Genomic DNA, 72,089 nt, shown 5'->3' on the forward strand with positions numbered 1-72,089 from the left:
TATCATGTCTGTTATTACAACAAAATAATACATTACAATTACTTTAACCATGTGCTTTATCTAAGACTTTTTTCAGAATATGAATACAAAAATGTAATAATACAAACAAATTTATGTTTAATTGGTTTAATTGACTATTGTAATATAATTTATTTATTATCACATACCACATGAATAGTGTTTATAATTAAAAAGCCAGAGTCTAATGGCCACAATTTCAGGTCATAGGGCAATTGTCCTGAAGCACAGTTGATATGTTTTAATGACTTTATAATAGCATTAAGTCCAAATGATATTCTTAAAATATCTGTTCCTCAAGTGTTTAACCACTTGCTGCCCGCCCACCATTAAATGATGGAGGAGCAGTGGGGCTTCCGTTCTGGTAGGAAGTCATATGATGGCGCCCCAGAATGGCCACTTCTGTGCGCCCGAGGGTAAAGAGTCGATGACATGGCTCTTTAACCATCTGATCGGCTGTGTCCACTCACAGTCAGTCACATGTAAATGCGGAAGTGCCGTTAATTGGCTCTCCTCACCTCACACTGATAGAGTGTGTCGCAAGGAGTGCCGATCAAGGGAATTACCTTGAGAGACCAGGGCAGGTAATCAGAGCACTGATCATTACTGATTACAGGAAAGCCCCAGCAGGGCCCATTAGTGCCACCAATCAGTGCTCATTATTGATGCCAGTCAGTGTATCCTATCAGTGCCTGCTCATCAGTGCTGCCTATCATAGCCCACCAGTGCCACCTATCAGTGACCACCAGTGCCACCTATCAGTGCCCATCAGTGCTGACTATCAGTGCTCATCAGTGCCGCATATCAGTACCACCTAGCAGTGCCCATCAGTGCGGCATATAAGTGCCTCCTCATCAGTACCACCTAATTAGTGCCCATAAGTGCCGCCTCATTAGTGCCCACAAGTGCTGCCCCATAAGTGCCCATCAGTGCAGGCTCATCAGCACACATCAGTGAAGGAGAAAAATTACTTATTTAAAAAATGTACTGATTGAAACCTTTTTTTTTTTTAGAATTCTCTGCCTTTTTTTTTGTAAAAAATAAGAAACCCAGCAGTGATTAAACACCACCAAAATAAATCTCTATTTGTGTGAAGAAAATTATTAAAATCAATTTAGGTAGAGTGTTGAATGGCTGCTCAACAGTCATTCAAAGTGAGAAATTGATGAAAGCTGAAAAATGGCCTGGCCAGGAAGGGGGTGAAAGTGCCCCATATTGAAGTGGTTAAATGATTTTCTTCATAGTTATGAAAAAAACACATAATTTTTATACACTTGAGACAAAATATAAAAGCATTCTTTCGCCGTGCTGCAGTAGCAACAGCTATACCCTAACTTATACCCTCCATATTGTCTAGAATGTATAACTAATATAGATCTACACAAGAGACTTTGCTCATACAGACAAAGGTGATTTAAGGAACATTTTAACATATGTTGTTTTCGTCATTTTTAATTCAACAGTGTATTTTCTTTTAATAATTCATGTTTATAGGCTTTTGGCACAATAAAGTTAAAACATGGGAGGATTGTGAATTACAAATTCTACAATGCAAATTATACATTTATATGTTAGAGATCTACTAAATGTATGTCCTGGAAGCTGGAGAGATATACAGAAGCTGTCAGTTATCAGGAGAAGTGGTGGTTCAAATTTGAGACATTTTTAGTTTAAATTTAAGAATATTTGATTTAGATGGGAAATAAATGCTTGTATATGGTAAATAACCATCAATCAAGACAGCCAAGTGTAAGCATACAACCTATTTTTTTTATATGGCAAAGAGCAACAAGAGGGATCTGTGGCCTCCAATTAAATCAAAAGATTTTACAGTTAGTATAAAAAATATCACATTGTGAGATACCACACTGGTATCCTGTAGAGGAAATATGATCAGATAGGTGATATGCAGGGAGTAGAGGAACTAAGTGCAAAACACAATATGAATTATTCCGCACACAATGCAGGTGAGTGTTGGAATATAATGCTCATCTGTTTTTTATGCAACAACTACTGTATGTCAGTATTTAGTAGAGTGATATTTTTCAACCAGTAGATGGCAATGTTTATATGTTTGTAGATGCATCTATAGTATGCTCTATATCTTTTCTCTATAATAAAGTTTCTGTTTCCTGTTTGCAGTTTGCAATTAAGCAGCAATGCTCATGTGGCCTGTGCACACTCGGTCTGTAGGGTTAGATACAAACTTCTAATAGGTTATGGGTCCAGGTATAGCCCAGACACCAGCCCAGAGAAAGGCTGAAAACCTGGTCATGGCCCAGTCATAGGCAGCTACAGCAGATTTGTGCAAGATACAACAATAGAAAGAAGACTGCAACAGAATAAAATAAAATGGCTAGTGACACAGCTGCAACAAAGCTTTAACTTGCAAATCTGACAAAACTGAATTACCAGTCTGGAAAATTCAAAATGAAAATACTGCTGATAAGAGAAGGTACATGGAAATGTATAAGTGAAGTCAAGCCAGAAGACCTTTCAGATGAGTGGATAGAGAAAGACCTCAAAAAAAGCAAAAAAAAAAAAGCTCAGAGCACAATCTCTCTTAGTATAGAAGATCAAATTATACATATGTGTGTGTGTGTGTGTGTGTGTGTGTGTGTGAAACTGCTAAAGAAATGTGGGAAGGATTACAAAAGGTGCATTAAAAAGCTAATTTCAGCAATAAACTGTATTTGATTAGAAAGATATACCAAACCAAACTAATGAATGGCCAGGCTATGTAGGATTACATAAGGCACACTCTGGAAATGGTTAAATGAGAGGTATAGTAGAAAAAATAAAACATTTTCATGTTGCAGCACTATTACTCAGTGGCTTACCAGAAAGGTATGAAATGCTTATCACAGCAATTGATGCACATCCAGATGATAAACTGACATTGGAATATGTTAAGGGCAAAATTGTGGATGAAAATAAGTTTAAAACAGAAAGCATTATTAGTGACAGTGCTTCTGTCGGAGAGTGTGCTTTAACCAGTTGCCACCTGCCCACTGTCAAATGATGGCGGGGAGGTGCTGCTCTTGTTCTGGGACAACGTCATATGACAGCTTCCCAGAACGGCCATTCTCATGCGCCCACGGGGGTGCGCAGCACTACGATTGTGGCCGCACCATGTTGCTAGGACTCAGCGCGACCCCAATCTCTGTCCGTGGCTCTTTAACCGTGTGATCGGCTGTGTCCAATCACAGCTGGTCACATGGAGATGCTGGTAATCGGCGCTCCTCGCCTCACACTGACAGAGTGTGTGGCGAGTAGAGCCGATCAGTGGCATCTCCTCGACGGGGCAACAAAACATGTAATCAGGGCACTGATCATCAATGCCCTGATTACATCATAGCACCAACAGTGTCACCAATAAGTGCCCACCAGTGCCAGCAATTAGTGATGCCAGTCAGTGCTGGCTATCAGTGCCATCTATCAGTGCTGCCCATTAATGCCCATCACTGCTGTCCATCAATGCCCATCAGTGTCACCCATCGGTGCCATCCATCAATGCCCATCAGTACTGCTTATCCATGCTGCCTATCAGTGCCCACCTTTGCCACCTATCAGTGCCCACCAGTCCCACCTATTAGTGCCAATCAATGCCACCTATTAGTGTCCATCATTGCCACCTAATAGTGTCCATCAGTGCTGCCTATCAGTGCTCATCAGTGCCACCCATCAGTGCCCGTAAGTGCAGCATATTAGTGCCTCCTCATCAGTGCCACCTAATCAGTGTCCAAAAGTGCCTCATCAGTGGCCATAAGTTCCACCTCATCAATGCCCACCAGTTCAGCCTATCAGTACCCATCAGTGCCGCCTCATCAGCGCACATCTGTGAAGGAAAAAAATTGTTACAAAATTTACTGACAGAAACTAAGTAAGTAAGAAAATATTTTATTTTTTCAAATTTTTTGGTCTTTCTTTTTTAGTAAAAAATAAAAAAAAGCATTGATTAAATACCACCAAAAGACATCTCTATTTGTATGAAGAAAATAATAATAATTTAATTTGGGTGCAGCGTAGCATGAAAAAGAAATTGTCATTCAAAGTGCTACAGCGCTTAAAGCTGAAAAATGGCCTGGGCAGGAAGGGGATGTAAGTTCCCTGTAGGCAAGAGGTTAAAGACAAAAATATGAATAAAAATAGCAACAAGAAACACGTGAATGTTTTGTTGGAAGAAACAAGGTTGTCTGTACTATGTTGCTCACGTAGAATTAAAACCAGAACCAGATTCATGGGATGAGATGCAAATACTACCAACTCATGAGAAGCAAAAGTGGATCACAGCATTTGACAAAACCGTTAAAGAAACAGATTTATAGAGCTGAGGTCCCAAATGGGACTAATATAAGGAGTAGTTGTTGAGTGGGGGTGTTGAAATGCAATGTTCATTTGTATTTTACGTAACAACTTCTATACAGTAGTATTTAGTAGAGATACATTTTTATTTTTAATTGTTTTTCATTAGAATATAGCCTTGTCCCATAAAGTACAACAGTTACATTAATATTGCCTGTGTATGCATCTTTTATTTAGAGGGTACGCACATCTTACTACACAATGTGGATGTCGCGCCCCCATGAACGCACTTGTCCCAGGTTAACAATAAGATTTCAACACAAACATGTTGTTGCCTGGATCTTGCAGACTACCATTGCATTATCTGTGATAATTGGAAAGTTAACAGAAAGCAAAAGAATGCAACGAAAGTAAAAGAAAATTAAGAAATATGAGCACAGTACTGGAACTTAAGAGTAGCTCTTTTAATACCTATTGGTGAGATTTTTACTAATGGGTCAATCAATATCAAGAAATCTTGATGTCCATGGTGCCCATTGGATTTTTTTTTTTTTAAACATATTTTTATTGAAAGTTTATACAATACAGTTCAGTAGACTGGTTGACAGTATTCATGACAAAAGAAAGCATTCGAGTGACCTAACAGGCCAAGATGACATACGTTTTAATCGTTAATAATTAATAAGGGGAGAAAAAAAAAAGGGAGGAGAAAGGGAAAAGGAGGGAGGGAGAAGGGGAGGGGGGGGGGAATGGCACCCAGGGAGGTGTATACCCTCCTATGGCTAGGGTTATGGAGCCCAGTGAAAGAGACAAGCATTGGTAAGCGTGAAACCCTTACATAGAAACAAAAACATGCGCACCCTTCAGACATAATATGTGTACAGATCTAGCATAAATATATCCAGGTTTCAAAAATGGACTAGGGAGATATAGAGGGACGGGCAGAAGATTGCATATCACAAGGTCCAGTAGTGCCAGGGTCGAGTGAGCAAGATGGAAGTTGATTCAGCAGGTGGGTAGAGTCCTGTGGAGGAAAGGAGATGACTTGTGAGGTCGATATCTTGAGTCTCCCCAGTGTGTTACTGATATTGTGGCGTAAGTACCAACTAGTGTACCGGAAAGGTATAAATAAGAGACGTAATATCCTCCGGAGTGAACGATTGTTCCCCATTGGTTATTGAAGGAACTTAGATTATTTGTTTGGGTGACAAAATATTTTTTATAGGAGTGTTGAATTTTAACCCTGCGTATCACTTCTTGTCGCGTACCTGGTTGGAGGCCGAAATGCAGAGAGGGCTCCCCTTGCAGCTGAGTGCAGTACCCCCCTGAAGTTGGGTACCGAGGGTGTAGTGCCCAGAGAAGCACAGGTTGTCAGATGGATTCAGGAAAGAAGAGCTGGTGGTCATCTGAAGAATACTGGGTAATGCAGGAAACACAGCTGGGCCAAAGTCTCTAGGAATCCTCAGTAACACTTGGCAAGGTGTGCACAAATCACAGTACTGGAAGCCAGGACAGGGGTCAAACACAGTAGATCTGGCAAGAGGAGGAGGCAGGTTGCAGGAATGGAGACAAGCCAAAGGTCTGGTACCGGAAGGCAGGCAGGAACGGATAACTCTGGCAAGTCCAGGATCAGGTACTGGAGAAGGCAACAAGTTGGTAAAGCAAGTCAGGAGGTCAAACCAGAAGAGCAGATCAGACAGGTCAGGAACAAGCCGGATCACAACAGGAAATCAAAACAGTAATTGCACAGAGGCTCAGGAACACAAGAAGGCCGATGACAATCCAGCAATGAGATGGGTTTAGCAGCAGTTTTATATAGGCCAACAAGTGGCCGCATCTGTCACGTTGAACGTACGCTAATTGGCACTTCTGTGCACGTGTGTTTGCCTGTTAGCTCCCTTGTGAATCTGTATCTGCCCGTTCACACCTCTTGCATTAGTGCACACAGCAATGTACCGGAGGTGGCCATTACCAGTACTGGAACTATTGCCAGTTCTCCTGCGGCCATTTCCCTGACAGTGTCTCCCCCAAGGGGCAACCTCCTGATGCCCCAACGGACCAATGCTTCAGGGTGCCTGTTGTGAAAGTCCTGCAAAAGTCGAGGAGCGTGCAAGTTGCTTGCGGTCCTGAGGTCCAGACCTTAGGTGGCGTTGTTTCATCCCCAGTTATCCAGAAGGATAAGCCCCTGGTTTCGGTCACCCTTTCTTGGGCTGAGTCGTCCATCTAGATACAGGCTCTAATCGACTCTGGGGCTGCAGGCCTGTTCATTGATGCTGCCTTTGTATCAAAGCACTCGATTCCACTGCAGCTGCATGACACTCCACTTGCCATTGAGGCTCTTGACGGGAGATCTCTACAGCCTGCTCATGTGACTCATGAAACAGTTCCATTGCCCATGGCCGTAGGGGCTTTTCACCATGAGATAATCCAATTCCAAGTTATTTCCTCACCTAGGTTTCTGCTGGTTATTGGTTATCCTTGGTTACAGAGGCACAACCCCTCTTTTGGGCTGTGTGCTGAGGTTCTCTCCTGGTCACCACAATGCAATGAGACATGCTTCCAGAAGGTCCTGTGCACCTCTTCACTCTCCTCCCTGCCAGAGGAGTAATTTTAGCTAAATTTTTGACAGAGGTCTAGCCTCCAAACCGGCCATATGATTGTGCAATTGACCTTCAACCTGGTGCCATACCCCCCCGTGGCCGGGTTTACCCTTTGTCGGTCTTGGAGGATAAGGCCATGGAGGAATATGTTGCAGACGCACTTTCTCAAGGTTTCAGCCGCAAATCCTCGTCTCCTGCTGGTGCTAGTTTCTTCTTTGTAAAGAACCTTGTATTGATTATAGGGGTCTCAATCCTTTCACGATTAAGAATGCCTATCCGATTTGGTTGATTATGGAGTTATTTGACCGCTTCAAGGGAGCAGCGGTTTTAACAAAGCTTGATTTGAGGGGGGCATACAATCTCGTGAGGATTAAGGAGGGTGACAAGTGAAAAACTGAGTTTAATACCAGAACAGGCCATTATGAGTACCTCATAATGCCTTTTGGCCTTTGTAACACCCAGGCAATTTTCCAGGAATTTATTTACGATGTCCTCTGAGATTTGTTGCAGTTATGTGTGGTGGATTATCTCGATGATATCCTCATATTTTCCACGTCCCTGGAAATCCACTACACATATGTCTGTCGTGTGCTTCAGAAACTAAGAGAGAACAATCTCTATTGTAAACTGGAGAAGTGCCCCTGACTGATATGACCAGAAAGGACGGTAACCCACAGCGGAGTCCATTAAGGCCTTTGAGAGTCTCAAAGCTGCTTTTGTTATTGCTCCGGTGTTGGCACATCTTGATCCTACTTTACCCTTTATCCTTGAGGTTGATGCTTCTGCCTCAACGTCCTACCTCTGAGAGCGCTATGCATCCTTGTGGTTGCTTTTCCAAGAAATTGTCACCTGCCGTGTGCAATTTAGGAGATTGGTGACAGATAGCTGTTGGCAATCATTTTAGCCCTGAAAGAATGGAGACATCTCCTCGAAGGTACCACTGTGCCGGTTCTCATTCTTACTGACCATAAGAATCTTACATTCTTGTCTGAGGCTAAATCCCTCTCTCCCAGAAGGGCGCAACGGGCTCTTTTCTTGTCAAGTTTCAATTACATTGTCACATTCTTACCCGGTACTAAGAATGTAAGGGCTGATGCCTTGTCACAACAATTTTCTTCCACTTCTACGTCCGTTCCAGTTCCTGTAATTCCTCCTGATCGTATTCTGGCTACGGTTCGCACCAATCTCATTTCTCCTTTGGATGACGAAATTCTTTCTGCTCAGGTCCATGCTCCTCCTGAGAAACCTTGTGATTTCTGCTTTGTCCCAGAGAGTCTCCATACTGCCGTGCTCCAGACTTACCATTCTCCCAAGGCAGCTGGCCATCCTTGGAAGAATCAACTCATTTGGGCCATTTCTCAACAATTCTGGTGGCCTAGCCTACATGCTGATGTAACTGCCTTCATAGCTGCCTGTTCCATGTGTTCTGAGTAAGACTCCACAACACCTTCCAGTGGGCCTCCGACAACCCATACCAATGGAAAGAGGCCCTCGGCCCACCTGTCTATGGATTTCATTGTGGAGTTACCCAACTTCCAGGGCAAGACAGTTATCCTTATGGTGGTTGACCGGTTCTCAAAGATGTGTCATTGTATTCCACTTAAGAAGTTGCCCACTTCTAAGGAACTGGCTTCCATATTTTTGGGAGATCTTTCACTTACACGGGCTACCCAAGGTGATTGTCTCGGACAGGGGTAGTAAGTTTGTGTCCCGGTTCCGGCGAGCCCTTTGTGTACAGTTGGGAATTCAGCTTGCTTTTTCCTCTGCATATCACCCGCAGTCTCATGGGGCAGCAGAACAAGCCAATTAGTCCTTGGAGCAATTCCTACATTGCTATATTTCTGACCATCATAACAACTGGTCAGACCTATTACTGTGGGCAGAGTTTGTTCACAGCAGTGCCTTAAATTCTGCTTCCCAATTGTCCCCATTTATGGCAAATTATGGTTTCCAACCTTCCATGTTGCTTGACTCGTTTGTTCCGCAGAGTATTCCTGCGTTAGAGGAGCATCTCCGTGGTCTTCGTTCCACTTGAGCACAAGTCTAGGAGGCTTTGTGTCATGCTAATGATAGGTACAGACTCCATACTGACTGCAGACGCCTGCCTGCGGCGTCCTACCAGGTTGGGGACAGGGTCTGGCTGTCATCTCGCAACCTCTGACTTTGTGTTCCCTCACTGAAGTTTGCGCCTTAGTTTATTGGGCCTTTTTGTATTCTTGCAGGATTAACCCAGTGGCTTACGCATTAGACCTTCCTTCTAATATGCGTATTTCAAATGTATTTCATGCCTCCTTATTAAAACCTTTGGTCTGCAACCACTTTACCACCTCGGAGCCATGTCCTCACCCTGTATAGGTTGAGAACCATGAGGAGTATGAAGTACAGTCCATTATTAACTCCTGTATGTTCCGTGGGTGCATACAGTACCTGGTGCATTGGAAACCGTACGGTCTGGAGGAACGCTCTTGGGTCTCATCCTTGGACGTACATGCCCCTGTCCTCCTCCGTGATTTCCATAGATGTTTTCCCCTCAAGCCTGGTGGTCCTCCGAGGGGTCGTTGAGGAGGGGGTACGGTCAGGGCTTGGCTCAGCCCTTCCTTCTTTGAGCTGGCCGCTCAACTGTAGGCTAATTGCCAGCTCCCATCTCTCTCCACAGTTACTCAGCTGTTGATCATATCCTGCTCGTCAGTTCTGCCTACTTAAACCTACTTAAGGAGCTCTGCCTTCACCTTTGTCAACATCACAAGAAACATCTCCTGCTTTCCCGTTTAAAGACTGGCTTTGCTGACATCCTTTCTGGCTCCAGATCCTGCTTGCTGTTCCACTATATTGATTGCTGGCTTGGCTGACTATCCGTTCTGGTTACTGAACTTTGGCTATGTTTTGACTATGTTTGTTCTTTTACGTGTATTATTAAACAAGTGTTATTTAACTGTACTTCTGTATAGATCTGTTTTAGGCATGAGCTTCGAGTTCGAGTCAAACTCATGTTCGACTCGAACATTGCCTGTTCACCCATGTGTGCATGTGTAGTGCCCACAGCGCTGCTCAGTGACAGATCCATTGATCCATCCATCCATGCTCACCCATCCATACTCTGCATACCCAGCCATACTCTGCATACCCAGCCATACTCTGCATAGCCATCCATACTCGCATACCCATCCATACTCTGCATGCTCTGCATACCCATCCATACTCTGCATACCAATCCATACCCATCCATACTCTGCATACCCAGCCATACTCTGCATACCAATCCATACATACTCTGCATACTCATCCATCCACCCTCGGCAATACTAAGCCATTCATCCATCCATGCTCAGCCATCCCATCCACCCCCATTCATAATTAGGTGTACCCAGCCATACTCAGCCGTAGCCAGCCATACTCAGCCGTACCCAGCCGTACGCAGCCGTACACAGCCATACCCAGCCGTACTCAGCCGTACTCAATCGTACGCAGTCATACCCAGCTGTACTCAGCCATACCCAGCCAAACTCAATCGCACTCAGCCATACTCAATCATACTCAGTCATACCCAGCCATACCCAGCCATACTCAACCGTACTCAGTCATACACAGCCATACTCAGCCATACCCATCAGTACTCAGCCACACCCAGCCATACCCAGCCATACCCAGCCAGACCCAGCCATACCCGCCATACCCAGCCTTCCTCAGCCATACCCAGCCTTCCTCAGCCATACCCAGCCATACTCAATCGTGCTCAGCCATACCCAGCCATACTCAGCCATACCCAGCCATCCCATCTATACTCAACCATACTCAGCCGTACCCAGTCATACTCATTCATGCTCAGCCATTGCCATCCACGGCTCATCCATACTCATTCATGCTCATCCATGCCACATCCATGCCACTACAGTGCCTCACAAAAGTGTAATAGGTAGTCAAATTAGATTTGAAACTTATGTCCCTAGAACACCTGATGGTGCTCCCTGCATGTTTGTCCTCTGTATGTGGCCATGCTGTGGAAAAGTCTCACACATGTGGTATAGCCATACTCAGAAGGAGTAGGAGAATCTATTTTGGGGTGTAATTTTTGGTATGTACATGTTATGTGTTAGAAATATTGTGTAAATGGACTACGTTGTGTAAAAAAAAATGCGTTTTCATTTTACACATTTTCCAAAAACTTGTAGAAAAAAATGACATGTTCAAAAGAGTCGATATGCCTCATAGATTATACATTGGGTTGTTTCTTTCCAAAATGGGGTCATTTTTGGGGCGTTTTCATTGTCCTGGTTCTCCAGGGCCTTCAAAAATGTAAGAGGTAGTAAAGAAATTATATGTGTAATTTATGCTTCAAGAACGCCTGATGGCGCTCCCTGCATGTTGGGCCTCTGTATGTGGCCACGTTATGTAAAAGTCTCACACATGTGGTATTGCCATACTCAGGAGCAGTAGTAGAATGTGTTTTGGGGTGTAATTTGTAGTATGCATATGCTGTGTGTGAGAAATAACCTGCTAATATAACAATTTTGTGAAAAAAAGAAAAGAAAATCTTGATTTTTGCAAAGAATTGTGGAAAAAAATGACAACTTCAAAAAACTCACCATGCCTCTTACTAAATACCGTAGCATGTCTAATTTTCAAAAAGGGGTCATTTGGGGGGTATTTTTACTTTCCTTGTTTGTTAGGGTCTCAAGAAATGAGATAAGCACTTCAGGTGTGATCAATTTTCAGAGATTGGCACCATAGCTTGTGGACACTAAAACTTTCACAAAGACCAAATGATATACACTGATTTGGGTTATTTTTACCAAAGATATGTAGTGGTATAAATTTTGGCCAAAATATATGAAGAAAAATTACTAATTTGCAAAATTTTATAACAGAAATGAAGAAAAATTTATTTTTTACAGAATTTTTCGGTCTTCTTTCTCTTATAGCGCAAAAAATAAAAAGCCCAGCGGTGATTAAATACCACCAAAAGAAAGCTGTGTGAAAAAAAAGGACAAACATTTCAAAAAGGTATAGTGTTGTATGAATTGTCATTCAAAATGTGAGAGCACCAAAAGCTGAAAATTTGTCTGGTTATTAAGGGGGTTTAAGTGCCCAGTAGTCAAGTGGTTAATAAATTTGGAAAATGTCAAAAAAACTTCTTTCATGTTGTCATTATGGGGTATTCTTTGTAGGATTTTGAGGAACATAATGAATTGAATCTATTATGGAATAAGGTTGTAACATAACAAAATAAGAATAAAATTCCTACTCCAGGAAGACTTTTCCAAATGAACGGGCGATGATGAAGGAGAAAGCCGAGCTCCTACACTAGCAAAAGAGAGGCAAAAGAGCAGAAGGTAGCAGAGGAGCCCGGCAAGAAGAACCGATAAGCCCCCTGCCCGCAGACCCTGACAACCAACGGCCAGGGTTGTCGGGAAGAGGCTCTTGTCCTCGTCAACATGGGGACAGGGTGCTTTGGGGTGGGGGAGCACCAACCCCCCATGTTGAGGGCATGTGACCTGGTACAGTTCAGGAAGGGCGGTCCCTCGCTCGTCCCCACCCCCTTTCCTGGCTGCGTGCTCAGATAAGGGTCTGGTATGGACTTTGGGTGTTACCCTTAAAACCCATACCAGGCGCAGGGCTCGCAAGGTGTCAATCAACATCGACATTGACTTCCTTCTCTAGTCCCGTCGTACCTGAAGTCACGTTCAAAATGAACAGACTTTAGTAGTCCCTGTGTGGGCAAGTCCGTTCATTTGGAAAGTCCAGCGGACCAGCATACAGACAAGCGGATTGTCCAATCAAAAGCCGAGTCCGGCGGACAATTTTGAGTCAAGTCTTCTTTCTAAGTCTGCCGGACTTTTGGGAAGAAAAAGTCCGCTGTAGCCCACACATGATTGAATTGTCCAGGGGACTCTGGTCCGCCGTACTAAGTCCGCCGGATAGTCCGATCGTGTGTACACGGCATAACAGTCATAATAGGAGAATATATTGATTTTTTTTTTAAACTGCTGCTTTAAGGTACCAGAGCTTATTTAAGGAATACCAAATGTCTTCATAATAGAGAAGTAGACCAAGACTCAGGGGGATGGGTATGCTTTTAATGTTTTATTTATTTATTGGTGGGACATTGGTACACTAATAGATGCTTTTGTGCACATCTACACTGACACATGTTACATGGTAGATGAGATTGAAAAAAGTCCCTCCATTCCAACCTATGTGTGTGATTATATGTCAGTATTAGATTGTATTACACACACACAGATCCACGTCCCTGCTCTATGATAAGACATCGTGGCTGCCAGGCACGCACATTGGCTCCTAAGTTGCCACGGGAGCGAATGCATGCCCCCCTAGACAGCAGGGAAGCCTAGGATGTCATATGATGGCCACCCAGGATGAGAGAGCCACCTTGCAGTCATCATATGTCTATACGCGGGATGGGAAGTGGTTAAAGTTTATTCATGTTAGTAATCTGTTCGGTTCATGAACGTGGCTCAAGTACATGTACCCTATGTGTAGCGTGATGACCCTGTAGCGTGGCCCAGAAAAACTCATCCCAAGGTATGCCTCTCATATGACCCCTTGCTTGGCACCCAATGAGGAGAGGAACAAAGTGGATGTGACTAGCAACAACACCCCCTACCCTCTTACAAGTTTTTAATAGAAAATAGGAGGGACTGCCAGGAACACCAGGTATTTCACACAAAGAACACAATACAACGAGAACAAAATTCTTGTTCATACAAGTACATGTTACAGCAGGCACCTATCAGGAATATGAAATGTTAGGTTTACATATTATATAAAATACGCACACAAATGGAGTATGTGCAACCCTAATGTTAAATTCTTAGTTTTGATTGTATTTGAAAGGAGCGGCTGTCTTTTATGTTGTGATAAAAGAAAGTAATATTGGATGGACCTTTGCCTTGAAAAAAATCAGTATCTGTGACAAAACATGCCAGTCAGAGCTTTTCTGTTCTTTTGAACACATAAAATGATATTTTTAGTGTTGTGAGCACTTGGGCCACATAGGTGCAATTATTTTTATATATTTTATTGAACACTATCTTAGATGAGAGAGGAGATCCATGATATCGAAAGGAAGACCCTGTTTGTGGAAGGAATGATCTTGGAAGCTGAAACAAGAATTGGAGGAATGAGATACGGCCTTATTACCATGCATATCTCTTACCTGACCAAGTCCTGTGGAAGCTGAAAATCACTATAGAAGTTGCCGTTACTACAGTGATAACAGCATTCTTCCAGGTCCTGTGCCACCCGGCTATCCATCTGTAACCATAGGGAATTGCTCGTTCAACACTAGGGATGAGCTTTCTGTACGGGTCGAACATGAGTTCGACTTGAACATTGGCTGTTCGCCCATTTAGTTGAAAACCGAATATTATGGGCCGTTCATGCCAAATTCGAGTGGAGCGTAAAGACCCATAATGCACCGGCGGGAGAGCAGTGCATTGCTGTATTATGATTGGCCAGAGCATGCGCCATGACCTACATGCTTTGGCCAATCACAGTGCCCTCAGGGTGCCTTTTGCCAATCATGGCTCAGGGGGACTAATGTCCCCCTGAGCCATGCAGATGCAGGCTCTGTGTCTACAGTGCTGGTCGTGGACACGGTGCATCCTCAACATGTGGCCGTGGGGCAAGCTTGTGCTTTTTTCCTACAGCTGGCTGTGTTATTGAGCCACAACATGCAGAAGAGTTGGTGGAATGGATAAAAAAGCCATCCTCATCCTTCTCATCCTCTGTCACCCAGGCTCAGAATAGTTTGCCTGCCAATGCAGCTGCCAAAGCATCCTATTCCATCGGCTCCATGTCAACAGTCACTCCTTCCCTAGCCCCACCATCATGCACGGAGGAGTCCCCCAAACTATTCAACCACAGTGCCGGGTACATGGAGGATGCACAGCGATTTGAATACTGCCAAGTCCAGTGACGAGGAGGGAGGGGATGATGAGGTCGCTGACTGAACTTGGGTGCCTGATAGAAGAGAGGAGGAGGAGCACATCTCCAAAGAGGTTAGATGTCATCCAGGGGGCAGTTTAAGGGCAGCTACCCTATTGCATTAAACTGCAGGGCTAAGCAGGTGCAGGGCGCTGCTGACTCCCCGCATATTTTGAAAAGTTCTTTCAGCACTGTTGCTGTTTGCAACATAGGTCTGAAGCGTATCAAGCATGGCCAAAACAGCAGCCGCTTGGGCACCACATGCTTGACCTGACATGTGACAACCTCCCATGCAGTCTGTTGGCAACAGCACTTAAAAGACCCACATTAAAGAACAAGGTGGACCTCTTCTTGCTCCTTATCAGCTGGGATCTCCAACCCCCAGAAATATGCACTGAGGGGAATGAAGGTATATAAACAGGGGTCCCAAGTACTTTCATGCAATCTGCTAGCGGTGCACCAACATCGGATTTTAGCAGGCAAATTTCCCTACCCCAGTTGCTAAACCGTCTAAAGAAATTCAGCCATCCGCATGCTCAGCATCTGAATGCTAGCTTGGCCAAATTGCTAGCACTGCAACTGCTGCCTTTTCAGCTGGTAGACTTTGCCCCCTTTCATTAATTTGTGGAATGTGCAGTACCTCAGTGGCAGGTTCCCAAACATCATTTATTTTCACAGAAGGCCATTCCAGCTCTTTACCAACATGTAGAAGGCAATGTCTTGGCCTCGTTGGACAGGGCAGTCAGCAGTAAGGTGCATATTACTGCTGACTCATGGTCCAGCAGGCATGGACAGGGATGTTACCTTTCTTTCACGGCGCACTGTGTAACTCTGCTGGCAGCTGGGAAGGATGCAGGACAGGGTTCAGTATTGTTGGAGCTTGTTTCACCAGCACACCTTCAAAATGCTAGTGGTGATTCTGCCACAGCTCTCTCCTCCACCTCCTCTTCTTCTTCTTTTTCTATGGCCTCTTCGTCTGCAGATTTCTCCTCTGAATCAGCGGTGCTCCGTAGGCGTTCAAGGGGCTACGCAAGCAAAAACATGCCATGCGGTGCTTGAGTTGGTCTGCTTAGGGGACATACACTGGAGCTGTCAGCTCTGCATGGGCAGACTCAGAGGTGGTTGACGCCACACCAGCTTCACTCAGGAATAATTGTATGCGACAATGGCACCAACCTCCTCTCCGCCCTCTGACAGGGACACTTGACCCATGTTCCCTGTTTGGCTCATGTCCTGAATTTGGTGGTGCAGCGGTTCTTGAGCAGGTACCCGTGCTTACAGGATCTCTTGAGGCAGGCCAGGAAAGTCTGTGGTCATTTCCGCCAGTCATATAATGGCAGTGCTTGGCTGGCTGACATTCAAAGAGAATTTAACCTGCCAAAGAATTTGTGACACGCCCACCAGGTGGAACTCAATGTTGGCAATGCTGCAGCGGCTGCAGAAGGCCATTAATGAGTACCTGTGTTAGTATGGCACCAGGGCAGGGTCAGGGAGCCAGTGGCTACTGATCCCGTCACCATTTAGGGAGGCCACGAGGATGGTGAGTAGTGACAGTGCATGCATCAGTGATACTGTCCCTCTTGTCTTCCTATTGGATACACGCTTTTTGGAATAAGGGACAGGGCACTTGAGGCAGAACAGCGGGAGGAAGAGGAGGACTTCCTTACCTCTCAAGGCCCCCTTTATCCAGATACTAGTATTCCTGGGGGCCCCACGTCTTTTTTTTTTATTTGGGTGCGGGGTTCCCCTTAATATTCATACCAGACCCAAAAGGCCTGGTAATGGACTGGGGGGGGGGGGGGGGCGACATTACATTACAGCTGCAAGCAGTTTTAAATGACTTTTTTTCCTTTAGAAATGTCATTTTGTGCAGGGACTGTTCTAAACACTGAAAAAAATGTGCCATTTTACAGGCATACTATAGACACCTCCCAGGCATGATATTTAAAGGAATATTACACTTTTACTGTTTCACTTTTAGCATTATTAAAATCATTGCTCCCGAAAAACTGCAGTTTTTAAAACTTTTTTTGCATTGATACATGTCCCCTGGGGCAGGACCCGGGTCCCCAAACACTTTTTATGACAATAACTTGCATATTAGCCATTAAAATTAGCACTTTTGATTTTTCACATTTGAGTCTCATAGACTTTAACAGGGTTCACGTGTTCGCACAAATTTTTGGTCTGTTCGCATGTTTTGCCGCGGACTTTGTCTGATTGTATGTAGAGAATTCTGATCGGACAAAGTGCCACGCATGCTCAGATCAAATTCCTAGACCAAAGCTATTGGCTACTAGCCTGAATGTAGTCCCGTCGTAATGAAATAACGTCATCACGTTACGTATGATTGGATTTTCCGTATGCAACACAAGTTTCAGACAAAATCCGTTGGACAAAATCCGAATGTCCGACCGCATGTACAAGGGCTTAGATCTTCCCCCACCCTACTATGTACCAACAGGAGAATGCTGAAGAAAGAAGAACCACATCATCACCAGGTGCCAACATCATGACTATACACCTAACAATATGATTGTGAGATTTCATGAAGAGATCATATTTCAGAAATTCATCACACTAAACAATCATTTAGGCATTCTTTTCATCTGAGGTAAGCAAATATTGCTAAATCCATACCTCTTATGTTTGCAAGGCTGGGGACATGTGCAGCTTGCTGCATATTCCTTCGATCTATTAGCTGGTGCTGGGGAGCAGTTAATAGTCTGTCAACATTAACAGTAATTCTCGCACACATAAGATTTTCCCTAAAGCCGCGTACACACGGGCGGACTGTCTGTCCAACTTAGTCCACTGAAACACATTTCAGCGGACAGTCCGCTCGTGAGTAGGCAAGTTGGACGGACTAAGTATGGCGCATGCTCAGAAAGGATTTACACGGCCGAAGGTTGCATTGCAGTGTATTGGACGTCGTATTTCTAGTCCCGTCGTACGTGCTGTACACGTCATCGCGCAAGCTTTCAACGGACTGTCTGTTCATCGTGTGTGGTCAAGTCCGTTCATTCAAAAGTAGGGCCGCGTACACACGCGCGGACTGTTCGCCCAACTTTGTCCGTCCAACAGTTTCGGCAAACAGTCCGCTCAAAATTAGCATGGACGGACATGGCCACACACGACGAACGAACAGTTTGCTGAAACCGTGCGCGATGACGTGAACGGCACGTACGACGGGACGAAAAATACGACGTCCTATACACTGCATTATAACTTTCGGCGTGTAAATCCTTTCTGAGCATGCGCGGAACTTAGTTTGACGAACAAGCCTACACACGGGCGGACTGTTCGCTGAAACAAGGTTTCAGCGGACAGTTTTACGGAATTTCCGAAAAACCTTGTTCGTCAAACTGTCCGCTGAAACTGTCCGCTGAAAGCCCACACACGAGCGGACTGTCCGCCCAAACACTGTTCAGCGGACAAAGTTGGGCGAACAGTCCGCGCGTGTGTACGCGGCCTAGGACGGACTGTCTGTCGGATTGTCTGATGGACTTAGTTGGACAGACAGTTCGCCCGTGTGTACGCGGCCTTACAGATTAATGCTTATATGTAATGTTTGGCAAAACATCAACTGAGCTTTAATTATGTGTTGCAATCCTTTCCAGTTCTGTCCCTACCTACACCACATCTCCAATCTCAGGAACCCAGAGGTCATCCAACCATTCCAGCAAGAGTGAGTAGTCATTTGCTCACTCATCTACTGAAGCTTTTCCAAAGAACTGTTATGTTGCATCACATGCAAGGTATTAATCATTAAGTTTTATTTTAAAATTGATGAGCTGTGTCAGTAATTATTTATTTTATAACGGTATAAAGCCCATGTTGAGTTTATTTGCTATAGTTGGGTCAGAAGATTGGAGTGCCACACTGAAAATTTGAAATCCAGAAAAAAGATTTCATTCCAAATCTGTAATACATTTGATAGCCTACACTACCCCCACTATAAGCTCTTGAAGGAACAGGTATTTGAAACTCTGAGGCCGCGTACACACGGGCGGACTGTTGGCTCAACTTTGTCCGCTGAACAGTGTTTCAGCGGACAGTCCGCTCGTGTGTGGGGCTTCAGCGGACAGTTTCAGCGGACAGTTTGACGAACAAAGTTTTTCGGAAATTCCGAAAAACTGTCCGCTGAAACTTGGTTTGAGCGAACAGTCCGCCCGTGTGTAGGCCACTTTCGAAATGAGCAAACTGTTCCCGCTCGGAGGGAAGTCTGCTCATTTCGAGCGCGTGTGCAGGTAGGCGGGGCCCGCGACGGAGACGTCGCGGGCTCCGCCGCCTGGTATGGACTTAAAGGGGGACCCCAACGCCGAAAAAAATCGGCGTGGGGGTCCCCCCAAAGTCCACAACAGACCCTTGTCCGAGCACGCTACCCGGCCGGCCAGGAAAGGGGGGCAAGCGAGCGCGCCCCCCCTCCTGAGCCGTACCAGGCCGCGTGCCCTCAACATGGGGGGTGCCTTGGGGAAGGGGGGGCCGCGCGGCCCCCCCACCCCAAAGCACCTTGTCCCCATGTTGATGAGGACAAGGGCCTCTTCCCGACAACCCTGGCCGTTGGTTGTCGGGGTCTGCGGGCGGGGGGCTTATCGGAATCCGGGAGCCCCCTTTAATAAGGGGCCCCCGGATACTGGCCCCCCACCCTATGTGAATGAGTATGGGGTACAATGTACCCCTACCCATTCACCTGTAAAATAAAAGTACCCAAAAAAAAACACAACACACGAGATAAAATATTTTATTGCACAGCTCCGGGGGTCTTCTCGCCGGACTCCTCCGCTATCTTCTTGTAGCTCTTTTGCTAGCGGAGGAGTCCGGCTTTCTTCCTCCCCGCCGCCGGCCTCTTCTCCCGACTTCGGGGGTCTTGTCCCCCTCTTCGGTTCTTCTGCCGGGCCACCGCGCCTTCTTATAGCTCTTTTGCAGGCGGTGGCCCGGTCTTCTGTCGCCGCTGTCGCCGCCGCCTTCCATTCTTCTTCTTCTTGTTGTTCTTCTTGTTCTTCTCCAGGAGATGTTGACACGTCGCTCTCTCCGGCCGGAATGCCAGAGCCGCGCTGTGCGGCCACTTATATAGTGACAATGGGGCGGTGTCACATGGTATATGTCACATGGGTTGGTCACATGGTGACCCCGCCCCCTTACGATGTCATAGTCCCCATGTGACATCAACCCATGTGACCAACCCATGTGACATATACCATGTGACACCGCCCCATTGTCACTATATAAGTGGCCGCACAGCGCGGCTCTGGCATTCCGGCCGGAGAGAGCGACGTGTCAACATCTCCTGGAGAAGAACAAGAAGAACAAGAAGAAGAAGAAGAACGGAAGGCGGCGGCGACAGCGGCGACAGAAGACCGGGCCACCGCCTGCAAAAGAGCTATAAGAAGGCGCGGTGGCCCGGCAGAAGAACCGAAGAGGGGGACAAGACCCCCGAAGTCGGGAGAAGAGGCCGGCGGCGGGGAGGAAGAAAGCCGGACTCCTCCGCTAGCAAAAGAGCTACAAGAAGATAGCGGAGGAGTCCGGCGAGAAGACCCCCGAAGACGGAAGACCCCCGGAGCTGTGCAATAAAATATTTTATCTCGTGTGTTGTGTTTTTTTTTGGGTACTTTTATTTTACAGGTGAATGGGTAGGGGTACATTGTACCCATACTCATTCACATAGGGTGGGGGGCCGGTATCCGGGGGCCCCCTTATTAAAGGGGGCTCCCGGATTCCGATAAGCCCCCCGCCCGCAGACCCCGACAACCAACGGCCAGGGTTGTCGGGAAGAGGCCCTTGTCCTCATCAACATGGGGACAAGGTGCTTTGGGGTGGGGGGGCCGCGCGGCCCCCCCTTCCCCAAGGCACCCCCCATGTTGAGGGCACGCGGCCTGGTATGGCTCAGGAGGGGGGGCGCGCTCGCTCGCCCCCTTTCCTGGCCGGCCGGGTAGCGTGCTCGGACAAGGATCTGTTGTGGACTTTGGGGGACCCCCACGCCGATTTTTTTTCGGCGTTGGGGTTCCCCTTTAAGTCCATTCCAGGCGGCGGAGCCCGCGACGTCTCCGTCGCGGGCCCCGCCTACCTGCACACGCGCTCGAAATGAGCGGACTGTTGCCTCGTGTGTGGGCGAGTCCGCTCATTTCAAAAGTTGCGTGGACTTAGTACGACGAACAAAGTTTGCCGTATTTGTCCGCTCAAAAAGTGCCGTGTGTGGGCGTGTTCGTTCATTCAAAAGTTTGAGCGGACTGTTTGACGAACTTAGTTTCGGCAGACAGTCCCCGCGTGTGTACGCCGCCTGACTGTATTTATAATCAGTGGTGTTGTTAGGGGGTGGCTTCTGGGGCTATAGCCCTGAATCTGGGGCCCATAGCCCGAGTCTCTGCAGGGGCCCCCAACCACCGGGCTGTGGCCTCTCTATAGGTCTAGCAATGCCCCTGGTTATGATTGTATCTTTTAAAGTTTTAAGTCCTTTCAGCTGGTGTGTGTTGCAGCTGCAAAATTGAGTTTATTGTTAGCAATACTAGGAAATTCTTGTACACATTCAAGTATTTATACACATTGAACTTGTGTCTCTGCTGTTCTAACTGCCCATTTTATTAAGTAGTCTCCATCACAAAAACTCTTGTCTTGCATTTATCATCCCATAAATATCCCACTCTCCTCCTATGACCTTCTACCTTTCTCTCTTCTGCTCTTCATACCACAAGCCATCAATCTACATCTGATCTTCAGGCTCCTGTTCTGCTCCTCTGTTTTTGCATCATTGTGTAAGCTCCCATTAAAACATTACATCTCCTATTCACATGTTTTACCCATTCTTCATTAGAAAACAGCATCCCATCTAATCCATTCACCATTAGTACCAATTACCTCACCCTTCCACCATCAGGTACCATTCACTGTCTGGCCTCTATCATCCACCCCAACTTGTTTGCTCCTCTTTAAAGGACTATATGGAATTAAACCATATATGAGTATAGCGGTCCACATACTGTATAAAAACAGCCATTCCTGCAAAAAATTTAACTTTATATGTAGAGATGCACCAGACTTTGCACTTTCCAATCGGCTTCCATTTTTTTTTCTATCAAAGCTTAACTAACCAAGCTGAAGTTAGAAGTTGATTGGATACCCTGTATAGCTGCACCAGATTTTGCTCTCTAGTTTTAGAAAATCAACCCCCATGTGTGTTCATAATCGTATAATAGTTAAAGAGGAAATAAAGTCTCATGCATATTTTGTACCTATAGGTAAGCCTGTAATAAGGCTCACCTATAGGTACTGTAAATATTTCCTAAACATGCACGGTCTAGGAGATATTTACTGTACATGCAGCCAATTACATCATTGGCACATGTGCTCTGAAGAAGCCTGTGCCGTGATCGACGGCTCCCACGTGCATGCACAGGAGTGACGTCACGCGACTCTGGCCAGTCACACACTTGGAGTCCATGGACCTGGTAGGAAAACGAGCAAATATGGATGCGGCCTCCAGCGGGGATGACAAGTGCTTCGTTTGCAGGTAAGTTTAACATAATATGCTAGTATGCAATGCCTACTAGCACATTATACCTTTACCTTTGCAGGTCAGAAAAAAATGGGATTTTACTTTCTCTTTAATTAATTTACTTAGATCAAACTGACAAAAAAGTGATCAGACAGATTGGAAAGTTTTCATTTGTTTTTAGCAGTATATAGATTTTTTTTTCATTTGGTCTCCTTAAAAAAAACAAAAAACACATCCTAATTATAATTACAAATTAGATTAATTAGGGGAAATCAACAAAGACAAGTACGTCAAAAGAAAATACTCCTAAAACAATAGAAAATTAATAAAAAGTCAATGAAAAACTGAATTGTTTGTGGAAAGTTACGGTAGGCATTTTTTCACAGGGAAAAAAATATCTGAAGCTGCTTTAAAGAGTTATAATGAAATTATAAAGATAGATGGCAGCGGGTGATATGATGATCCCCTGAATCTCAAATACTCAGCAAAGCCTGTCTCTTCAGCTACTGTTGTCATTTCAGCATATTTAGCTTCAATCACTTTACATTTCATAGTACACAAATGACAGTATTATTTATATCAAATGACTGAAATCACAGAAAACAAGAAACCCAAACTTCAAAGAACAGAACAATATTAGGTAGGCTTTTTAACATATACTTGTCATGACAGAAATATAGAAGCTGTCATTGTTGAACTTCCTCCGAGAACTTTGCTTGTCTTGTGCTGAATGTTCTATATGCCATATTGCTCCAAGCTGATCACTGTTCTGTAGTCTACATATCTTCACTGAGAGCTGTACTGTTTGTTCTTAATTCCATATTGTTCCATTCTGTAGCCTATGTTGAACACTATGTTCTTGGTACATTATGTTATACAGTAAACTCTGGAGAATAAAATGGTGGTTGTTGCAATTTTTTATGTCACACGATAATTGTGCAGCAGTTTATCAAACTAAAATTTTCAGGAAAAAAATACATGTTAATGGGTTTTAGTGAACACAACACAATGGGCACCAAAGCAATATTTTATCACATTCGAGTATGCGGAAAATTGTGTAATTCATGAAGAATCGCTGCTTTAAATCTTGCATGCCTTATATTTCTGAACTATTCATTAAATACTGCATGAAACTGTGGTTGAACGTCAAATAAATAGCTACCATCGAATAGGATGCTTTCCCCCAAAAATGTAATACAGCCAACAAATTAACCATGGCTGGTATGGCATGATTTCACTTGGCTGAGGGCTCAAGGTACCCTATGAGTTGGGTATACAGCTCCATAATTAGTGCCTTGGATAACCAGAACTGCAGGTTATCAGCATCCATGTATTCATCCATTAATGTGCAGTCCCTAAAGCATCTTTACTTTATATGGACCACTCTAGATCTTCTCCTCCTCCTCTTCTGCATTACTTTAAATTCCTAGAAGCCTGGATTCAAAGGGCTCTGTCGTCTGTGCTATGCCATCTGCCAGCCTCCATAGACAAATCCTGAGGGGAATCTAGCTGCCACCTGCTCCAGCTTGCACATTCCTGCCTATTTTTCTAAACAAATCACTTACCTCCATCCCTGTGTCTGACCATTGCCATACTTATCGCATAGTTATTGCAAGCTTGGACCAATTATGGCTTAATTATAGCATGCATTTGTTTATTTATTTCCTTCTGTGAATTGACTTTAACACTTTTTTATGCAGTATTTACTGAGCAGTTTTGGTGTTTTCAATAAATACCACATACAAGCAATAGTGAATTTACATTTTCATTATTGCATGTGTTAAGTGGTCATGTGACAGTCATAACGCATGCAATAACCTTTAGTGAATCGTGCCCAATATAATACCTACATTTTTGGTAACACATAAAAGATTATGTTACGCCAAGTAAATAGATACCTGACATGTCATGCTTTAAAATTGTGCACGTCTGTGGAATGGCACCAAACTATGATACCTAAAAATCTCCCTAGGCAAATCTTTAAAGCCTTTACAGGTTACCAGTTTAGACTTACACAGAGGTCTGACCCTAGAATTATTGCTCTTGCTCTGAAGTTTGCGTTTATCACATGTATTGTGCAATCGCCGTTTACATACGCATTCGGGATTTATGTGTGCATTTGCATTTGCACGTGCGCATTAGTCCTTTCATTTTATTAGTATTATTTTTTTGCACTGTACCTTTAATTTATTTTTTAATCAACGTTATCGCTATCACAAAGGATAAACAACATCCCTTTGTGATCGCATGGGCCATGACGGGTCCTCTTTGCACCCCTTTATACCATAATTTGATATTTCCTGGCAAATGGTTGGGAAGTGGTTAACCGCTTGATGTCTGCGCTATAGCCGAATGATGGCCACAGCGCGGACCTGAATTTCCGGGAGGCCATCATACGTGACCTGCACGGCGCACGCGGAGTGCGCTGTGATCACTGAGTCACTGAGACTTGGGTGATCACCGATCCAAGAAAGGGCGTGTCCCGGCCTCTTACCATGTGATCAGCTGTCAGCCAATGACAGCTGATCACGTGATGTAAACAAAAGCTTGGTAATCTTTTTTTTTTCTCCTCAGGCTGACAGCATGAGGAGAAAAAAAAGCCGATCACCGGCTCATCTGCAAGGGACATCGGTCCTGAAGAGGAAGAGGCAATTATGCCTCATCTGTGCACACTAGTATTCCCTGCCAGTGTTACCTGCCATTGCTACCTGCCAGTGCCCACAGTGCCCATCAGTGACACCTATCAATGCCCATGAGTGCCACCTATCAATGTCCACAAGTACCACCTATCAATGCCCACCAGTGGTGCCAATCAGTGGCACCTAGCATTGCTGCCTATCAGTGTAACCGATCAGTTCCCATTATTGCCACTCATCAGTGCCCATCACTGCCACCTATGGGTGCCCATCAGTGCCGCCTCATCAGCGTACATCAATGAAGGAGAGAAATTACCTGCTTAAAATGTTATAACAAAATATAAAAAAAAACTAAATGTATGATCTCTCCTCTGCCCATAAACTTTTACTAAATCAATTCAGGAATATAAATGGCATCTCTTTGTAGAAAACAAAACCAAAGAAACTTAATTATGTAAGTGTGTTTCACATTTCTTCCACAATTCTTTTTATCAGTTTAAGCCTGGACTGTGCCCAATTAGAATTAAAGCTGGCTATACATAGAAGGCTCTGTTCATTCATCAAGTGATAATTAGATCCTTAAAACAATCGTCTTCTTCACCTAACATGCACATCTGTTAATCAGTTCATGCCGAGTGAAGTCGTTAATAATGCCTAAGTGACAGATCAGTGCAGAGATCAAAAGAAATCAGGGACAATGATTTGTTCTGATGAATCACCTGCAGTGATAAGATTAATCTCTCAAGGTACTCAGACACTATTGTACATGTACCACACACACAGGATTGTGCAGCAAAATCTTATCATGCATAAACGCTTTAACCGCTTCAGCCCCAGAATATTTTTGTGATTCGGCACTGCGTCATTTTAACTGACAATTGCGCGGTCGTGCAACGTTACCCCCAAACAAAATTGAGGTCCTTTTTTCCTCACAAATAGAGCTTTCTTTTGGGGGCATTTGATCACCTTTGCGTTTTTTTTTTTGTGGTATAAACAAAAAAAGAGCAACAATTTTGAAAAAAAACACAATATTTTTTACTTTTTGCTATAATAAATATCCCCCAAAAATATATAAATATTGTATTCTTCTTCATATTTTTGGTAAAAAAAATTGCAATAAAGGTGCGCATGCATGGGACTTCCGAGAAGACGCTCTAACCGTTCGGCTCCCCTAGCAGCTATATTTAGCAGGACACTTCCCAAACGGACTCCCAAGCCTCCTGGACCACTCAGGCACCTGATCGCATGCCGATTGGCTCTAAATGGCGGCCGCATCTCAGGCACGAGGCAGCATGGAGGAACAGGTCTCCATAGCTGACCCTCCATCCCCAATCCAGCACCGGTCTTCACTGCTGGCAACCCCTGTGAGTACAGCTTCTCCCCAGGGTTTCTCCCCAGCCTCCACTGAATCCCTGCTTGACAGAACGTTAGGGGGCATTCTCCAGACTCCCACATTGCAAACTCCTATAGGCCTGGCAGGCCTGGCAGGCCTATCAAGCACCCTGCATTCTTCCCCCTTGCAGCCAGCCCAGTCCCCTGATGTACATTTACTAATGCAGAGCTTCCTGACATGCTAGCTGCAGGATTAGCCCAAAATGCTAAGCAGATCACAACCACCATCAAGGCAGATTAACAAAGCCTGGGAGCCCGCTTGGACGCAATAGAGCAAGTAGTTGAAAACACAGTGGCCCGTACTGTCCAGAACTCTACCTGCATCCAAACGCTCCAAAATCAATTGGACGCTGCTCAGGCTAAAATTGACGACCTTGAGAACAGAAACAATTAGGGGCTTACCCAAATCAGTTACAGATGTACCCAGCACCATCAAACTGTTTATCAAAGAACTCATTCCAGACATCCAGGGCCATAGGCTAGAGCTCGACAGAGCCCACAGAGCACTACAGCTCCCAACGCCAAGATGGCCTCCCGAGGGACATAGTCATTAAACCTAATTTTTACGGCGTCAAAGAAGAAGTGATGATAAAAACCCGTAATCTGGACAATCTTTCTTTCCAGGGTCACAAAATCCAAATCTTTGCGGACATTTCACCCACAACCATTCAAAAGCGGAGAGCCCTCAAACCCCTGCTTGAAATCCTGACTCAGAATTCCATCAAATACCGCTGGTCATTCCCCTTTCGTCTCCAGTTTCACCTAAGAGATAAACAGTATGGCTTTTCCTGTTTCCAAGACGGCGAGCGCCTGTTACTGCAACTTGGCCTCATAACACAGGAACTCGCTCCTCTACTTCAGCCAGCCAAGACAAACTCCACCAAGCAGACCTGAGTCATCCAGTAGTGAGTGCACCGGGTGCTGATCACCCCTGACCGTGGCTGGAGGGAAGACAACGTCCTCTCGCTGACTCCATTTCTGGCTGCAACAAGCTTAAAAAGTCAGCACGTTAAACGGATGTAGAGAAGAGAAGACTGGTGATAAACAGGTATCCAACAATTTGAGCTGGATTGTATTGCTGGAGATAATCTATTGCCTAGTACATGAATGGAACGGTTATGTTTGAAATTTCCCCGGAGAGTTCATCCTTGAAAAATCTGCATAAAATTGCATAAGCCTCTGTGATCCTTCGAATGTATATTCGTTTGGATCCAATATATCTGGTAAGCCTGCATCGTGATTGGTGATGGGAACATCACGTGGTGTCTGCATGTCTCTTACATTTAAAGAAGGTGGACGGTGATTTCTACCATACACGTGGATTGGATTATTATATATAAGGGATTTTGTACCTTTTTTGGACTTTTTTTGTATCACTTTACATTATAATTTTTTTTTATACACTTGTGCATACATTGCATACACTGATGTGTATTATTTTTTATATGAATGTTATATAATCTTTTTCTTGGCATCTATGTAATACTATGAGAATATTGATGGGTGGTTGATAAGGTCACCTTGTTTCTTTTAGCGCTACACTATTGTATAGAATAAACTCCACCAAGCGACCGCCTCCAGGGAGCCCTCTGACCCCACTATAGAATAAACAGCTTCCAAAGAGGCACCGAGATTCGCATCCCCCAAGATGAACCCCTCGGGATCCTTTTCCGGATCAGGATTTCTCTTAACCTGGGACTGTAGGTGGGACCCACTTGAATACGTAGTGGGTAGCCCCCCCGACTCTGACTTTCGTCGTGCACCCTTTCAGACTCCTCTACCTCATGTAGTTGGGCCCCAATAGCCCCCCCATGGCTAGCTGGGATACCCGACCGTGCCTTTAAAACTCTACTCTACAATTTCATGTTTTTTTTTTCATTGAATCTCCCCGTCTTAGGTTGTGCTCTCAATTGCTCCCCCATTCCAATTCCCAGCCTAAGGCTTCCTCCCCTACCCCCCTTCCCAGAGAGCTCATCTCTCTCAAACTAATGTTTGCTCTTGCTATGCAATTTTTTGTCCTGTTTGGTTCTTTTGTTTTGTTCTTGATACTAGATAGTTGCCAAGGTTAGCCCTTAGTTACTTCCCTAGTCCCATAATTTTGCTTATCCCCACTAGGGGGCTGCGGCCGGAGCAGCCCATCATGCCACCCTTTCTGTTGTGACTCAGAGGGATGCATCTCCCTCGGGTGACACCAGGAAAACAACCCTTTGCGGTTGTACTTTCTCCAAGGCCTCCTTAACAGGGGGTCTCAGACTAGGACTTGGCTCGCCAGTCCTTTTTGCTACCACAAGAGATTTGTTTATTGTTATATTTCAGATTTCTCCTGTACTAAACGAAATGTTCACCTTCTTCGCTCCATCCTTTTACTCCTCTTTTCTCACCTCCCCCATGCTTTATCTCTGGCTCCTCTCTCCCCAGGAACCTTCGCGGAGACCTTCACCCATCTCATCCCCAGGGGACCACCGGGAGGACAATCCTCCAAAGTCCGTGTTTCAGGGCTCCAAGTGCGGAGGTAAGCTCCCCTCACACAAGCACGCTGCTCACCCCTGACTCCCATGGCTGACTCTATCCCCCACAATCTTTCTCTTAAGATTGCCTCGCATAAAATGCAAGGGCTTAACTCGCCCTCCAAATGCCGTAAGGCATTCCAAAGTTACCACGCCAGAAGCCTTGATATTGTGCTCCTCCAGGTGACCCATTTCCCAGCCAACTACACTCCTTCCTTTCTCCACAGCAGCCTCCCCACTTTTTACCTGGCAAATGCCGACTCCAAAAAAAGGAAGGTGGCCATTTTACTAGCGAAACAAATCCCATTCTTACACTCCCACACGATCAAAGACACAGAAGGCAGATACTTACTCATTAAAGGTCAGATCGCGAGAGTTATGTATTCCATCATCAATCACTCTTTTTTGCCTCCATGCTTTCCACCCTCTCCCCACATTTAGAAGGCAGAATTATCCTAGGGGGTGACTCCAACATCACATTTGATCACATGCTTGATAAAACAACCCAAGACAAGACCAAACTGAAAAGACGCCCTAAACAGAGTCTTAGAATTGCACGACTTCTCCACGACAGGGGTCTGATTGATTCTTGGAGAGAATTAAACCCTACAGCCAAAGACTACATGCACTATTCTGCGCCGCACAAAACGTATGCCAGAATTGATCATATCTTCATACCCAACTCGGAGATACACACTGCGACTCATGTTGATATTCACGAAGTTCCTTGGTCTGACCAATCTCTGGTGACCCTGAGAATAACTAGCTCCCTTTCCCCTCCCGGTCCCCTTCAGTGGCGCCTTAGTAAAACCCTTCTTTCCAATCCAGTCCACTGCACCATGCTGGAAAGAGACATTCGGTAATTCTTCAGTCTTAATGACACTGGGGATATATCCCCAAGCAATTTATGGGGAGCACACATGGCGGTCTTGAGGGGGAAAATAATTCAACTAGCATCCAAACTGAAACGGGAAAGGAAGATAGATGTGGAAAAACTTGAATGTGAATTCAAGTCTCATAGTAAAGCCCACAAAAACAACCCCACCTCCGAAACACTAGCCAAACTGGAATCCGCCCGTGTCGCCCTTAATTTAGCCCTAACGTCCAATGAAAACAAACAGTTAAGCTGGTTAAGCAGCCGGTTCCCTCTACAGGCCGGCAAAATAGGCCCACAGCTGGCAGCAAGACTCTCCCCTAAAATAAGGGTTTACTCTTTACCTAAGATCAAATCCCAGGCAGGAAATTTTACTCAGAACCCCCTGTAAAATACTAGAGGCCTTCCAGACCTTTTATTCAAACCTGTACTCTAATTCCACCCCGAACAATCCTGACTCCATTAACGCATTTCTAGAGCAGATCGCAGTTCCTAAACTCTTCGTGACGTCATGGACTCCCCCTTCCAGATCGAGGAAGTCCAGGACGTCATCAAGAGCCTCAAGACAGATTCAGCCCCCGGTCCAGATGGGTTCTCGTCACGTTACTATAAAGCTTTCTCTGGGGTCCTCTCTCCTCGTCTGGTCCGGCCCTTTAACTCCCTCCGGGAGGGTTCCCCAATGGAACCAGCAGCTAATCTTGCATACATTTCGGTCATTCCTAAACCAGGCAAAGATCCCAGTAAAGTAGGCAACTATAGGCCAATTTCTTTAATTAATAATGATTTAAAAATCATGACAAAAATTTTAGCGAACAGGATGGCCTCGTTTATTGGAAAATATATAAATAAAGACCAGGATGGCTTTATCCCAGGGAGACAGGGCCGGACCAGATTAGGAGAGCGATTGACTTAATTTCCCCCATGCAATCTTCCTGGGATGGGAATCCCACCCAATCTGGATATATTCTCTCCATAGACCTCCAAAAGGCCTTTGATACGGTCACTTGGCCGTACCTCTTCACCCCTCTCCAGAAATGGGGCTTTGGCCCAAAGTTCCTTACAACCCTCTCATACCTCTATTCCTCCCCAAAAGCTCAGGTTAAATTGCAAGGTCACCTCTCTGACCAATTCCCAATCCTAAAAGCCACCAGACAAGGTTGCCCCCTCTCCCCCATTCTCTTTGCCATAGCGATAGAAACACTGGCCTTAGCTATTAGACAACATCCAGATATATATGGAGTACAATGCGGTCAAAAAGCTCACAAATGTGCCCTTTTTGCAGATGACGTGTTGCTGTTCATTACCGCCCCACTCATCTCCACTCCTAACATTCTCGTACTCCTCCAAAAATTCCGTGCAGTATCAGGACTTCAGGTAAACATGTCCAAGTCTATCGCCGTTAACATACAGTGGTGTGAAAAAGTGTTTGCCCCCTTCCTCATTTCCTGTTCCTTTGCATGTTTGTCACACTTAAGTGTTTCGGAACATCAAACCAATTTAAACAATAGTCAAGGACAACACAAGTAAACACAAAATGCAATTTGTAAATGAAGGTGTTTATTATTAAAGGTGAAAAAAATCCAAACCATCATGGCCCTGTGTGAAAAAGTGATTGCCCTCTAAACCTAATAACTGGTTGGGCCACCCTTAGCAGCAACAACTGCAACCAAGCGTTTGCGATAACGTGCAATGAGGCTTTTACAGCGTCCTGGAGGAATTTTGGCCCACTCATCTTTGCAGAATTGTCCTAATTCAGTTACATTAGAGGGTTTTCGAGCATGAACGGCCTTTTTAAGGTCATACCACAACATCTCAATAGGATTCAGGTCAGGACTTTGGCTAGGCTACTCCAAAGTCTTCATTTTGTTTTTCTTCAGCCATTCGGTGGTGGACTTGCTGGTGTGTTTAGGATCATTGTCCTGCTGCAGAACCCAAGTTCGTTTCAGCTTGAGTACACGAACAGATGGTCGGACATTCTCCTTCAGGATCTCTTGGTAGACAGCAGAATTCATAGTTCCTTTTATCACGGCAAGTCTTCCAGGTCCTGAAGCAGCAAAACAGCCCCAGACCATCACACTACCACCACCATATTTTACTGTTGGTATAATGTTCTTTTTATGAAATGCAGTGTTCCTTCTACGCCAGATATACTTGGACACACACCTTCCAAAGAGTTCCACTTTTGTCTCATCGGTCCACAGAATGTTGTCCCAAAAGTCTTGGGGATCATCAAGATGTGTTGTGGAGAAATTGAGACGAGCTTTGATGTTCTTTTTGCTCAGCAGTGGTTTTCTCCTTGGAACTCTGCCATGCAGGCCATTTTTGCCCAGTCTTTTCCTGATGGTGGAGGCATGAACGCTGACCTTAACTGAGGCAAGTGAGGCCTGCAGTTCCTTGGACGTTGTTGTGGGGTCATTTGTGACCTCTTGGATGAGTCGTCGCTGTGCTCTTGGGGTAATTTTTGGGCGGCCGGCCACTCCTGGGAAGGTTCACCACTGTTCCATGTCTTCGCCATTTGTGGATAATGGCTCTCACTGTGGTTCGCTGGATTCCCAAAGCTTTGGAAATGGCTTTATAACCCTTTCCAGACTGATAGATCTCAATTACTTTCTTTCTCAATTGTTCCTGAATTTCTTTGGGTCTCGGCATGATGTGTAGCTTTTAAGGATCTTCTGGTGGACCTTACTGTGTCAAGCAGCTCCTATTTAAGTGATGCCTTGATTGTGAACAGGTGTGGCAATAATCAGGCCTGGGTGTGGCTAGAGAAATTGAACTCAGGTGTGGACAACCACAGTTATAGTATGTTTTAACAAGGGGGGCAATCACTTTTTCACACAGGGCCATGATGGTTTGGATTTTTTTTCACCTTTAATAATAAACACCTTCATTTACAAATTGCATTTTGTGTTTACTTGTGTTGTCCTTGACTATTGTTTAAATTGGTTTGATGTTCCGAAACACTTAAGTGTGACAAACATGCAAAGGAACAGGAAATGAGGAAGGGGGCAAACACTTTTTCACACCACTGTATCTACCCCCCAAGAACTGGTGGATATAATTAAAGCTCACTGCCCTTTCTTCTGGAGTTCCTCCTCTCTCCCTTACCTAGGTATTCACCTCACCCCCAAGATCAATCTTTTATACCGTCATAAATATCCCCCTTATTTAAGAGGTTATCGGAAGATCTGGCGCAATGGTCGCGGCTGGGACGTGTAAATGCAATCAAGATGACCCTGCTCCCCAAGATCTTATATCTCTTCCGGGCCCTTCCCATACCCATTACAAAGCGCCTCCTTGATAAACTTCAATCAGCGATTATGCGATTTATCTGAGGCCATCGCCTTTCTAAGATGGTCCTTTACAGATCTAGGAAGGGGGCCTGGGTCTGCCTAACTTATGGTGGTATTTCCAAGCTGCCCAACTTTGTCAATACTAGGCCATATATTCTAAAGGCCCAAAACCAGACTGGGTAGACTTAAGCCTCATACACACGATAGGACTTTGTACAAACTTTCCCTTGGATTTTTGTACAAAGGACGTCGGCCCTGAACTCTTATTGCATACACACAGCAGGACTTTTTCAGCCAACTTTCACCAAATCACGTGGTTTTTCTGCTCTTTACCGCCACCTTTGGTCAACTTCTGCATTGTTCTTTGATCTTTTGCATTGGTTCTGAGCATGCCTGTTTGTAGGCCAGTTTGTTGCCAGAAAGTTTGTCCGTTCACACAGCCAACAAAAGTCTGATGAAAACCAAAAAAGTTTGTCCGATGGAGCATACACACGGTCGGCTGTTGCTCCAAAACAGCTAATTTGCATGTTTGTTGTCAAAAAGTCTGATCGTGTGTATGGGCCTTTAGAAAGACAAGCAACTCCTAATCACACCCTTGACTTCCTCACTTGGAGACCACAAAAAGAAAGACCCCCGATCCTTTCCCCAACGTTGTCTCATACTTTGGCCCTATGTGACACGCTACACAAAAAACAAAAAATCTTTGATCTCAGCCTGGCACCCCCTGGCACACATCTTCCACACTCCCCAGGTCTCAATATCAAGGCTTTCCAGTGGTGGCTCGATAAGGGCCTCTACAGAATAGGACATTACTTCAACAGCAACGGCCCCTTATCTCTTAAACACTGCATCTCCAAATTGGACATGCCACCCTCAGAGACTTTCCACTATAACCAACTTTAAAATTATTTGCAGGGGATATGGAAGAGCTATAACACCCCTCTGTCAGTAACTCCATATGAGCTCTGGTGCTCCTCAGCCACGGGGGTCAGGGGGGAATTTCCCTTATCTATTCTGCATTGGCGGATCCCCTGGGAAAAGCAAACTACATGGTGAAGTGGGAGCAAGACCTCCAATTCGAATGAGACATGGATACCTGGCACTTAAATTTTGCTCGCTCCTACAGGGGTATTCTTAATAACTCCCTTGTGGAAGCGGATCTTAAAGTCATTTCCCGGTGGTACCTGGTACCCACCCAGCTCACCAAGTTCTTTCCCCAGTCCTCTCCGCTCTGTTTCAGGGGGTGCGGCCTGATGGGCTCTCTCCTTCACACACTCTGGGAATGCCCCAAAATCAGGGGGTACTGGAACAAAATCTTCAGTCTCATTCGTAAATCCACAGGGCACGCAATTAAACAGGAACCCACCACAGCCCTTCTCAACTTGTGAATCCCCAATGTTCCCAAACAGACACTCTCTCTAATCCACTTTATTCTACTGGGAGCCAAGATTACGCTGGCACACTCGTGGAAATCTCCTTCGGTTTCCTTTCATCAGGCTAAACAAAAAATATCCTGGATAAGGGCACAGGAAAAAATGGCCAGTGCTATCTTGGACTCCTCTGAGAAATTCAGACTCCTTTGGGAGCCCTGGGCTGCATATATTGGAATATCCCTATAACCCTGAAATATTACCAGGGCTTCCCCTCTCAATTCCCTCCAGAGCCAGGTACTTCCACGTGGGTTCCTACCCTTTCCTTCCCCTGCATCTCCCCTCTCTCTTTCCTTTCCTCCTCCTCTCCCCCACTTGCTTTCTTATTGCTATTTGCCTCTGCGCTGGGTTGCCTTGACCCCCCACATGAACCAGAGTGAGCTGTGTGACGGTTGGTCATTGCAACCATTAGGTTTTTTTGTTTCCTTATTCAATAATAGGCAGGGTGGTCTGTCCTCCTCCTGCCTAGTTCATAGTTACTTACCTAAGCCGAACCTCCTCAGTTAACTGCAGTTTCTCCTAGTGGTTCTTACCTTTTATGGGTTTGTGTTTAAGGACAGCGAGCTCTCCTTGGATCCCCGGAGGGTCCTCGGGAACTCCTCGGTTGGCCCCCGCACAACAAGATCCCTATGGGGTGTGGGATTCTGACCGTGGAGTGATCCTGGAGGGTCTGGAAACAGGGCACTACATGTTTAAGTGACCACTTCCTCCAACCTAGATCTGTTTCCAAAGTCTGCTTATTCCTTCCAGAGGACCACCAGTTACCCGGAGGTCTACTCTCATATCCGGAATTGTTTTTGTTTTCTTCCTTCTTTCTCTTTATATTTTTTGTCTGTCCCAATGCCTAGTGTCTTTGACATATGTTTTGTACCAACTTTGCTCTTGGATATCTTTGTCATTGTCGGATGGATGTCTTGTATTAAGATTCAATAAACTCTTTTTGAAACATAAAAAAATAAAATAAATCGCAATAAGCTTATATTGATTGGTTTGTGCAAAAGTTATAGCATCTACAAAATAGGGGATAGTTTTATGGCATTTTTATTATTATTATTTTTTTTTACTAGTAATGGTGGCAATCTGCAATTTTTATTGGGCCTGCAACATTATGGTGGACACATTGGACAATTTTTGGGACCATTGGCATTTTTACAGTGATCAGTGCTATAAAAATGCATTGATTACTGTAAAATGTCACTGGCAGGGAAGGGGTTAACTCTAGGGGGCGATCAAAGGGTTAATGTATTCCCTACTGTGTGTTCTAACTGAAGGGGGAGGGGACTGTGTAGGGGAAGAGATAGATTGCTGTTCATACTCTGTATGAACAGACGATCTGTCACTTCTCCCCTCAGAGAACTGGAAACTGTGTGTTTACACACACAAATGCCGGTTCTCCGTGTGCCCCGAGCAATCGTAGGAGCCCGGCGGTGATCGCGACCTCCGGGCACTCACATTGTCTCCATAGGTTTCGCCCAGCCGAGCCATTCTGCCGCAGTACAAATGCTGCGGCTGGTCAGCAAGTGGTTAAAGTGAATTTTACATTGTCAATGTTGTGCAAACTGCTCATTGTACCATAGGGAATCAGGACCTTATAAACATGATACTTTGTGAGCTACTATGCATGAAACAAGCAGGGGCGGATCCAGGGGGGGGGCAACGGGGCAATTGCACCCCCCCAAGAAAATAGTGAGCGGGTGAGCCGGCGGGTGACTGAACAGGCCAGCGGGTGAGCGAGTGGATGGGCAATCATGCCGGCGGGCTGGCATGTGACTGAGCAAGCAGACAGGTGTTGTCAGGAAGCCGCTGCTCATCTGAATATGTGACTGAAGGGACGTTGCGTCGCGGCCATCTTGGTACTCCCGCACTCGTCGACAGTAAGCCTAGTGTTGTAAGTCGGCAAACGGACATCTTTATACACCCACCGGAGTATTGCTTTTCCCAGGTATTTTTAAAAGTAAACTCAACTTATATTTCACTAAATAAACTGAGTTTATTGTTAAAAATAACTGTGAAAAGCAAGACTCCGGTGGGTGTATAAAGATGTCCGCTTGCTGACTTCTAACTCTAGGCCTGCTGCAGACAAGTGGGGGTGTACCAAGATGGCCACAATACAACATCACTTTGTGACAATCTGCATATTGTGGCAGGTGACGTTGGCAAGTGACAATTCACATCTGGTGGCAGGAGATGTGGCAAGTGACATGGCAAGTGACATGACAAGTGACAATCTGCATTTGGTGGCAGCCAATGGTGGCAAGTGACATGCTGGATCTGGTGGCAGGCGATGGTAGAAAGTGACACACTTCATCTAGTGGCAGGAGACATGGCAAGTGACATGCTGCATCTGGTGGCAGGCAACATAGCAAGTGACACGCTGCATCTGGTGGCAGGCAATGTAACAAGTGACACGCTGCATCTGGTGGCAGGCGACATGGCAAGAGACACGCTGCATCTGGTGGCAGGCGACATAGCAACTGACACGCTGCATCTGGTGGCAGACGTGGGTGTATAAAGATGTCAGCTTGCTGACTTCTAACTCTAGGCCTACTGCAGACAAGTGGGGGTGTACCAAGATGGCTACAATGCAACATCACTTTGTGACAATCTGCATATTGTGGCAGGTGACGTTGGCAAGTGACAATTCACATCTGGTGGCAGGGGATGTGGCAAATGACATGGCAAGTGACAATCTGCATTTGGTGGCAGCCAATGGTGGCAAGTGACATGCTGCATCTGGTGGCAGGCGATGGTAGACAGAGACACACTTCATCTGGTGGCAGGAGACATGGCAAGTGACACGCTGCATCTGGTGGCAGGCAATGTAACAAGTGACACGCTGCATCTGGTGGCAGGCGACATGGCAAGAGACACGCTGCATCTGGTGGCAGGCGACATAGCAACTGACACGCTGCATCTGGTGGCAGACATGGGTGTATAAAGATGTCCGCTTGCTGACTTCTAACTCTAGGCCTACTGCAGACAAGTGGGGGTGTACCAAGATGGCCACAATGCAACATCACTTTGTGACAATCTGCATATTGTGGCAGGTGACGTTGGCAAGTGACAATTCACATCTGGTGGCAGGGGATGTGGCAAGTGACATGGCAAGTGACATGGCAAGTGACAATCTGCATTTGGTGGCAGCCAATGGTGGCAAGTGACATGCTGCATCTGGTGGCAGGCGATGGTAGAAAGAGACACACTTCATCTGGTGGCAGGAGACATGGCAAGTGACACGCTGCATCTGGTGGCAGGCAACATAGCAAGTGACACGCTGCATCTGGTGGCAGGCAATGTAACAAGTGACACGCTGCATCTGGTGGCAGGTGACGTAGCAAGTGACACGCTGCATCTGGTGGCAGACAAAACGTAGCAAGTGACACGCTGCATCTGGTGGCAGACGACGTGGCAAGAGACACGCTGCATCTGGTGGCAGGGGACGTAGCAAGTGACACGCTGCATCTGGTGGCAGGCGACGTAGCAAGTGACACGCTGCATCTGGTGGCAGGCGACGTGAAAAGTGACACGCTCAGGGCTCCCACTGATTCTACATTATGGTGAGCTGAACTATTCAATTTTATATTACAATGTAATAATAGAAATAATGCGCTTCAATCATCCTGACACTATATTAATCATGGCGCTGTGATGATTGAAGCGCTAACACCAGCCATTGCTCCAACAAATTGCCGCAAAATTTTCTGGCAGTGCCCCGCCCGAGACTAGGCTCTGGATCCGCCCCTGGAAACAAGAACATATCCCACATTTCACAGCATATTTATATGGATTTATGCATCTCTGAGCAGTAACACAGAGGGATTTCTGCTCCATTGGTTTTCACCAGGTATATGCAGATACATTTATTTGAGGTATCAGTCCCTGCCCTCAATGAGCTTACACTCTAAGGCCCCTATATGAGTGGAAACCCAAGCAAGCACAGGAAGAACATGCAAACTCAGTACAGGTAGTGCTGTGGTTTGGATTAGAACCAATCTAGGGATCTTACAATCTAAGGCCCCTATATCAGTGGAAACCAAAGCAAGCACAGGAAGAACATACAAACTCAATAAAGGTAGTGCTGTGGTTTGGATTAGAACCAATGACTGCAGTGATGCAGGTGGTGATGGTGAATTCCGGTGCAACATTAGAACCTTTTTAACCAGTTGTAGACTCTAGACACCTGCATTACATCAGAGGGGGGCGGGGTCACCCAAATGTCATTGGGGAAGCCCGGCTTCCCCATTTGCGTCAGAGGGGGGGCAGGGTCAGGTGACGGGTGGCCCCGCCCTCCGCATATAAGAAACGCCAGGCCGCCGGGATCCCGCAGTGTCTCCTCCGTGGAGCCTGAAGATGGATGGATTCGCTGCGCTGGATCAGATCAGCCGTCGCTGGACCCCGGAGAGATGATCATCTGTCGCTGGATAGCAAGAGTGGATTACCACCGCTGGAATCTTTTTTTATTTTTTTTATTTTTAATAAAGGACTTTTTCAAAAGTATGTTGGTCTTATTTAACTATTTTTTACACTTTCTTTGTGAAATGGTAGGGGTACTTTTGTAGCCCCTTACCATTTCAAACAGGGGGGGCCGGGATCTGGGGGTCCCCTTGTTAAAGGGGGCTTCCAGATTCTGATAAGCCCCCCGCCCGCAGACCCCCACAACCACCGGCCAGGGTTGTGGGGATGAGGCCCTTGTCCCCATCAACATGGGGACATGGTGCTTTGGGGGGACCCCAAAGCATCCTCCTAATGTTGAGGGCATGTGGCCTGGTACGGTTCAGGAGGGGGGGCACTCTCTCATCCCCCTCTTTTTTCCTGCGGCCTGCCAGGTTGCATGCTCGGATAAAGGGTCTGGTATGGATTTTTAGAGGGACCCCACGTAAAAAAATATTTAAATTTGATGCAGGGTTCCCCTTTATATCCATACCAGACCTGAAGGGTCTGGTATGGATGTTTAGGGGGAACCCCACGTAAAAAAAAAAATTAATTTGACGCAGGGTTCCCCTTAATATCTATACCAGACCTGAAGGGCCTGGTAATTGAATTTGAGGGAACCCCAGGTTTTTTTTTATCAATGACTTTCAATGAGTGTTCTCTGTATTACGGGAGCCGACAATTTATTATAGTCGCAAGTGATTTTAAATGACTTTTTTTCCTGCACAAATGACACTTTGTGCAGGGACAGTTCTAAGCACGGGAAACATGCGCCCCTTTACAGGCATACTATAGACACCCCCCAGGTACGAAATTTAAATATTTACTTTTATTGTTTCACTTTAATCATTATTAAAATCACTGCTCCCGAAAAAACAGCCGTTTTTAAAACTTTTTTGCATTGATACATGTCCCCTGGGGCAGGACCCAGGTCCCCAAACACTTTTTAGGACAGTATCTTGCAAATTAGCCTTTAAAATTAGCATTTTAGATTTTGAATGTTGGAGTCCCATAGACTTTAATAGGGTTCTAAAGTTCACACGAAGTTTAGGTCTGTTTGCAGGTTCTGGTGCGAACCGGGGGGTGTTCGGCTCATCCTTAGTGGGGGAAGTAAAATAAAAATAATGATGATGATGAATGTTATATTCGTTATTATCAGTAACTCACTATCTGACACCTGACACTGTGAGACTTAGACCATTCATTCAACATGAACGACGGAGATTCGACAAAGCAACGGAAAACACACGCGTTTATAATAATATTCGACGGAGCATCAAAACTGTACGACGCTGCAATCTTACATTTCCGTAGTTAAATGCTCCGCCTATAGGCTATATAGAATTTAGCAGTTCCGTCGAATCCCCAGGAGGAAGTCAGCATAGCACAGGGATGGTGGGAGCCCCTCATAATGAGCATAGCACAGGGATGGTGGGAGCCCCTCATAATGAGCATAGCACAGGGATGGTGGGAGCCCCTCATAATACGCACAGCAGAGGTACAGCCCCAGGAGGAAGTCAGCACAGCACAGGGATGGTGGGAGCCCCTCATAATAAGCAGCCCCAGGAGAAATATGACACCGCTCAACCTCTTCAAAGAGGAGGGTACGGGCATATAGTACGGTGTGCTTTTATTGGACAAGGAAGTGAGCCAAATGAAGAAAGAAGGTCTGTGTGCTCGATTTAAAAAAATTGTTGAGTCACTTTTAGATAAGCAATTTCCACTTTATGGTTTTTTCCATGTTTTTTATTTAATTGCCAGCACGCTGAAAATTACAAAGTTATTATGCACAGGTCTATCACTTGCACTTTAGTATTATTAATAGTAATATTTGGATGAGCATTTCCTATTTTATGACTTTTATTTTATGATTTCTATTTAATTGCCAGCACGCTGAAAATTACACATAACAGAGTTTTCACGTATAGATTTGTAGTGGTATATGGTATAGCGCCAGGTCTATTTCCTCTCTCACCCCTTTCAGTATCTTTCCACCCGTCCGGGTGGAAATAAATAGAGGCTGCTCTTACCCAATTTTTCATATTTATATATTTTTACCTTTTGTATTGAGTGGTCCATAGCGCAATCTAACCCCCCCCCCAATCTCCTCATAATAAGCAGCCCCAGGAGAAATATGACACCGCTCAACCTCTTCAAAGAGGAGGGTACGGGCATATAGTACGGTGTGCTTTTTTTGGACAAGGAAGTGACCCAAATGAAGAAAGAAGGTCTGTGTGCTCGATTTAAAAAAATTGTTTATAGATATATACATGGTCTACTGGTCACATGTGTTGAATTCCTCCGAGATCCATGCCTCATTCATTTTTAGAAATGTGAGGTAGTTAACACTGTCGTGAGCTAGGCTAGTACGCTTATCGGTCACGATCCCCCCTGCTGCGCTGAACGTCCTTTCGGACAGGACACTGGATGAGGGGCAAGCCAACAGTTCGATTGCAAATTGGGCAAGCTCTGGCCAGAGGTCAAGCCTGCCCACCCAGTAGTTCAGGGGTTCATCACTCCTCAGAGCGTCCACATCCTTGCAGGCGCTGTTGGATTGGTACCCGCAACTCCTTCTCTGGGAGTGGGAATTGCTCCTCTGCCAGCGCACGCAAAAGCAGAATGCAGCATTTCTCGAAGCAAGGCCTGGAAGTGCTGCATTCTGACAGCCCTCTGTGACGGCGGTAGCATTTCCGCCATTTTGTGTTTGTACCGGGGGTCTAAGTACGTTGCCACCCAGTACTGGTCCTTGACCCTTATGCTTTTTATACGGGGGTCCCTATTAAAACACTGGAGCATGAAGGCCCCCATTTGCACTAAACTGGAAGCGGTGTGGTGGCCTGGCTCCTGCTCATCATCCAGGATAATGTCGTCCTCTTCATTCTCCTCTCCCCATCCACGCACAACAACAGGGGTCCCAGAAAGGTTTAAAGCATGCTCTTCTTGCTCCTCCTCATCCGCCCCGGCACCATCCTCCTCTGACTTCTCTTCAGACTCCTGTTGTTGACTTGTCTCAGATAGAGTAGCCCCCCCTGGGAATTCATCCAGCATTGCGACTTCCTCATCTTCCCGCTCCTGTTCCTCCACAGCTTGATCAATGACACGACGCAATGCACGCTCCATAAAGAAGGCATAAGGTCCCATGTCACTGATGGCGCCATGGCTGCGACTGACCAGTTTGGTGATCTCCTCAAATGGACGCAGAAGTCTGCATGCATCGCGCATGAGCAGGCACTGGCGCAGTGAAAAAAAAAACAGCTCCCCAGAACCTGTTCTGCCGCAGAGTTCATACAGGTAGACGTTAACTGCATGTTTCTGCTGGAGCAGCCTATCAAGCATATAGAAGGTTGAGTTCCATCGCGTCGGGCAATCACAAATAAAACGTCTGACCGGCAGATTGTGTCGCCGCTGAATGTCAGCAAGGCGAGCCATGGCCGTGTAAGATCTTCTGAAATGGGCTGAGATTTTCCTTGCCTGCCGCAAGATGTCCTGGACCCCAGGGTATTTGACAATGAATCGCTGCACGACCAAGTTTAAGACGTGTGCCATGCATGGCACGTGCGTGATTTTGCCCTGTTTCAATGCGCTAAGCAGATTGGCACCGTTGTCACACACCACTTTACCAACTGTCAAATTGAGTGGTGTTAGCCACTGATCTGCCTGTGAACGCAAAGCTGAAAGGAGTGCCGGGCCAGTGTGGCTCTTGGCTTACAGGCACAACAGACGCAGCACGGCATGGCAACGTCTCACCTGGCATGTCGAATAGGTTCTGGGGAGCTTGGGCGACGCAGCGGAAGAGACACTAGCAGCGGAAAAGGAGGAGTCAGCCGAGGAGGAGAGGGAGGAGGATGGAGTAGGAGGAGGAGGAGAAGAAGAGCCAGGCCTGCATGCAATCCGTGGCGGTAAAACCAAATCTACACGGGTGCAACGGGTTACATGCTTGACGGCCGTCAGAAGGTTCACCCAGTGGGCAGTAAAAGTGATATACCTTCTGTCAGGAATCCGTCCGTTCCATACGATCGACTTTCCGTACGCGCACGCGCACTCGTGCCGCGGGTCGTCGTGGGTACGAGCGTCTTCCAACGCGCGCGGGTGCACGTCGATCGTATGTGCGCGCGGTACACGCACGCACGGACGAGCGTTAGCTCGATTGGCGCCAGTGGCCCTTTTTAAAGGCGCAGCTACAGTGGTTCTGTGCTGTCTCGTCTGCAGCTAGTGCCTGAAAATACCTGCTTACCTGCCTGCTACCTATCTGATATCTGACCCGGCTCCGTTTGACCTTGCTGACCTCTCCTGCTCCGACCCCGGCTTGTTTGACCCTTCTTGGACTGATTTCCTGTTGCCGAACCCCTGCTTGCACCTGATACCTCTGCTGTCTACTGCCTGTTCCTGTATCTGCTACCTTGCATCCAGAGGTTCCATCCATCCTGATCCAGTGGCCTGCAGCCTTCTGCTTCCCTGCTACAGAGAGTTCCTGCTTCAGAAGATCCTCATCTCCTGACACCTGCTGCTGCACCTGGCTGGACTCTCCTACCCCACTGCGCTCCGGTCTCCCTGTTCCCATTCCAGTGAGACCGGAACCAGAGCCGTAAGAGAGGTCCCCTTCCACTAAGTCAGACTCATTACCCAAGGTTCTTAACACCTTCCCTGCCTGTGTTTGCTAGACCACATGTCTGTGGTCAGATGTATCTTGGTACCGACACTGTGTGCCAGAGATACATTCACTTGCCGCTGAACATGGCCATATAGCTCTGGGATGCCCTTCTCTGAGAAATACTTCCCTCCTGGGACCTTCCATTGTGGTGTTACAATGGCCACAAATTTGCGAAAGGCCTCCGAGTCCACCAGTTTATATGGCAGTAGTTGGCGGGCTATGAGTTCTGACAAGCCAGCCGTCAACCGTTGGGCAAGAGGGTTATCCGGCGTCATCATTTTTTTACGCTCGAACATTAGGCCCACGGAAGCCTGCCTTTTTGCAGAAAAACGTGAGCTTGGCGTGATGGAAGGTGGAGTGGAGGACAATTGTGAGGAGAGAGGAGAAGGAGAAGTAGAAGACGAGGCTGGACGGTGAGAGCCTGGAGTGTGGCTTTGTGTGTTCCGTTGCTCCCACTGGGCTCGGTGATGGCTGCTCATGTGCCTTTTTAAGGCAGTCGTCCCTAGGTGAGTGTTGGGCTTACCGCGACTAATGCGTTGACTGCAAAGATTGCAGATGGCAACGCTATTGTCAGCAGCGGACACGTTAAAAAAAGCCCACACTGCGGAGCCATGTGCCGGTGTCCTGAGAGCGCCAGATATGACCGTACATGGTCGATGACTCGCTCCTGATACATTTGCAGTCTGCTTTGTCCCTCCTGTGCAATGTAAGTTATTCCTGCTTCTCCTCCCTATCTGCTGATCCATATCTCCCTCTGAACTCCCCTCCTCTTCCTCTCTTGTGGGCACCCACGTGACATCACTAGAGACGTCATCATCGACGTCACCTTCCCCACCGCTATAAGTAGAGATCTCGGAGTAGGCAGCAACACCGAGGACCAACCTCCTCCTTGGGCTGATCTGGGTACTGTCGTCAGACTGCTGAGTAGCGGTTGTTGCTACCTCCTCTTCCTGATCCAATACCAAGAGTGGCTGCGCATCAGAAATGTCTTGTTATGGATCGGAAAATAATTCCTGTGACTCAAGCGGAAGGTATGTGGTGTTGTTGGTGGTAGTGTCTTTGGGGGTGCACATAGCAGAGAGTGAAGAAGAGGGTGCAGAAGAGTAAGGCCGAGTGAGCCACTCAACCAAGTCTGGTGCGTCCTTTAAAGTAATTGAACGCACCTTCTGCAACTTCCCACTTTGGCTCAAGCCTGTTGCTCCTGCCCTACCCCTACCACCCCTGCGGAAGGGCCTGCCTCTTCCTCTGCCTGTCATTTTTTAAATGACCCTGTGACAAAACTCTCAGTCCCTATACTGATGAAGGACTGCTGCAGTATAGGGCAGCGGTCAGCAGTAGTGCACCTCAACCCTATGTATTGTGGACCTATACCAGTCCTTATATAATAGCAGACTGTACCTCACTCAACCCTATGTACTGTAGCACCCTAGACCAAGTTACCAGTCCTTATAAGGACCTTTGTGGAACAAGTAGGTTGTGTGTGACTGATTAGCAGACTGTACGTCAGTCCCTATACTGATAAAGGACTGCTGCAGTATAGGGCAGCGGTCAGCAGTAGTGCACCTCAACCCTATGTATTGTGGACCTATACCAGTCCTTATAGAATAGCAGACTGTACCTCACTCAACCCTATGTAATGTAGCACCCTAGACCTTACCAGTTCTTATAAGGACCTTTGTGGAACAAGTAGGTTGTGAATGATTAGCAGACTGCAGCAGAAGGGCAGCAGTCAAGTATAATATTCTTTCTATATTCGGAAGAAAGAATATTATACGTGTACAAGCCTATTACCATACCACTGATACCAGTCCTGAAAAGAACCTTTGTGGACCTAATATAGTAACAGCTACTGATTAAACTGACCCTCACTGCCTCACACACAGCTTCCTGCCTGTCCCTATATAAACTGACAAAACAGAGGCTGCTGGAACAATAACTTGAATAGCACTTTTGTGAACCTGATAGTAACAGCTAATGACTAAACTGACTGTCCCTGCAGCACACACAGTCCTGTCCCTTTCTCTAAACTGACAAAAGACACTCAGGCTGATTCAACAATCAGTAGCACAGCAGTGCCTCAAACCTATATCCTGAACTACACCTAACACCTATACCAGTCCTGAAAATAACTTTTGTGTACCAAATAGCTAGCGATTTGGTTCTCTGCAATCTCTCCCTGCTCCACACAGCAACCTCTCCCTATAGTGACAGAAGAAAGAATGTAAAATGGCCGCCGGATCGGGTCTATTTATAAGTTAGGGGGAATGTCCAAGTGTCCATGTGCTGTAATGTCTCAATTGGCTGTCCTGTACCCCATGATGGATGTGTCATCATAGGTCAAAGTTCTTTTACACAGTAAACACGGAAGTCCGCCGGGCGAACGGCGGCAATAGTCCACCGATCGGGCGGACCACGAACAGCCGAAATTCGCCGGAAACGACCGCTGGGCGAACCGTTCGGCCATCACTATCTCTGAAATGCCTTTGGAGACGGCTTATGGTAGAGAAATTAACATTTAAATTCAAATGGGCAATAGCTCTGGTGGACATTCCTGCAGTTAGCATGCCAATTGAACGTTCCCTCAAAACTTGCGACATCTGTGATAAAACTGCACATTTTAGAGTGGCCTTTTATTGTGTCCAGCCTAAGGCACACCTGTACAATAATTATGCTGTCTAATCAGCATCTTGATATGCCACACCTGTGAGGTGGATGGATTATCTTGGCAAAGGAGAAGTGTTCACTAACACAGATTTAGACAGATTTGTGAACAATATTAGTGAGAAATAGGCCTTTTGTGAACATAGAAAAAGTCGTAGATCTTTCAGTTCAGCTCATGATAAATAGGAGCAAACACAAATGTGTTGCGTTTATAATTTTGCTCAGTGTATTTAAAGTAAAATAAAACATGGAGATAATTTTTTTTTTTTTTTTTATCCAAGCTCTTTTTATTGATATTAACGGTCAGGGCAGGGAAAAGAAAGAGACATAACACACTGGGGGTTCTTTTACTAAAGGAAAATCCACTTTGCACTGCAAGTGCACCGGCAAGTACAGTCTCTGTAGATCTAAAGGTGGACATGCAAGGAAAATTAAAAAAAGCATTTTTGCTTCTACGTGATTGGATGTTAAAATCAGCAGAGCTTCCCCTCATTTCATATCTTCCCCTCAGATCTAAAGTGACTGCACTTCCAAGTGCACTTGTAGTGCAAAGTGAAGTTGCCTTTAGTAAATCAACCCAATTGTGTATACATTATGTAAGATATACAATTGTACATAGTTATACATGTCAGAAAATAAACATTAGTCAGGAGGTCAAAGGGATCTTCTAAGCAGCTAAGTAAAGTGATTGATAGCCATTAATCATCATGTCACAGATTAGCAAACATTCCCTAACTAATATCCTACCCTTAACTCTTTTCCTTTTTGGCTGGTTTAACAAAAAGCAAAATAACGGTGGAGAAACTAATATAAGTTCTCACATCTGTAGTAGCCTATCCAGCACTAATTTAGAGGGGGCTAGACCCGGCACATCCAGCCAGTCTTGTCAAACGAATTGAAAATTACGTAGGGCTCTTTGATGTCTATAAGCAAGTAGCTCTTGCAATAGCAGGGAGTTAACATATTCTATCCATTGCGTCACTGTCGGGATAGTGGGAGCCAGAGATCAGATTTAAAAGAACAACTATGTTCTAATGGGTGAACTTCAGTTTGAAAGTTTTTTCAAAGGAACCATGGAGTTGATAACTCTTTTGTGTTATTACAAGAATAATTTCAGACAGACAGGATATTACCAATTAAACTAGACAACTTTATTGATCCACATAAGAAGAAGAAAAAATTGTTTACTGCAGCATGTGCAAAAAGCAGCTGGTCATTAAACTGAGTGTGAGTTGAGGTCCTGGCTCTTCTAAGTTCCAACTGTCAGTCCTGAAAGTGAATGTTAATAGCCTTATGGCAACAGAAGCTTCAAGAATCACAAATAAATGGTATGTGGAAGCATTTTTCAGTTTATATTAGATTCTGAACTTTGATCTGTATAGTTCATTACAGTATTGACATGATTCACGAATGATAAAGTACATATATTATATCATATATATATATATATATATATATATAAACTAGATTTTTCTGTCTTTGTATGTGGTTTCTGTTGACAAAACTATTCTATCTATCTATCTATCTATCTATCTATCTATCTATCTATCTATCTATCTATCTATCTATGTAACTGTCTATTAATTCACAGAAATCATAAACAGTAAAATGTAATCTCTTGGTAGAATTAATTTGATTTAAATCTCACACAGTCATGAATTCTATGACTGATTATTCAAAAGCAAAGAAAAAGAAAATAACATTCAATTAGTATTCACATCCCATATTTAGAATCTAATTTCAAAGATTGCAGGCAGAACCGATTATTCACCTTAAAGCGACCATGTCAAGTCTTTACAAATTTCTCAGTGATAGCTCTCTGTTATAGAATATGTATTATATTCACCTCTCAGGTGGCTGGCGTCTCTTACCTTGGATCTGTTCCAGTATTGCCGCCTCCAAAAAATTATTTGACATTTAACACTTCTGGCAGCATCTGATTAATATTATGATTATACATGATTTAATTAGTGCCAACAGTTTACACAGCGCTTTACAACTTGAGGGTAGACAGTACAAATACAATATATTTTAATACAGTAGGAATCAGAGGGCCCTGCTCCTTAGAGCTAACAATCTAAGAGGGAAGGTCAAGAGATGCAAGAGGTAATAACTATGGGGGATGTGATGATGGAGAAAGTAAATGTACAGTTGTTAGGTGGGGGCCACATAGGCTTCTCTGAAGAGATACATTTTCAGGGATCGTCTGAAGGGGGACAAAGTAGGACAAAGTCGGGCAGATTGGGGTAGAGCATTCCAGAAAATAAGAGAGGCTCTGGAGAAGTCCTAAAGGCGAGCATGGGATGAGGTGACAAGGGAGTTAGAAAACAGGAGGTCTTGGGAGGAACGAAGAAAACAATTAGGTATGTATTTTGAGACTAGGTTAGTGATGTACCTGGAGGCCAGGTTGTGGATGGCTTTGTAAATTATTGTTAGTATCTTGAATTTAATTTGTTGAGGAGGGAGTTGCAGTAGTCAAGGCAAGGGAGTGGATTAGACATGGATCAGAAGCTTTGTGGGGACATTGGTTAGGAAGGGGCATATCTTGGAGATGTTGCGGAGGTTGAGACTGCAAATTTTGGATAGCGATAGGATGTGGGGCCGAAAGATTAGTTCGGAGTCCAGGATTACGCTTAGAATCTTGTCGTGGGGGGACAAGTTGATCGTTGAGCCATTGATATTGACAAAGAAATCAGGGGAAGTGTCATGTCATTGTTCCTTCCTCCAACCTCTACCTTACTACAGGAATCAGCAGTGACATGGGGGTCAAAACTCTGTAAGCCACTAGAGTCAATAAGAATTTTTTCTAAATTCCTGACAGGGTCATATCAAAACAGAGGTAAACCCAATCACTAAAGTATAATGTGATCTAATGTGAATATACTGTAATCTCAAAAGTAATTTTTAATCTTTTTTAATCTACAGATTTCAATAAAATAATATTTAGTGATCTTACTATCAAAGTTAATGTTCATGAACTTATGGCTATGGGGTAACAACGCTAATGGCCCATACACACGATACGGAAATCGGACGAAAAATACAGCTTTCGACGCAATCGTGCAATAATCGGATCGTTAGTACTGAGCTTTCAGGACAGTTCATCCAATATTATGCGATGGGACAAGCACAAAAAATGTTCTCGCAAGATACCAGGTAAGTTTTTTATTTAATCAGTACAGTTGTCGTCCGAAAATACAATACAAATACACTACAACACATGATATCACTTCCGATTTTTTATTCTGTTGTATGAAAATTTTCATAAATTTAGTAAACTCTCCATTTTTTATATGCGACTAGCATGCAAAAAAAATGGATGATCGTCCGCTTTTCGGATCGTGTGTACGGGCCATTAGTCTCTGTCTCCCAATGGTCTCCAGTGGAGACTATAAAGGGTCAGCTGATGTTTATTGTGGGGGTATGTTTCACCATTGTCACTTTTTGGAAGTCTGACAATGATATCCAGCTGCTGTTGAAGAGATTGAATGCAGACAAGTAATGTGTCAGAGAACTCACCATGCGAAGATCCGTCCCCGTGTGGCAGCAGCTCACTTTCGTCCCAAGGATCATGCGCGGTGTCCCCGTCGGAGGCGTGCGAGTTCCGGTACGAACGGACACACGCCAATACGAACACGTGGACACACTCGCGCCAACCAAACGTGTGTACGTAATTACGCACGCACGTCCACGTCCACCAATCCGGGCACATCTCACCCTATATAAACAGGATCCTGACTTGAGACCAGTGCTGGATTGTCTTCAGCTACTCCTGAGACACCTGACCGTTGTTCCTGTGATCTTGTTCCTGTGACCTTGTTCCTGATACCCATTCCTTTGGATACTCCTTGTTTTGATCTCCTGGACTACCACTGACCTCGGCTTGGACTTTTGACTTTGGCTTGCTTCCTGATTTTGTACCTCATTGCTAGCACGTTACCAGACCCTTTGCTCGTCCTTGACTACGCACCTGCCTCTCGTTCCTGTACCGCATTGCCTGCCAGTTGCCGACCTTGCTTGTTCCAGACGCGCAGTGTTTCCTGTATACCTGCTGAGCCTCCGCTGTCTACCTCCGTGATCAACCTACACCTCTTCCTCCGTGAGGACCCAGCGTCTCCAGGTCTTCAACTTCCACCTGCAGGCACCTGCACCCTTTCGCTGTCTTCACGCTCCCTGTTACCACCTCCAGGGGTGTGGAGACCGGAACCGTGCAAGAGGCCACCCTCAACAGTCTGACTCTGCTGTAAGGTACGTGACATAATGACTGCAGTGAGACTGGAGGAGACCAGCAGCACTTAGGTGCACCAATGAAAGTCAAATGGTAAGAACACTACTATCTAAAAGAGTATAAGTGGACATAAATTGTTTAGGATAAACAGTTCTCAAACAAAATGATTGTTAACCTGTTAGGATTTATATCTACTTAAAATACTAAGGATGTCTGGTAGATAAACTGACCAATAACATATATCCTTAACACAGGATGGTATTGGAACATCATACTACCCTAGGTACAATTGAATGATGGCACTCTTTTGTACATGCTCCCCCTTTGTGTCTTTATTATTGATTATTTTAGTAAAAACTTTTGCCAGTATATGCTATATACTGTATATGCAAGTCTACCTTTTAACAGCGCTAACCACCAAACAGGAGAAAACATAGATACAGTGGTGTGAAAAAGTGTTTGCCCCCTTCCTCATTTCCTGTTCCTTTGCATGTTTGTCGCACTTAAGTGTTTCGGAACATCAAACCAATTTAAACAATAGTCAAGGACAACACAAGTAAACACAAAATGCAATTTGTAAATGAAGGTGTTTATTATTAAAGGTGAAAAAAAATCCAAACCATCATGGCCCTGTGTGAAAAAGCGATTGCCCCCCTTGTTAAAACATACTATAACTGTGGTTGTCCACACCTGAGTTCAATTTCTCTAGCCACACCCAGGCCTGATTATTGCCACACCTGTTCACAATCAAGGCATCACTTAAATAGGAGCTGCTTGACACAGTAAGGTCCACCAGAAGATCCTTAAAAGCTACACATCATGCCGAGACCCAAAGAAATTCAGGAACAATTGAGAAAGAAAGTAATTGAGATCTATCAGTCTGGAAAGGGTTATAAAGCCATTTCCAAAGCTTTGGGAATCCAGCGAACCACAGTGAGAGCCATTATCCACAAATGGCGAAGACATGGAACAGTGGTGAACCTTCCCAGGAGTGGCCGGCCGCCCAAAATTACCCCAAGAGCGCAGCGACGACTCATCCAAGAGGTCACAAAAGACCCCACAACAACGTCCAAGGAACTGCAGGCCTCACTTGCCTCAGTTAAGGTCAGCGTTCATGCCTCCACCATCAGGAAAAGACTGGGCAAAAATGGCCTGCATGGCAGAGTTCCAAGGAGAAAACCACTGCTGAGCAAAAAGAACATCAAAGCTCGTCTCAATTTCTCCACAACACATCTTGATGATCCCCAAGACTTTTGGGACAACATTCTGTGGACCGATGAGACAAAAGTGGAACTCTTTGGAAGGTGTGTGTCCAAGTATATCTGGCGTAGAAGGAACACTGCATTTCATAAAAAGAACATTATACCAACAGTAAAATATGGTGGTGGTAGTGTGATGGTCTGGGGCTGTTTTGCTGCTTCAGGACCTGGAAGACTTGCCGTGATAAAAGGAACTATGAATTCTGCTGTCTACCAAGAGATCCTGAAGGAGAATGTCCGACCATCTGTTCGTGTACTCAAGCTGAAACGAACTTGGGTTCTGCAGCAGGCAATGATCCTAAACACACCAGCAAGTCCACCACCGAATGGCTGAAGAAAAACAAAATGAAGACTTTGGAGTGGCCTAGCCAAAGTCCTGACCTGAATCCTATTGAGATGTTGTGGTATGACCTTAAAAAGGCTGTTCATGCTCGAAAACCCTCTAATGTAACTGAATTAGGACAATTCTGCAAAGATGAGTGGGCCAAAATTCCTCCAGGACGCTGTAAAAGCCTCATTGCACGTTATCGCAAACGCTTGGTTGCAGTTGTTGCTGCTAAGGGTGGCCCAACCAGTTATTAGGTTTAGGGGGCAATCACTTTTTCACACAGGGCGAAGATGGTTTGGATTTTTTTTCACCTTTAATAATAAACACCTTCATTTACAAATTGCATTTTGTGTTTACTTGTGTTGTCCTTGACTATTGTTTAAATTGGTTTGATGTTCCGAAACACTTAAGTGTGACAAACATACAAAGGAACAGGAAATGAGGAAGGGGGCAAACACTTTTTCACACCACTGTATTTTCATATTTTCCTTAACTAGAAAGGGTTCCTCTCAACATCCCCTGCACATTTCTACTTCTTCATTTATTTTCCTAGTGTAGTGGCCATAACCCATTGCAGGGCGGCCTTGACTTAATGGGCTTACCGGTTACCTTCTCCTGGCCTGCTCCTCCACGTCTAGGGGTTCCCAGGGTTGATACCCAACAACTTGTACACTGACACAGATAAAGTCCTTTCAAAAAGGTTTATTTTGCAGCTGGGTACTTCAAGGCTGAACAGATCTCTAGCCAGAGATCATGGCAGTCAGCACGTTGACTCAAAACTTGAATAATCAACTATGGGTATATAGCAACCTTTTTTTCCAACCATACCTGGAATGTTTCCCGCTTCCTTTATGGTACTGGAAAATTGTGAATTTGTCAATGTCCTTCCCAACTCAGTAACCAGGCATGTCTCAGGATGCCACTTGCCGGCCCACCTCCAAAGAGTCCTCCCCCGGTCACTTCCATGAGCTGTGGTGTCCCTCCAAGCTGAGAGTACACCCGGACACTTTGAATCCTCCCTCAGTTACTGTACCTCGGACCAGCAGGTTCCGAGACTCGGAACAGACGGATCCCTACCCCAGACCAAGCAGGTCTATCAGGGGCCACTGACAGGAACGTGTTGCGGGATGTCGAAGACCCTGTGACCTGGACCCCTCACGGGGCTACCCCGTTCCTGGAACCAGAACAGACCATGCTGGTCTCACAAACAACTCCGGAACCCTGAACACATGACCCACAACTGTTTAAGTACCCCCTCCCAGACTCCTCAGCGAGCCCTGGCACTCCCACTGATTGGCTCCAAGAGGGCCGATACCAAAACATCCAACCAGACTTGGTTATAGCCTGTCATGTGCACCTCACCATTCACATGACCAGGCAGAACTTTTAAACATAGCCTGGCCAGACTGGTGTTAGTCCTACCTACAATAATTAACCCTCAGGACCTTTATTGTCCTGAGGTCAAAAACTAAATTTACAATGCGCGTGACATTTGATCTCAAATGTAATCCGCTACACTAGTTATAACACAAATGTCCAGAGGTGGATAGAATAAGGAAAGCCATGGATCCTAAAAATATTACACAGTCCAATATTCAACCAGATCAGGTTAGTTCTCCCCCTGTGGAGCACTCTGAACTGCTATCCTTTGACACACCAAAAAACTGATTTCAGATCCCAGAGAGTTAACTTTGGGATCCCCCTGTATACTTTGCTCAGGATGAATTTGAATGGTGAGAAAGCTTATCAGGGAGAACAATTTTAGGTGCAGTGGATTGTAGCAGAGTGCCATGCTCAGATGGAGGTGCAGGCCTCTTTATTTCCTTTTACCACAACTTTCTGGGTTCTTAGACACACCCAGGGAAGAAAAGTTTTTTCTACTTCCCTCTCTCAGAAGGGAGGCAAAACTTTAGGTATCTGAGCAGCTGATTTGTAGCCGGGTGATGAGCTCTCCTCTATCAGAACTGGCATGCATGCAGCCAGGCCAAAGCCTAAAAGCATGCAACTTCTCCAAAAGACCCAGCTACTGTAGGGAGTCCCTCCCAAATTGCTAAAAGAGTATTTCAGTTTAATTGGTGCTTCGTTATTGGGCCCTGCATACCCACAGCTCTTCAACTGTGTTACCAGACATACTCTGGACACGTGAAGAGTTCTGCCTATGAAGAATTGGAGGTCATTGGGGTTTATTTACTAAAACTGGAGAGTGCAAAATCAGGCTCACTTCTGCATAGCTTAATTGATTAAGCTGAGATTAGAAGCTGATTCGTTTCTATGCAGAAGTGAGCCTGCTTTTGCACTCTCCAGCTTTAGTAAATAAACGCTATTGTGTTCTGTACTGTTTTCATTGAAGTAGCTATTCTCAGCATTATTATCTGTTTTATAGAGTCTTATAGAGACTATGCTATGCGGCCACATATTACCCTGAATAAGTCACAGCGACAGCAGTGTGATGAGTTTGTTTTCATGCAGCTATCAAATGTTTTTGCAGCATTCATTATTCTGCAGTGTGCACATGTTTTATGCCATCCTGAACCTGTTTTGAATTGTTGCTTGTGACTTGGCACCTGTTAAGTAAACTGAAAGTTACACATACTCTATCTGATCATTTAGCTAATTGCCTATTCTGCTAAAAGGAAACAACTTCTGTTCCACTCCTTACAAAATGAGAAATCAATTTTGGGTAGAGCTTTTTATTAAAGTGGTTGAAAAGCTTTAACGTTTTTTTACCTTAATGCAGGTAAGAAACCTTCTGTGCTGCACGTGTGCCCTCTCACCCCCCTTACACTTACCTGACTTAAGTGTGCTCCTGTACCTTTAAGAAGGAGTGGGCTCTCCTTCAGTCCACGTGCCCTCATTTATCCATCAAAATGCATGTGCCTCCACTGTGGGAACACTCATATTTTAGTGTTAGGATACCGCGCCGCGATGAGGCTCTATGGCTTATGTGTGCATTTGCAAAACCCCTGTTTTTAACGTACTGTAAGCCCTTGTACACACGGTCGGAGAATCTGTTGGAATGAGTCTTATTGGACCGTGTCGTCAGATAATCCGACTGTGTGTGGTATGCATCGGACTGATTCCGTCCGAATCTCTGTCCGACCCAATTTTCCAACATGTTGGAAAGATTTCCCGACCAACTGGGCCGGACGGACCTAATCCGATCATGTGTAGAGCATTTTCATCGGACCAAGTGCCACGCATGCTCACATTCAAATTCCGACACGGAAGCGCTCGTTCAGGTAAAACTACTGCTCGTAAGCGATATAGCACATTCGTCACGCTGCAATGTTAAAAAATCATTCATCAAGCGCATTCTCTTGTTCTTTACAATGCTGCAAGAACCAACTTCTTTTGATGCTCATAGTCACACACACTTCTCCCGAACGGATTTCATTACTCTTTTTTAACCATTTCAGCAATACAATTTTAGTTTAAGTCACATCTACACAATGTTTTTTTTTTTTTTATGTTTTTTTTTGGGGGGGGGGGGGGGGGGATTCCCTAAAAATCTTCTTTAAAGACACTGCTCATTTCTCCTTTTTTTTTACTTTTTTTTTTTGGGTGTAAACTTACAACAACAACATTATTGTATTTTTTAGATTTTCTTTTTCTTTTCTTTTTTAATCTACAGGAGGTTGTTTAGTGTCGGTTCCACTTGTTATTTAGTTCACTTTGTATTTTGGAAATGTACCTGCCTGCTCACAAATAAACTGTACTTTTTGAAGGAAAACACATTACACAAGTATTTCATCAAACAAAAATAAAATGTATTTTGTTTGCTCGAAAATAAAAATAGGAACGCAGCACTGGAGAAACTTCTTAACTTTGGTGCAGCCTTTGGCCCCCAGGGCAGACATGACTAAATGACATATACAAAAATTGGTGGCCTGAGTTACATATCTCAGGTAGAGAAGTCTGCTCCTGAAGTCCTAGAGAGCAGGAAATTCAGATGACATTTCTGTCCCCAAGATGGTGATCTTGAAGAGGCTTCATCTTCTGGCACACCAGACTCATCCCAGGCCATCACTCTCTGGTCTTCCTTTGTGACTTCCCACCAGGCATCCTTCCAGCTGGGGCAGGAGGAGAAGGAGGGCGTTGTTGGACCTCCTGGCTGCCACTTGCCACAGCCTCCCCCCGACTGAGGTCTTCCTGTGTATGAAAAGGGGACATATTTTTAGTTTTTTGATCATCAATCACAACATTTTGTGCTCCTGGCTTTTGCTATTTGACTGTTACCAAATAAAACAGACTATCATTCTGACACCAGCATTTTTCTTTCCCGTCCCAATCATTTTTGGTCACTACTGTCTATTGAGATGTAAACCACTTTGAGAAATCTCAACTTACTGATCAATAAGAACATCTAGTTAACATCATTAAATGTAACACAAGAAATATGTTCAACAATGCAATACCTGTCTCAAGTTGGGCCCCACCACATGGTGCTGCCTGGAAGGCCCAGGTTGGACATCAGAAGCCTCAGCTGGGGTGAAGGATGCCTTGGAGGAAGCCTGGAGAGTGGTGGCCTGAGTGGTGGCCTGGGTACCCCTTGGTCTACCAGAAAATGCAGCCTGTCAAAGTGCACCATCCTGGGGTAATAAACAGCATCTGGATCTCCTACTCTCAAGGACTCCAGGTGCTTCTTTCTCTCCCTGAAATATGTAAGCTTCATGGCCACAATTTTGCGATTCAGATATGTCATGTCTGATTTGCACCAAAGCAAGCAGTTTCTCCAGTGCTGCGTTCCTCTCTGATCTGTCATAATAAAATTTGTTGTGGAACTGCCACAGGCAGGGCATCTCCATGTAGAGCTCGAGGAATAGCCCCATAAAGTTTGGATTGTTGAATGGGTCCATTTTGTCTGCAAGACACAACACAAGACAAACCCTCAAATACTAATAATGCAATTAAAATCCCTCCTAATCTTGTCCCAACAGCGGCCTAGATACAAGCAGTCTAGTCTAGTGAAGCACAAAGTTAAAAATGTTACCTTCATTTCGACGTTCGCCGCGTCCGTGACTCACTCTCCTCCCAGATCGTACGGACGATACACATGTGTGGCGTTTTATATACAGTGCGCATGCGTGAAACTCCGCCCACCCCTGACGTTCTTTCCAGACTATTCCCCGCCCCTTAGCTTCCCGCGCAGTGGGGAGAGCACATGGCGGAGAGAACGCAGGTGTGCAATAATAGTTCCACTAACGAGGAGGAGGGTGAGGAAAGCCCGGAGCCTGAAACGTCCCGATCCAGGAAGACAAGATTTAAGGCCTCAAATATGTCTTTTGGAGAGATGTTGGAGATGGTCGACATATTGAACAGAACCGACTATGATGGGAAGTATGGACCTTACCCAAACCCAAATATCAGAAAGGCCAAGATCATGAATAAAGTTGTGAAGAGTCTTCTGAAGAATTTTGGGGTACTCCAATCCAAGGATCAACTGAGAAAACGCTGGTCAGACCTGAAACTGAGGGAGCACGAGCAGTACCTAAGGATCAAGCGTGTTCTTAAAAAAAGTAAGTAGTTGTCGTGTGTTCATATGATTATTCTTGCTTGCATACATGCTCCATGTGCTTTGATTTCATGTTGTGCATTTTAAAATGGCCACTTTCAAGGTCATGGTTTCGTTCGTTCGTATGAAACATCGTTCTGCAGGGAAGTATTCCAGCTTAACAAAGTGGCCCCAATAATGTTCTCACCTTGTAACTCGGCCCAAAAAAACAATTGTACAACACTTCCAAGCAATGTTTCATATTCCTATTTATGCCCTCTGTGTGCTAATTAATCTTTGTTTACATTCTCATAGGGGAGAGAAGACTCGGCAAGTATGAGGACACCAGGGACCATGAGGACACCAGAGACCACACCCCTCCCAAAGAAGGCAACTTCCAAAAGAAGAAACAGAGGAGCAGGAGCAGGAGCAGGAGGAGGAGCAGGAGGAGGAGGAGGAAGAAGGAGAGATCGTGGAGGTTGGCCAAATTGTCACCACAACAGGTGAGTGTCGGAGAACACAGCTTCCGGTAAGCTCATCAATGTATATCACCATATTTGGATTACATGGTGTGTTTGTTTGTTTTTTTTCTAGGTGATGTGGAGGAAGATTCCCGTTTTACCAGTGAAAGTGCCCAGATCTTGATCGGGGAGATAATGGGGTGCAATAGGGATTTGGAAATTGTACAACAAAACATCAATGATGTTAAAAATAAAATGAAGAACATCATTGATGTTTTGGGGAGAGTGTGAAAATGAAAAAACTAGATAGGGTTTTATTTTTGCTTTTAAACAAAAAATTTTGTATTTTGCATAATTCCAAATTTGGAAGATGCACAGAGTGTGTAAACATGCGCTATCTCCCATCATGGGGGATCAATGTACATGTTTTGTGGAAAGTGTCTGAGATGAAGGAGTTGCAGCCCCAAAGCATGTACATTGATCCCCCATGATGGGAGTTAGCACATGTTGACACACTGTGTGCATCTTCCAAATTTGAATTTTTCAGGGGTCACACCCCATGTGATGAAGGCAATATCAGCCAAGTTTGTACATACTCATGTCTGATATTGTCTTCACTTTTCCAAGTTGAACTTTGTAAGTTCCTGTGTTCTGTATTTTACGGTTTGATACATGCCTGTTTACACAAAAAAACAAGTAAAATATAAATATGATTAAACTGGGTTTTGGATACCCAAAATATCTTGGTTTGTTGTAAAAACCTTTACTAAACGTACATATGAATGTGCTTGTTTTAAAAAGTTGAATTCTCAACAATGTGTGGCTTCCTTTTTCATTGGGATTAAAATGTATTTGTAGTGAAATTTGAGTTTGTGCTGAGAAGGAGTGCAATTTACTAAGGGCAACTCCACTTTGCACTCCAAGTGCAGTTTCAGGTGTACTTTTGCAGTGCACTTGTAGTGCATAGTGGATGTGCCTTTAGTAAAAAGCACCCACAGTGATGTGTAAATTTGGACAATCATGCCATTTTCCTGCCAGGGTGCTGAAAATGAGCATGATTTAGATCAGTAATGCACTACACATTAGTTAACAAAAAGAAGGTGTGTGTGTAGCAGACCCACAACATAATAAGATGAGCTAAAGAAGAGACTGTCCCCTCATCTCGCTCTGAACTTGGGTTTGCACTGTTGCTGAAAAAGGCACAACTTGACAAAAAATGGCAAAGTGGGAGGCCACAGTCTGCCATTCCTGTTGCGTTGAAGGACACTGTGTAGTGACACAAGAAAAAAAACTAGTAATTTTACCAATCAACATTGCATGCAGATTAGACACCCACATTTTTGGACAAAATTAGTATAACATTTTTTTAAATGAGTATTTAAAGCCTAAAGTATAAGGTCCCCTTATGAGAGTCATAACCCCCCCCATCCCCCCATCTGATGGGCCCTTGATAAAAAATGAGGGGGGATGTTTAGGAGAGGTAACCCTCTCCACTTGATTGAGAGCTGAATGCCTAAATAATGTGTGATACTTTGTGAAGCCCCTCCTTAGTTACACTATTGGCAGCCCACCGGACAGGTAAGAAGTGTCATAATAACAAAATGGAAGCACATGTTGACATTCTGCTATTACATTGCAAGAAAATTAATGTGTTAAAAAAATCAAAATAGCATTTGAAAGTATTGAGGCCCTTACACTACATGCTTTGGTGAATTGTTCCATAAATGTTATCATGAAAAAGGTATTTAGAGTGTGTATTGGGTTGGGTCAAGTCATCAGATAGAAGATTGCTATCAGCTGAGGTACCAGTTGGGGAGAGGGGGGTTACTAATGAGTTTGGCACAACTCCAAAAAACAATAAAAAGGTCACTTTGCATGAATTGAAGCACACACATCACATTCGTAGAGATTTTAGGGGGTGTTTAGGGGAAAGCAATACTATGGAGCTGACAAAAGACATTGTCAAGTGACAAGACTATAGTTTTAGGGGCCAAGAAGACCATGGTGGGGAAGTTAGAGAGGCAAATCCGCATGAGGACAAAGGGGCAGAGCATATGAATTAGAGCATATTGCAATGATGGTACCGTATTTGCCGGCGTATAAGACGACCCGGCATATAAGACGACCCCCTAAAAACCTGCAAAGTTAAAATGTTTTGCCCGTACTCACCGTTTAAGACAACCCCCGATTCCGAGGCTTCCGACGCTTCATATTCCTCTTCTTCTTCGTTCTTGCTGGAGCCATTTCCTTCTTCCTTCTGGTGCTGGAGCCAATCACGGCGAGCAATGTATTCTATTAATGAATACAAAGCCTGCTGGGATTGGCGGAGGCTGTTGCATCATCAGCCCGCGCCTCACTCTCAAAGCCAATCGGAGCAGGCTACTGTGTGTAGCCTGCTCGGATTGGCAGAGATTGCTGCTCCAATCCGAGCAGGCTCTGTATTCATTTGAATACATCGCTCACTGGGATTGGTTCAGTGGTATATACTGTATGTAGCCGAAGCTACATACAGTATTACCGGACAGCCAGAAGGCATCCCAGCAGCGGACCCGGCGTATAAGACGACCCCTCCTTTTTGCTCAGTTTTTTTAAGCGTAAAAGGTCGTCTTATACGCCGGCAAATACGGTAATTAGGGAATGAGGAAAGAAATGCAAGACATTAGCAATCATGAAATACATAGAATGTGATGTTTAAGGTTAAAAATTAGCATAATATAGTCCTTCAGCAGGAGCTGAATTATGGCAGAACAGGTCTCTGGAATAATGATCCCCAGAGCCTGGGGGGAGATGCCTGTAGAGAACTTGAGGTCCTGAAGGCTTCTCCCTGTCCAAAAAGTAGCGCAACGTGGCGATGAGCCTCTGCTCCGGAGTGATGCCTTGCTGCATGCAGGTATCCTGCCTGGTGATATAAGGTGACAGCAAAGCCAGCAGACAGTGAAAATCGGGGTCGGTCATCCTGAGAATAATCCAGAAATGATCAGGATTATTCTCGCGGATCTCACGGAGCAAAGGCATGTGGGAGAACTGGTGATGCTGGCGCAACCAATTCTTGGTTGTCCAAACATGTTTCATCTACATACTCATCGTACAGTTTGTGCTGTGCAGGGGTTCTTACTTTGACTTTGACACAAGCCCTTTGGCTTGTGTCAAAGTCAAAGTAAGAACCCCTGCACAGCACAAACTGTACGATGAGTACGTAGACGAAACATGTTTTAAAACGGTCGGCTGGGCAGAACGGACACCAGAAAGCAACGCTAAACAGCAAGGCCTCAAAAGGACGACCTGAATAGCAGAAGCAAGCAGACAATAAAAAATGCCTTTCAAAGCGTACTATACCAAGATAGAGTCCACAATGAGAAGCAAATACTTAATGACTGCACGCACTGATTATCAGATACGCAAAGACAAGCACAAACTGAAGAGCAGTAGCGATCTGAATCACTAATCTGAAAAGCGAGAATCGTCTTTCACCAAACTTCTACTAAAACACGAGATCAGCAGAAGGAGCCCAAAGGGTGCCGGACGTGGTGCTGAACTTCCTTTTTCTAGTCCCGCCGTACACGGCTTACGTCACCCCGTTCTTGGCAACCGCGAAATCAGACAACTTGGCCTGACCGTGTGTATGCAACAGTTTCGGACACAATCCATTGGACTAAATCCGACAGGCAAAATCCGACGGATTTGGTTGGCAAAATATCCGACCATGTGTAAGTGGGCTTAGACAGGTTCATTTGGTTGTCTGCAAACTGGTTGGTAAGTAGGCTTGGGTTTTTTCCTGGGCATTCCTCAGGTTTTGTTGTTACCCCTTACACTTATCTGAGCCCGATCCTGACCCAGTGATATGCATTAGAGCAGCGACTCTATCCCTGCTCACTACACAGATCGATAGTAACGGGAGCTATTGACTCCCGCTGATGTCAGTCGAATTCTGTAACGAGGGGTGGGGTCGGGATGGCCTTTTCTGTGTTAATGGTTGGTGGAAGTTGATTCCCATAGGAGCACTTGCTGAAGAGGATGATCCAGGAGGGCTGGCTGGGGACCCCAGAAGAGGAGGATCAGGGCTGCTCTGTGTAGAACTATTGCACAGAGCAGGTAAGCATAATAATACGTTATTTAAAGGGGAAAAAAAGAACCTTTAATGTTACTTTAAATTAACCCAGATATATAATCACATGATTTGTATAACAAAAACCTTATATATCTAGATAGATTCTTGCTTGCACAGTATCTCAATATTTTATCTTAAATATTTTATTACAGGCATTCCCCACTTTTAAGTACACAATGGGTTTTATTTACTAAAGCTGGAAAGTGCAAAATCAGGCTCACTTCTGCATAGAAACCGATGAGCTTCCAGGCTTTATTACGAAAGCTTAATTGAACAAGCTGGGGTTAGAAGCTCAATGGTTTCTATGCAGAAGTGAGCCTGATTTTGCACTTTCCAGCTATAGTAAATAAACCCCATTGTGTACTTAAAAGTGGGGTATGCCTGTATATATATATATATATATATATATATATATATATATATATATATATATATATATATATATATATATACATATATATATATATATATATATATATATATACATATATATATATACATATATATATATATACATATATATATATATATATATATATATATATATATATACATATATATATATATATATATATATATATATATATATATATATATATATATATATATATATATATATATATATATATATATATATATATATATATATATATATATATAATACAGGGGACAGTTTAAGGTAAGCTCTGGGTGGAATTGTGAATTCATGTAAGCATGTTCCAAAATGCAAATTTTCTACATTTGTAAACTGCTAAGGAGCAATATGGAAATGTCACTTGAGTGTGCAGTAATACTGTGGGGAGTTATATATGTTCAACGTTCTGATAATCATTTTTGCTCACTGCTGTTTTTCCATCATTTATCACCTATGTCACAATACACTGGTTAGTATTATTGTTCACAGGTTTATCTGTGCTGCAGTGAGACAATTACATTATCAGTAGATCTACAGAACTGTGCCTTGCAAAACATTCCCGCAGATATTTCTGACATTTTATTTATAAATGATTTCATAAAGCCTAAATATTAAAGTCTTCATTAAAATGAAAATGACATGTCCCCTTCACTATAGAGCACTGGGTTTTTCAACCCTGCCTGAATTTCAATATCAGAAACGGAATAAAAAAATCTGTCTGTCTGACATTTGCAAAAACATGTGAACACGTTGTCATTACATTAATACACATTTCTCTCTCTCTCTCTATCTATCTATCTATCTATCTATCTATCTATCTATCTATCTATCTATCTATCTATCTATCTTCCTATCATCTAAGTTTGATGTACCATTACCTTCATTTCAATTGACAACTATTTAAACTGACAATTCAGTAATTACTCTCTTATCAATGTATTGTGTGATCCTTTTATGACAGTGCATTGTCTTTTGTTCTATCCAAATTGGCTACAGTTTGATCTCACAGTGCAATCTGCTTGGCATTTGAGTCAAGATGATTTGAAGACAGAAAATGTCAGCTCTCTGGGGCATGTACCATCTGGATTTCCATAAATATCTGTAAACATAAAGGTGTTGATGTGATTGATCAAGGCATGAAGGTGTAGTGTGATCTCTAACAAATATAATTCCAAACTGATCATACATGTTCATTTCTAGGAGCTTTGTACAGTTGAAACAAGATATAGCAAAATATTGTATTTCCATAAACAGGTACTCTTGGCAAGTAAAAATTAGGTCACACACAGTAGCAAATGGTTAGAAAATAGTTTGGTAATATTCCAGAAAATAATTCTTAAGCCGCGTACACACGGGCGGACTGTCTGGCCAACTTAGTCCGTCGAAACACATTTCAGCGGACAGTCCGCTCGTGTGTGGGCTTCAGCGGACTTTTTCAGCGTGCAGTCTGGCGGACTAAGTATTTCGGAATTTCCGTAATATTGTCTGTCGTACTTTGGTTTCAGCGGACAATCCGCTCGTGAGTAGGCTAGTTCGACGGACTAAGTATGGCGCATGCTCAGAAAGGATTCACACGGCGAAAGGTTGCATTGCTGTGTATTGGACTTCCTATTTCTAGTCCCGTCGTACGTGCTGTACACGTCATCGCGCAAACTTTCGACGGACTGTTTGTGCATCCGTGTGTGGTCAAGTCCGTTCATTCGAAAGTAGGACGGACTGTCCGTCGGATTGTCTGACGGACTAAGTTGGCCATACAGTCCGCCCGTGTGTACGCGGCTTTAGGTTAACCTAAAGTAAAATACATGGTCCACTTATTACATTGGGGTCTCTACCCCCTGTAAAAATGGTCATTTATTCAGGTAAAAGAGAACCTAAAGTAAATACTTACCAAACCCTTATCTTCCACATTGCACATCTGAGATGATTTTTGGGAAACAATGAGTACCCCACATTTCATGAGAAGCAGCTCCAATCCAGTTCAAGAACATAGTCTCATGAAATTTGAGGTCCTTGTTGTTCCCAGGATCATAAAGGTATCTTCACCTAGGGGCTGTGGACAAAAGAAAGGGGTAAGGTAAGCTAGTTATACTTTAACTTACAAGTATGTTTTTCCCCTTATACACGAAAGCAATTCTTACAAAGCGGAGGGGCCCTGGTTTAATAAATGGACCATTTTCCTGCAAGATTTCTTTCAATAGCCTCTTTATCATTTAAAGATGCGTCTGCTACACCTAGTCGTTCTAAATGTTAAATTTGTGATGGGGGGTGAAGTGGTCATAGCAGTGATGTTATCTTGTAGACATGGCCAATCACACTACAAGTCTAGATAGCTTTTAGAGAAAGCTACAAGATGTGTGGGACATCTTGGCAGACTACTAATTGATTTGCCCAAGCTATGTAAACCTTGACATCCAGTATTTCAGTGTGGAAATTTGGACGTTTATTTCAACGTCCAAACTTTTTATTTTATTTGGTGGATAGGTGACACTGGAATTGTCAATTGTTTAAACAAAGCTTCTGAAGTAGCTGCTAATATGAAAATTACCTGATCTTCCTAAACAAATACCAGGAATACATTGTGCAAGTAGGACTGCAATGTCGTGCGTACATTGCTTCCAACTATTTGCATTTTTTTTTTGTGCTTAAGTTTTGTGATATGAATATTAGTGATGTTATACTTTCATGACAAATGTTAAAATACATTGATTACGTCTATTGAAGTACTGCATCACCTTCATTTGGCATATCTACAAATGAAAACTGACCCCTATGTTCTATCTGTAACCACTTGCTTACTGGGTACTTAAACCCTACCCTACAATTTTCAGCTTTCAGCACTGTCACTCTTTGAATGACAATTGATCGGTCATGCAACACTGTACCCAAATTAATTATTTATCATTTTTTTCACACAAATAGAGCTTTCTTTTGGTGGTATTTAATCACCACTGGGGTTTTCATTATTAACTAAACAATTTTTTTTTTAATTTTGAACAAAAAAAAATCATGTTTCATAGTTTGTTATAAAATTTAGCAAACAGGTAATTTTTCTCCTTCATTGATATATGCTGATGAAGTGGCACTGATGGACACTGATAGGCTGCATTGGTGGGCACTGATAGGCTGCACTGATAAGCCCTGATAGGCACAGATAAGTGGGCACTGATAGGCACAGATAAGGTGGCACTGATGGGGACAGATAAGGTGGTACTAATGGGCACAGATAAGGCAGCACTGATGGCCACTGCTAAGATGGCACTGGATGTATACATTTGCTTTTTGTTTCTTCATTAACTTTAGAAGTTGCAACATTTTTCTGGTATGTTCAGGCCTTGTGCGTTGGTCAATATAAATTTTAGTTTTCTGGAGGTGGGCCACGTCTCCAGTGAATCTGACATTGGTGGGAATGCGGCAGGTATCCTATGGGGATCGCAGTATATACTGTAAGAGTTTTGGGAAGCTGAAAGCGTGGAAGAAATAGAAGCACTGGTAAAAGTATTAGGAAAAAGAGGAGGTATGAGAAAATGGAGTGAAATTAAGTTGGGGGGTTGTAAGGGTAGGGCAGGATAAAAATATATAACTACAGAAGAAGTGAGTGAAAGAAAAAGGGGTGGGAGATTCCTCAACAAGGGGAAGAGACTCCTCTGAAATAAGGTTAAAATGTATTAAAGCAGGAGAATAGGGAGGGGGGAAGAATAGGCTATAGGAAAAGTTAGGGGTATTCACTGGATCAAAGGAGAACTGGCTAACTTGCCCTTTATTGCTGTGGAGTGGTTCTGGGAAAAATTGGCAAAAGTTTGTAGTATAATATTTATAGTTTAAACTTTGTGAGATGCAATTTGCTGTGGGGTGGTGTAACTAGTGTGTGTGTACGAGTAAAATAGCATAAGACCTAACAAAGGTGCTAAATTAGACAGTGATGAGAAGCCTTGAATGAGAGTTATTAGTTATATGTTGCCAGGGTTGCGTTAGGAGATGTAGGTATATAAATTACCAAAAATGGTCAATGCAAGAGGTAGCAGTATACTAGTTGTAGTTTATAGTCCCAACTCTAACTTGAAGGGTAATGCCTAAAGGAGCAACTTAAAGTGTACAAAAGATGTTTCGTTACTGGATGGAGGTGATGGGAACCATCAACCGGGCGTATGGTACCTGCACTGAGTTGGGGGAAAAACACTGCCTACTTGCTCAAAAGCTCTCTCACTTAGAGAAACCGCAGTTAAGTTGCTCACTAGATGGTACTATACACCCCATCGGTTGCATAGTATGTTTCCCCAGGTTTCCCCCACTTGTTTTGGGGGATGCCCTTGCCCAGGCTCCTTTAAACACATATTTTGGGAATGCGTCCGGATCCAGCCAGTGTGGCGTTTACTTTTCGACTTAATCAATAGAGTAGCAGGTTATACTATTAATATAGACATATCTCATGCCCTGTTATTTGTAGCCCCACCTAATACCCCTAAACATTTAAGATGCCTGATTCATTCAATTTGTCTGGCCATGCTCTGGTCTATAGCACTTAACTGGAAATCGCCCTCCTTACCATTTGCTCAGATCCTTTAACGCATAGACCTAATGATGCATATAGAAAAGATTCATCACACGCTACATGCCTCTATCCCATTATTCGATGCGAAATGGAAACCGTGGTCTGTATTCAGGCTCCTACATTGAATGTGCTGGTCTCTTCCCTTCCCCTGGTTTAATAACCTTTTATTTTCTTTTACCTCATTCTGATTTTGGGTTCTCTCTTTCCCTTCTCTATATTATACAACATTTTTTTTTTAGAACCATGTGGTATCTTGCATCTGAGATATTAATAATCATTTTATCCATACGGATCTCACTGTACATGAATGATTCACATGCATTGACTAGTTCTTTCATCATCGACTGTACGTGATGCTTACTATGTAACTTGCTTTTCTCGTTCTGTATGGTTGTATATGCTCTACCACAAAATATTTTTGTTTCTGCTTATTATTTCTTAATAAAATATTTGAAAACAAAAAAACACTGCCTACTGGGATAAGTGGAGGGAGTGGGAAACCCAGGAAATCGGCAGGTAGCAGTTAAGAGATGTTTATTCCAAGCAAGGAACCTGATCGCCTAGAGATGACAGTCGGTGCTGCCCCGTCTAGTGAGGTATGAATAAACAGTATGAATGCAGTAATTCTCAAAGAGAAAGTGGTATATATAAAGCAAAAGAAATATGAATTGATTTGGAAAGTGTTGGGAAGTGACCCAAAAGAAAAAAATTAAAAAGAGTCTGAAAGATGATTGGTTGGATGGAATGAGTGGATTGGATGAGTTGGGCGGGTGTACTGAATGGGTGAGAAGCTGGACCCAAATAGAATTCCAAACAGGCCCCCCATAGGCTGCCAGGCCCCCCTAGGTAATATTTATAATGTGTGTATCCTATAATGCCCCCTTTAAAGGGGTGGATTGAACAGGGGAGGGGGATGAAATTTTGGATGAATGCTTGACTTTTTCTACTGTTTGTAATAAATAAGACAACGTTGAATAAAGAAATAAAGTTAAAAAAAAAGTGTACATTTACTTATTGTTTAGGACACAGATCAGGTTAGTGAACAATCAAATAAAGCATCATATAAGAAAAAGAAAATTTTAAAGCATTAAACATTATAGCCCCTGAAGGATTTACCCACTTCCTGACCAGGCCATTTTTACAGATACATAATGCTTTGATTTAACTGACAATTGCCTGGTCATGCAACGTTGTACACAAATAAAATTCATGTTCTTTTTTCCCCAAAAATAGAGCTTTCTTTTGGTGGTATTTGATCACTTCTGCATTTTTTATTGTTTGCACTATAAACAAAAAAGAGCAACAATTTTGAAAAAAAAACAATATTTTTTACATTCTGCTATAATAAATTTCCAAAAAAAAGTAAAAAAACGAATTTCTTCATTAGTTTAGGCCAATATGTATTAATCTACATATTTTCGGTAAAAAAAATTGCAATACTCGTATATTGATTGGTTTGCGCAACAGTCATATCATCTACAAAATACTTTTTTTACTAGTAATGGCGGTGATCAGCATTTTTTTGTGGGACTGCAACATTGCGGCGGAAAAATTGGACACTTTTTAGGGACCATTGACATTTATACAGTGATCAGAGCTAAAAATAGCCACTGATTACTGTATAAATGTCACTGGCAGGGAAGGGGTTTAACACTAGGGGGCGATCAAGAGGTTAAGTGTTCCCTAGGGAGGTGTTTCTAACTGTTAGGGGAATCTCTCTCTACTTTCCTGAGAGAATCGAAATCTGTCTGTTTACAATGATAGATCCCCGTTCCGGCTCTCTGAGGAGCATTCATGGGTGGCTAACGGACATAGCTACTGCCGGCCACGAGCATCAGCTCTGATGTCGCATCGTGGGTGTGCGGGCAGCACCAGATAGCACATAAAGCGGCCGACATATACCTACGGCAGTTTGTACAGCCGTGCCTACTTGCCGCAGTATAATGATGGCAGCCAGTGTGAATAAGAAATAGATGTGGAAGTATGAGACGTGTTTGATATATAAAGCTTTTAAAGCTGTTCTAAGTTTTGATAAGAGGATACGGATCCCTTGTTCTCATCCCTTTTGAAATATAACAATATAGTAAAAACAAACTAAAAGTAGACCAAATGTTCCTTCTTTGCATATCAAACTTGTCTGCAAGCTCCATTAGTACTCAGAAAATGTTGCTGGTATTGAGGCAAGTTCCATGTGTTCAAAGAGAGAAGACCCCTTTGAGTGTCCCAGATTAAGGGGCAATCAAACTACAATTGGGAATGACTACTGAGATCATCAACTAGCATTGGCAATTAGATTACCAGAGCAGCCAGAGCAGAACTGTAATTAGGAAAAATATGGGCCAGGGGATAATATAGCTCCAAGCTTAGTGACGTTGTTCTGACATTACCCAATAAAATGTTACTATTGTTTACAGGGTCACCATGTCCCAAGTCCAGGTAAGGTTAGTTCAGTGTTGTTCCTGTAATAAGGCTTGTTGTGGTGACAAACTGAGGCAGCTTCTACTTGTATATTTTTATCTGAGTAGTTCATTATACATATATACATACATATATCCTACAGCAGTGGACATCCACCCTGTCCTCAGGGCCCACTAACAGGTCAGGTTTGCAAGATAACTGAAATATATCACAGGTGATATCATTTTCTGCTCAGTGATTGCAGTATTCTAGTCTGCATCTCCCCAAGGTAATACATAAAACCTGGCCTGTTAGTGGGACCTGAGGACAGGGTTGATGACCACTGTCCTACAGGGTCCAGATTAAGCAATGGCAAAAGTGAGGCAAAGGGTATAGCAGTGTCTCCTTTGGAGCTATCGTTCAGCAAATGTGCATATGATACCCTGACAGAAGCCATGAAACTAAATGGCTGTTGGGTCTGCCTCTTATGTTGTCATATGCTTGTTAGAAATTGGGGCAGGTTAATTTTATAAGCTATGAATGTGTGTATATACATGTTAAACACTTATCTAAAGTTCCAGTTGGTCATAAAGCAGGGTAATGTAGGAGACTAGGCATGTAGGCATGCACTTCCATCTGGTCATCTCTGTAGCAGTCTCTTGTGGATGGAGGAATGCAAAATTCACTATACTAGTCCAGAACCTGCACCAAAGGGATACCTGGACATTCACAGAATTGGGGAAGGTCCTCTGGGACTCTGAGCATGGCTCACCTGCCTGCTGTGGATGTGGAAAAAAGGCAGAAGGGAAATTTCCACCTGTAGTGGATTCCCCCAAGTCCACAGAACATCTAGTAGTGAACGGAAATATTTGCGGTGTTGTAAGGTTATATTAGACAAATCCTGGTAGATCTTAATATCTGCTGACTCATGTGAAATATGAATCTGGTTGTGTGCTTTTCTAAGGATTTTTTCTTTAGTGCGAAAGCTATTGAGACACCATATGTCTCTCGGTGGATCAGTTTCTCTTCCTTTTAGGCGCAACACATGATGGATTATTTCCATCTCAACTGAGCTTGTAGTAAGTCTGTCCAATAAATCATTTAAAATGGTCGTCACTACTTGTTTGATTTGGTAATTTTCAACTGATTTTGGTATGCCACAGACCGCAGGTTATTTCTGCGTCCTCAGTTGTCAAGATCTTTCATATGCCTCTGCATTTCTTTCAAGTTGGAAAGTGTGGGTATCTTGTGTGAGGTGCAGCTGCTCAATGTGAACCTCTTGCTGTGAGGTTATGGTTTCTACCTCCCTCTTTCGGGCAGAGCTCCAGGCTCACGCATCCATCTTTGTCCGAGGTTAAGACACGACCCTCTACATATTCTTTAATAAACCATAATTCATTTTGATTACACGTGCACCTGATGAAGAGTAGGGACTTTTGAAGCTGTTGTACAATTGTTATACCTGGAATAAATTAAACATGCTTAGCAAGAAAATGTGACATATAAATATACTGTATGCATATTTTTATATAAAAATAACATCTCTTAACTTTTGTTTTACGTCTTACAGTGGTTGAAAAGCTGTTACTCAACAGCCAAAGTAAATGTACTGAAACAGCATATAATTACATTTCTTTGTTTATGCTTTCCAGGACTCTTTGGAATTAAAAAGAAACTTAAGTTCATGTGTTAAATCAAGTTGCATGTAGAGGGATTGAAAGCATTTTGCTAATCGTATCCAGATTACATTGTAAATTTGATAAACTCAGGAAATCTACACTTTTTTTCTGTTCTTATGGGTCCCATGATTTTATGAGGATACTTAGAAGTTTTTCTGGAAGGTCTAATAACATTTAATGACCTGGGAGGATAGCAAATGTTGAAGACTTCACATTTTTAATGATGATTTGTGTATCTATAGCTCTAATCCAGGAGCATTTAATAATGATTACATAGTTACATAGTTACATAGTAGGTGAGGTTGAAAAAAGACACAAGCCCATCAAGTCCAACCCATGTGTGTGAATATATGTTAGTATTTCATTGTATATCCCTGTATGTTGCAGTTGTACAGGTGCTTATCTAATAGTTTCTATAAACTATCGATGCTCCCCGCTGAGATCATTGCCTGTGGAAGGGAATTCCATATCCTAGCCGCTCTTACAGTAAAGAACCCTCTACGTAGTTTAAGGTTAAACCTCTTTTCTTTTAATTTTAATGAGTGTCCACAAGTCTTGTTAAACTCCCTTCTGTGAAAAAGTTTTATCCCTATTGTGGGGTCACCAGTATGATATTTGTATATTGAAATCATATCCCCTCTCAAGCGTCTCTTCTCCAGAGAGAATAAGTTCAGTGCTCCCAAACTTTCCTCATATCCTCCAGATCCTTTATTAGCTTTGTTGCCCTTCTTTGTACTCGCTCAATTTCAAGTACATCCTTTCTGAGGAATGGTGCCCAGAACTAGACAGCATACTCAAGCTGGACCAGAATCTTGTAGAGCAGGATAATTATAGTTTTATCTCTGGAGTTTATCCTCTTTTTAATGCATGCCAATATTCTGTATGCTTTGTTAGCTGCAGCTTGGTATTGCATGCCATTGCTGAGCCTATCATCTACTGGGAC

The sequence above is a fragment of the Lithobates pipiens genome, unplaced genomic scaffold, assembly GCF_037356315.1.
Source record: "Lithobates pipiens isolate NorthernLeopardFrog02 unplaced genomic scaffold, aLitPip1_a1.2 Scaffold_13, whole genome shotgun sequence".
Taxonomy (NCBI): domain Eukaryota; kingdom Metazoa; phylum Chordata; class Amphibia; order Anura; family Ranidae; genus Lithobates; species Lithobates pipiens.